Source organism: Schistocerca americana, chromosome 9 (genome assembly GCF_021461395.2).
Source record: "Schistocerca americana isolate TAMUIC-IGC-003095 chromosome 9, iqSchAmer2.1, whole genome shotgun sequence".
Lineage (NCBI taxonomy): Eukaryota > Metazoa > Arthropoda > Insecta > Orthoptera > Acrididae > Schistocerca > Schistocerca americana.
In genome coordinates, this window is record NC_060127.1 from 179851933 (window position 1) to 179924021 (window position 72089).

Sequence of the window (72089 nt, forward strand, 5' to 3'; positions counted from 1 at the left end):
TTTCCATTCGTCTGTAAAGAATTCGTGTTGGTATTTTGCAGCTGTGACTTATTAAACTGATTGCTCAGTAATTTTGACATCTGTCAACACCTGCTTTCTTTGCGATTGGAATTATTAAATTCTTCTTGAAGTCTGAGGGTATTTCACCTGTCTCATACATCTTGCTCACCAGATGGTAGAGTTTTGTCAGGACTGGCTCTCCCAAGGACGTCAGTAGTTCTAATGGAATGTTGTCTACTCCCGGGGCCTTGTTTCGACTCAGGTCTTTCAGCGCTCTTTAAAACTCTTCACGCAGTATCGTATCTCCCAATTCATCTTCATCTACATCCTCTTCCATTTCCATAATATTTTCCTCGAGTACATCACCCTCGTATAGACCCTCTGTATACTCCTTCCACCTTTCTCCTTTCCCTTCTTTGCTAAGAACTGGGTTTCCATCTGAGCTCTTGATATTCATACAAGTGGCTCTCTCTTCTCCAAAGGTCTCTCTAATTTTCCTGTAGGCAGTATCTATCTTGCCCCTAGTGAGATAAGCCTCTACATCCTTACCTTTCTCCTCTAGCCATCCCTGCTTAGCCATTTTGCACTTCCTGTCAATCTCATTTTTGAGACGTTTGTATTCATTTTTGCCTGCCTCATTTACTGCATTTTTATATTTTCTCCTTTCATCAATTAAATTCAATATTTCTTCTGTAACCCAAGGATTTGTACTAGCCCTCGTCTTTTTACCTATTCGATCCTCTGCTGCCTTCCCTACTTCATCCCTCAGAGCTACCCATTCTTCTTTTACTGTATTTCTTTCCCCCATTCCTGTCAATTGTTCCCTTATACTCTCCCTGAAACTCTGTAGAACCTCTGGTTTAGTCAGTTTATCCAGGCCCCATCTCCTTAAATTCCCAACTTTTTGCAGTTTCTTCAGTTTTAATCTACAGTTCTTAACCAACAGATTGTGGTCAGAGTCCACATCTGCCCCTGGAAATGTCTTACAATTTAAAACCTGGTTCCTAAATCTCTGTTTTAGCATTACATAATCTATCTGATACCTTCTAGTATCTCCAGGATTCTTCCATGTCTACAACCTTCTTTCATGATTCTCGAACCAAGTGTTAGCTATGATTAAGTTACGCTCTGTGCAAAACCCTACCAGGCGGCTTCCGCTTTCATTTCCTAGCCCCAATCCATATTCACCTACTATGTTTCCTTCTCTCCATTTTCCTACTCTCGAATTCCAGTCATCCATGAGAACATGATGTCTATGAATGGCTGAAAATGGTCTCCAAGCAGTCGAAAGTAACTATAGGGTGTATCAAAAAGAATTACCCGAGTTAAAAAAATCATAAACATTATGTTATTTGAGATATGTGTGTGTGAACAATGTACTGTTGGGAAGATCAAACTCTCAAGTTTTACATGGTTCCCGCTAGGTAGCAGCAATATGCGCCCACTTCAGGTCTAGTAAAAATGGTGTCAGGACAACAGAAAGCATTTTGTGTTCCACATTTTGAGCAGTGCGGGTCAGTAATAACTGTTCAGCTTGACTTTCATACTAGATGTGGTGGTGATCCTTGTACAGCAAAGAGCATTAGACGATGCCATGAACAATTTCGAGAAACAGGTTGTTTGTGCAAATCGCCGGGTCGTCCCAAAGTGTCTGACGCAGGTGTCGAATGCATCCACCATAGTCACACAAGCAGTCTGCAGAAATCCATTCGCTGTGCAGATCGACAGTCCAACATGCCCCCGATGTCAGTCTGGCCTGTGTTGCATCGACGTTTACATATGAAACCATACAAAATTCAGCTACTGCTAACTCTTCGTGAAGGCAACAAACAACAATGTGTGAAGTTCTGCAGTTCCCTTCTGGGCTAGGTGGAGGATGACTGTTTTCTTCCATGCTTACCATCATAATGTGAGAATATGAGGTACGGAACAACTATATGAAGCTTCCTGGCAGATTCTGGAACCACATGAAGTTAACAAAACGAGAGGAACTCTCCAAAACTTAATGAGTTCTTTGAAGTTTCACAGGGAAAGGCATATGGTCCTTTGTTCTTTGCTGGAAATACTGTCTTTCGCACAGTTGGAGACCGAATCAAATGACTTCATTTACCAACAGGATGGAGGACTGCCACACTGGCATCTGGAAGTGGGGTCATTTTTAAATCAAAGGCTTACTGAACAATGGATCGGTCACACTGGGTCAGATGATTCGGCCTTAGATTACTGGCCTCCAAGGTCGCCAGACCAGACTTTATGTGATTATTTCTTGTGGTCGTTTATAGAAGACTCTGTTTATGTGCCTCCATTACCAACAACAATGAATGAACTGAGACATCGAATAACAGCAGCTGTGGAAGATGTGACTAAAGACATGCTCTCTGCAGTGTGGGAATAATCTGAATACCCCATTGACATATGCTGTACATCTGAAGGGGGGTATATCGAGCATGTATGGAAAGGTATGGGAAAACGGTTTTAATTTCCTGTTTGTTAAAAAACAAAATTCATTGTATATGTTTATTAGTTTCAGAAATATAGATGTGCCAAATCAGATGATTCTTTTTGATACACCCTATGTATCTGGAATCCATATTGCTCAATATGGAAAAATCATGATAGCAAAAAATTTGTTTTGTGTCAGCTTTTGGAAGACTGTGCAGGTTCATCGCTGTTTTCATTATTGAATATCCTTTTCTATTTGGCTAACCTGTCAATTTTAATATATTTTAGAACATAACTTCTTTTCTTAACAAAATGACACGATCAGACAACAATTGCTCAAACTCAGTTTGTCAATATTCTTTGATGAAATGATAATTAAATGGACACCCTAGCTGCAAACAGGCGTTGATATACTTCATTTGGGAGATGTAGAAAATGTGTGCCCCGACCAGGACTCGATCCCAGGATCTCCTGCTTACATGGCAGACGCTCTATCCATCTGAGCCACCGAGGGCACAGAGAATAGTTTGCCTGCAGAAACTTGTCCCTTGCACGCTCCCTATGAGACCCACATTCCCAACATGTCCACACCACTACATTCGTAGTACAGCTAATAGATGTTTGCCCGTCACACTCATTACTCGTGGCAGATTAATCTACCTCATCCCGTATGAGTTCGGGCATAGCGTGTGCATTCGCACAAGAAGGTCAATGGCCGGGAAACCATATTTTAACTATATTTGACGGTAGTATCTGTTCCCAAAAGAACAGTTACCATTGATGACCATGCAGCTTTGCTAGAATGAAATGGTAATTAAATGAACACCCTAGCTGCAAACAAGAGTTGATATACTTCATTGGGGACATGTTGAAAATGTGTGCCCCGACCTTCTTGTATGAACGCACACGCTATGCCCAAACTCGTACGGGACTTGATAGATTAATCTGCCACAAGTAATGAGTATGATGGGCAAACATCTATTTGGCACACTATGAATGTAGTGGTGTGGACATGTCAGGAATGTAGGTCGCACGGGGAGCATGCAAGGGATAAGTCCCTGCAGGTGCACTATTCTCTGTGCTCTCGGTGGCTAAGATGGATAGAGCATCTGCCATGTAAGCAGGAAATCCCGGGTTCGAGTCCCAGTCGGTCCTCACATTTTCAACATGTCCCCAGTGAAGTACAACAATGCCTGTTTGCAGCTATGGGTCCATTTAATTATCATTTCATTCTAGCAAAGCTGCATGGTCATCAACGGTAACTGTTCCTTTGGGAACAGATACTACCATCATATATAGATATTCTTTGATCCAATGACAAAATGAACGCAAATGTTCAAGAGCAGTACTCAAATGGACTTGTGTAGACAGCTACAATTTGCTTACAACACTAACACATGATATCTCATATCATAAATGCAGTACTGTGATAAACTCTGAGCTGAGCATTTCATTCAATCAGATGTATAAAGCCCACAAGATTAAAAATTCCCATTACTTTTTGATCACATCTCATACAATAACTGAGTCAAATCAGTCAAGACAGAGATGAGAGCTAAAAACCAGTAAGAAATATTTTTAAAGTTGTTGTGCCCAGCAACTGTACTTGTTTCAAGTAGTTAAAGGGTACAGCAGTCAGCCATAAATAATGTTCATCATATCTAGATTTCAGTTACTGTATGGCCATCTTCAGTGCACTAAATCTAAAATGAACTATTCACATCAAAGGTTGAGCTAACAATCTGTCAAAGTTATCCATCTCTCAAAATATGAACGTATTGTAAATATAATATGCTTTGGACGTCTGTACATCCCATGGGCAGGCTGACAACCCATGTACTACTCTTTTCCACATTCAAGCAAGTATTTCCTCTCACAAAGGAGCTGCAATCATCCTCCCACACTGAAGACATTTGACATCCTTTGCTGCAACTAACCATATGCAAAATAACAAAGCCACAAAAGTGAATGAGTAAAAGTTCAGAAAAATAAGATGATTTTCAAAGAGAAAGAGCTTCGTAAATTGAGAAAGTGAGTAATTCATTTGTCCATCTCTGACATTCATGCTAGCAGTTATTCAGTTTGGCATTGATTGCTAGAGCTATTGGAATCCTCCTGAGAGATATTGTGCCAAATTCTGTCAAATTGGCATGTTAGATCATCAAAATCCCAAGATGGTGGGAGAGCCCTGCCCATAATTCTCCAAACATCCACAGTAGAGGAGGAATACAGTGACCTTTCTGATCAGGTATGGTTTGGCAGTCATAAAGACAAGCAGTAGGAACTCTTGCCATGTGCAGATAGGCATTATCTTGCTGAAATGTAATCTCAGGATTGCTTGTCATGAAGGGCAACAAAACAGGGCACAGAATATTTTCAAAGTACCACTGTGCAGCAGATGACAATCAAAGGCATAGTCCTATGGTTGTCAGGCCATACAGCAGGCGAAATTGAGGTTGATATCCCACCATCATCTTGGGGATCTTCAGACATGTCTTCTGCCTGGAATCTCACTGACTGGATTAGAATTGGATGAGTCCTGCTCGAGACTGAGCCCCGATTACCAGTGAAGACGTGACTGAAGACAATCCAGACAGTGATGGGATGTCAGCCTCCCACCCACCATAAAGTTTGAAAACCAAGAGCAATGATATGGGATGCCATTTATTCTCACAGCAGGATCTTTTGGCTGTCATCTGTGGTACCCTTAGATTACAGCAGTATTCTATGCCCGATTTCGTTGTCTTTCATGGCAGTCCACCCTAGACTTAAATTTCAGCAACATAATGCCTTCTGACATATGCAAGTGCTCTTATTGCTTGTCTTCATGCTTGCCAAACCCTATCCTGCTCAGCGAGGTTGCCAGATCTCTCTCAGATTGAGAATGTTTAGCTCATTATGGGCAGAGCTCTCTGGTCTTGTAAGGATTTCAATCACCTGACATGGCAGTTGTATAGAATCTGGCATTACATCAGTCAGGAGGATGTCCAGCAACTTCTTCAATCAGAGCTGAGCTGAAAAACTGCTCAAATAAGGGCCAGAAGAGAACCAACACATGATTGATTCACTCGATTTATCAAACTCCCTTTGTTGAATAAATCACCCAGCTTTTCTGAAATTGTAATCATTTAATTGTCTCTACCCATAAATCTCAAGTACTCATTTCTGTCCCATGCAGATAATTCCTTCATGGTGGCAATTTTTTTTCTTAGAGTAGATGATGGTGTATTTTTGCCATACACTTCCATGAACTTGCTATGGACTGTCACAGCTGCTGTTCCTCTTCAAATGCAGAAAACTAATTACTGCAGCATACTCCACTTTATCAACATGCTGTGCCATTTTGTTTTGCTTCATCTAGCTGTGTACTACAGCACTGTGTGTGTATTAGGTGGCAGACATGTATCTGCAGACAAAGAAACATATTAATTTATATTATTGTGTTGTTTAAGGTGATCATTATAACTTTGTAAGTAACCATAGTGTATCTATATCAAGGTCAGTGATACTCACCAAACAGAAGAGGCTTTGAACAAGGACAGATTTAGTTGCTGCAGTGAGAGGTGAAATGTAAGCATTGGGAACAGGGTTGCGAGAGGAAATTTATCCAGTGAGCTAATATACTAAAATTCATGCATGATTCAACCACATTGCTGCCACTGGCATTTTTATAGTTGTTTCTGTTCCCTCCTACATTCAGCACCCATGAGGCTGTTCACCTCATCAAAACCACTTGGACTGCTTCAATTCCTGCCCTTTCAGATTCCTCGTGATTTGAGAGAACAAGTGTTCGGAGGGGAGAAAATCTTCATTCTAGAGTTGCTGGCTTGCTATTTAGCACACGCCTGCCTCCACATTTACCACCAAGGCTTATTGCATACACCATGCATTTATTTTCACACTTTTGGGATTCCCTTATTAAACATAAAAGTTCCCCATGTTTTCATTTGTATTTCTTATTTAGTTAGTTCCCTCCTCCAACTCTGATGTGTCTTGTGATGAACAGAGAACTCATGAGGATGACAGGCTGTGTCCGTCTGGCAGAGGAAAGAGAAAGGTAATGACCAGCAATGGTAATAGCAACCCTCCACCGTGCACTGTGCGGTGGCTACTGAAATATGTGTGTTGATGTAGATCAAATTATGCAGTGCTGTTGTTGAAATATTGCTTTAAATTCCAAAATTACTTTTTGTGCAGCTACTTGGTATCTATTAGCCCTTGCCTTCTCTTTAACTTTCCAACAGCTGATTTATGATGATGGAGAGTGTGATTCATAAAAGTTCGTCATGTTTTTGTTTGTATTGCTTCATCAGGTTCTTTCCCACTGTGACTTTAATGACACTCACCAACAGTTTCCAGTGCCATGAAGGCAACGAGCTGGCTGCAGTGCAGGAACCCAATTTGTCACCTTCTACACATGTCCCTCTGTCTACTGACCAGGAGATGGACATCATGCAAGGTTAGTTTACTGTTCTTTCAGTGTGCCACAAGGAAGTGGGAGTGAGACCTATGTCCAGCATTGCCACATTTGCTAGTAATCAAATATCCTGTGTATTGTGTCTGCCTAATAGTTTAATATAGGGTCCCTAGATAGCTGTTTTCTTGGATCGCTAGACAACAATTCAAGCAAATCATATTAATGGAGTTTATTACAGTAAGTTAAATTGACAATACTTAACTTTGTGTATTCATAAAGGCATGTTGCAAGCAAATGGTGACATGCAAATTATCAGTGTCCTTCAGTATACACCATTTCAGTGCAAGCAAAACAAAACAGTTCATAAGTCTCAACTGTAGTGTTTGTATGACAGCTTGTCTTCCGCTCCAGCCGTGACTGGGCAGCGAGGTACTTGTATTTTGTTCATGTAGAGGCCGCTCGTATCTTGGTGTTGCACTAGAGAGGAGTTCATCAGCATACTACTGGCTGATGTCAACTCGCAGCACTTTCTGCTCTTCTGTTCTTGATTGTCGTACTGACGCTTGTCATTACACCAGAAAATTATGCTGCCAATACAGCAGTACTCATTGATCACGAAAAGTTATGTGGGATACAGAATGCTGAATGGCGTGATTTTGCAGAAACAAACACACTTAATTATGACTTCCACATTAAGATAAACTGTTGTTGCAACATTATATTTTCTTTTCTTCCGCTACACCCTGTCCCTCCTGACCACCTAGAAGACAATGTCATGTTTTTGTTGTTTCTGAAGTGATGAACAATAATATTTTAATTTGTATTTACAAACAAATTCTTTAGGAACAGAATTTCTTTTCTCCCTAATTCTGTTCAGTACCTCCTCAGTAGTTACATGATATACCCATCTAATTTTCAGCATTCCTCTGCAACAGCACATTTCAAAAGTCTCATTCTCTTCTTGTCTAAACTGTTTATCATCTATGTGTCACTTCCATACATAGCTACACTCCAGAAAAATACCTTCAGCAAAGACTTCATAACTCTTAAATCTACACTCCTGGAAATGGAAAAAAGAACACATTGACACCAGTGTGTCAGACCCACCATACTTGCTCTGGACACTGCGAGAGGGCTGTACAAGCAATGATCACACGCACAGCACAGCGGACACACCAGGAACCGCGGTGTTGGCCGTCGAATGGCGCTAGCTGCGCAGCATTTGTGCACCGCCGCCGTCAGTGTCAGCCAGTTTGCCGTGGCATACGGAGCTCCATCGCAGTCTTTAACACAGGTAGCATGCCGCGACAGCGTGGACGTGAACCGTATGTGCAGTTGACGGACTTTGAGCGAGGGCGTATAGTGGGCATGCGGGAGGCCGGGTGGACGTACAGCCGAATTGCTCAACACGTGGGGCGTGAGGTCTCCACAGTACATCGATGTTGTCGCCAGTGGTCGGCGGAAGGTGCACGTGCCCGACGACCTGGGACCGGACCGCAGCGACGCACGGATGCACGCCAAGACCGTAGGATCCTACGCAGTGCCGTAGGGGACCGCACCGCCACTTCCCAGCAAATTAGGGACACTGTTGCTCCTGGGGTATCGGCGAGGACCATTCGCAACCGTCTCCATGAAGCTGGGCTACGGTCCCGCATACCGTTAGGCCGTCTTCCGCTCACGCCCCAACATCGTGCAGCCCGCCTCCAGTGGTGTCGCGACAGGCGTGAATGGAGGGACGAATGGAGATGTGTCGTCTTCAGCGATGAGAGTCGCTTCTGCCTTGGTGCCAATGATGGTCGTATGCGTGTTTGGCGCCGTGGAGGTGAGCGCCACAATCAGGACTGCATACGACCGAGGCACACAGGGCCAACACCTGGCATCATGGTGTGGGGAGCGATCTCCTACACTGGCCGTACACCGCTGGTGATCGTCGAGGGGACACTGAATAGTGCACGGTACATCCAAACCGTCATCGAACCCATCGTTCTACCATTCCTAGACCGGCAAGGAAACTTGCTGTTCCAACAGGACAATGCACTTCCGCATGTATCCCGTGCCATCCAACGTGCTCTAGAAGGTGTAAGTCAACTACCCTGGCCAGCAAGATCTCCGGATCTGTCCCCCATTGAGCATGTTTGGAACTGGATGAAGCATCGTCTCACGCGGTCTGCACGTCCAGCACGAACGCTGGTCCAACTGAGGCGCCAGGTGGAAATGGCATGGCAAGCCGTTCCACAGGACTACATCCAGCATCTCTAAGATCGTCTCCATGGGAGAATAGCAGCCTGCATTGCTGCGAAAAGTGGATATACACTTTACTAGTGCCGACATTGTGCATGCTCTGTTGCCTGTGTCTATGTGCCTGTGGTTCTGTCAGTGTGATCATGTGATGTATCTGACCCCAGGAATGTGTCAATAAAGTTTCCCCTTCCTGGGACAATGAATTCACGGTGTTCTTATTTCAATTTCCAGGAGTGTATATTCACTGTTAAATAAGTTTCTCTTCTTTAGGAACATTCTTGTTGTCATCAGTAGTCTATATTTTTTATCCTCTACTGTGGCCACAATCAGTTGTCTTGCTGCTGAAATAGCAAAATTTATCTACTATTTTTACTGTCTTATTTACTAAGCTAATTCCCCTAATGTGACATGATTTAATTTGGCTACATTCCATTATCCATGTTTTGGTTTTGTTGATGTTCATCTTATATCCTCCTTTCAAGACATGCTCATTTCATTCAATTGCTCTTCCAAGTCCTTTGCTGTCTTGACAGAATTACAATATCATTAGCACACATCAAAGTTTTTATGTTTCCTCTGTCAATTCCCACTCTGTCTGCGTGCTTAACTGGGGGGTAATCTGCTTGCCTCCTATGCACTGGGCCTGGGTTCGATTCCTGGCCAGATCGGAGATTTTCCCTGCTCATGGACTGGGTGTTACATTGTCCTCATGATCATTTCATCCTCATCATCAGCCACAAGTCACCCAATGTCACGCTGAACGAAATACGATTTGCACTTGTTGGCTGAACCCGAGTGGGGCATACTGCCCAACAGTGATCACTTCATTTCAATTCCCACCCCAAATTTTTCTTTGATCTCCTGTAGTGCTTCTTCATTGTACAACTTGAGTACCATTGGTGATAAGCTGCAACTATGTCTTACTTCCTTCTCAATCAGTGTTTCCTTTTAGTGTCCCTTGACTCTTGTAACTGACATCTGGTTTTTGTACAAGCTGTAAATAGCCTTTTGCTCCCTGTTTTTAGCTCTGCAATCTTCATATTTTCAAAGAGTGTATTCTAGTCAACATTGTCAAAAGCTTTCCCCAAGTCTACAAATGCCAAGCACATACAAGTGTCCTTCCTCTATCCTCTAAGAGAAGTCATATGGTAGTGTTGTCTCACATGTTCCTACATTGCACTGGAATCCAAAATGATCTCCCCTAAGGTTGGCTTATGCCATTTTTTCCATTCTTCTGTAAAAAAAATTATATCTGTATTTTGCAGCCATGACTTACTAATCTGGTAGTTCAGTAATATTCACAACTGTCAGCACATGCTTTCTTTGGGATTGTAATTATCACATTCTTCATTAAGTTTAGGGATATTTCACTAGTTTCATACATTTTAAGTATCACAGAAATAAATTGTGCAGTATCAAAGACATAGTATGGGTATTTAAAGTGTATATAACACAAGAAAACAACATAAAACACCTGTACTGATGATGACTCACAGAATATATACAGAATGAAATGATACAGAACAGTGTACACACAGAATGAAAAATGGTAAGTAATGCATCAATGAAGTGACAATGAGCTGTAGGGGTAAACAAGAATTGCAGGAAGAAGAATGGTTTGAGAATATGGAATGACGAAATAGATAATTCAGTCAAGGAAAAACGAAAGCTTACCTCATAAATCTATGTGATGATGTGGATGACACTTGAGCAATATGTACAAATGTACAATTTGTCCAATACAGAAGCAACAAAAGCTCATCAAGAATTGCAAGACTGACTTATATCATTTATAGAAAGTGATTAGATTAGATTAAGTTTACTTTCATTCCAATTGATCCATAGTGAGGAGGTCCTCCACGATGTGGAACCTGTCAGAAAATAGTAATACATGACAAATATTTACAACTGAAACAAATAAGCTAATGTACCTTCCACAGGTCCCAAGTGGAATGATCGTAATTTTTTTAAAAATTAACACTATATGCAATTTTTTGTCTAATGAATTAAGCACATTTTCACTGTAATTGTAGATAGCCTTCTCTACATCAGAACACTTTAGAAATCCTAACTGCAACTTTGACAGTATGTTATTTGAGATAAGGTGGTTATAAAGCTGATTGTACATTACTTATTCTAAATTTTTTGAGAATGCTGGCAAAAGTGAAATTGGACAGAAACTTGATGCTATATCTTTATCTCCCTTCTTAAATAGTGGCTTCACTTCAGCATATTTAATCCATTCAGGAAATATTCCACTGATAAACGACTGGTTACGCAGATAGCTAAATATGTTACTTAACTCAGAATCACATTCTTTAATTAACTTTGTAGATATTTGGCTGGTTCAAATGGCTCTGAGCACTATGGGACTTAACATCTATGGTCATCAGTCCCCTAGAACTTAGAACTACTTAAACCTAACTAACCTAAGGACATCACACAACACCCAGCCATCACGAGGCAGAGAAAATCCCTGACCCCGCCGGGAATCGAACCCGGGAACCCGGGCGTGGGAAGTGAGAACGCTACCGCATGACCACGAGATGCGGGCAGTAGATATTTCATCATATCCACTAGATGTTTTTGATTTTAAAGATTTTATGATGCACATTATTTCTGCTGGGGTAGTGAGGGTCAAATTCATATTAAGGAAGTTACTTGAAATGTCTGGTCTAAGGTATTCCATAGCAACATCTACAGAATCTGACAACCCCATCTTTTCAGTAACAGTTATAAAATGTTTGTTGAAAAGTTCTGCAACATTACACACATCTGTCACCAATGTATCATTTACTCTTAATGCTATATGTCCCTCTTCATGTCTGGTTCTACCGGTCTCCTCCTTCACTATGTCCCATATTGTCTTTATTTCGTTATCTGATATGACTATCTTTTCCTTGTAATATATTTGCTTTGATGTTCATATTACAGTCTTTAATATTTTGCAGTATTTCTTATAATGTGCTATAGCATCAACATCAGAACTGTTTTGGATTGACAGATACAGTTTTCTTTTTGTTTTACAATATAACGCTATTCCTTGAGTAATCCATGGCTTCTTTGTAGACTTTGGTCTAACATTGGTTAGTTCTGAGGGGAAACAGTGTTCAAATAAGGTAATCACTTTGTTAGCAAAAGTGTTATATTTTTCATTCATGCCACGAGCACTGTAAACATCACTCCAGTGAATGTCTCTGAGGAGTATCCTAAAATACTCAATTTTTGGCTTATTAATTACCCTCTTGAGCTCAGATTTAACAGATTTTATATCCTGTTCAGTATTAACATTTAACAGAAGGAACTGCATGTCATGGTCTGAGAGGCTGTTGACTATTGGTTTTGTAATATAATTTTGTTCATTGGACTTGTCTATAAAGATATTATCAATGGCTGTTTGTGAGCAATTGGTTACCCTAGTGGTGAACCTTAGACTGGGAATTAAGTTGACTGATAGTGTTACTAACTCAAATAAGTTCTTATTGGGAGAGTCTTTAAGGAAATCTACATTGAAATCACCAGCAACCACTATTCCTTTGTTTTTGGTTGTTAAATGGGACAGTTCAACTTCAAGGTGATTTTGAACAGATTAGAAATCCTACTTCTGTTGCACATGCTTCCATATGCTGTTCTAAGCAAAATTTATGAATTTCTATGCTCTTAAATCTATGACAGTTCCTCATGAATGAGGCAACTCCTCCTTTCTCCATTTCTGCTCTACAAAAGTGAGATGTTAACCTAAACCCTATAACACTTAAAAGTTCTATACCAGTGGCCACATGATGTTCAGAGAGGCAGGTTATGTCAGCTGGGTTTGAGGACTCTAATTCATCTATGCAGAGAATTAATTCATTAATTTTATTTCTCAGTCCTCGAATATTTTGATGCAATAAAGACAGCTGACATTTCACATTGACTGAGTTAAAATTGGGAAGAGTTGAAATATCTGGTGATCATTGAAAATTATGAACCAATAGCTCTTTCTGCTCATGTAATAAGCTAGAATTTTTTTTTTTTTCTTTCTCAAACTGAAGGTTTGTCTCAGTCCTAACCTCTCTTAAAATTTGGTTTCTTTCTGTCCTCCCTACGCTAAAAAAAGCCTATAACCTCTGGTATTTTATCACTCATGACAGTGCCTCCCCCTTTAACTTGCCTGCTATTTTCCCAGCCAGTTTACCCTTCCCTTTCCCGTTGAGGTGAAGGCCATGCCTAGTATAATCCCACCTATCGAGAGCATCAACAGGAAGCACACCAAGGTGTGACCCGGCACCCGACATAAGCAACCGTTCCAACTCCAAATTAACTCTCTTGACAGAAGATTTCAAATGAGGTCGGTCATGGCACCCAAGAACAGATACAAACTCAACACTAGTATGCTTTGATTCTGATGCAATCTTTGCCAGGTCACAGTCTATGCTGTACCCAGGATTTCTGTCAATACTATTACCTGGCTCACCCACTATAACCATGGTGTCTTCCTTAGTGAAATCTTTGCAAAGTGATCCTAAATCCTCTGCCACCTGCTCCAGACCAGCACTAGGTTTAAAAAAAATTGGTGACCTGGTATTCTGATCCTAGTTCATCCTGCAAAAGTTGACCAACACCTCTTCCATGGGAACTACCTAACAACAACACTTTCTTTCTCTTTAATGATTTCCCTACATTCTTACTTTTCAATTTGCTGCTGAAAGTTTGTTGTGCCCTGTCTACACCTGCAACTGCTTGAGGCTCCCCAGCTTCTAACTGAAGCAACAGGTCAAATCTATTTTCCACATTCACCACAAAGCTGTCAGACAAAGTTCTAGGCCTGTTCCTCCTGTTGCCTGTTGCCACTTCCCACTTCTCTTTACCCTTCTCCCTCCTTAACCTGTTGAGATCTCCCCTGGCCTTGTCTAACTCAGCCTGAAGGGTGGCAATTTTCCTCTCCTGTTCTAGTATCTTCCTATCTCTACTATATATCCTACAAAATCATTTACTTCCCCTATTCCCATGCTACTACAGTCATCTACATGGAAAAAACTACAGCATCTGTCACACCAAAGCCCCAGCATAACAATTCTATGGCAAGTCGAGCACTTTTCACTCATGACAAATGTAATAGTTTATTAAGAATAAGTCAGTTAAACTACAGATAAACACGAAAATATGATTCCAAAAATGTGGCCTGTACGCAACTATGTGTAAACAAAAACAACAGTTCAAAGTTTCTGAAACAACAACTTAAACTTTGCGCTGCTTTCTGGAAATGTTTTATGCAACAGGTAGTCCGTTAAACTTGTAAAACAACTGAACCAGCATGAAGAGATGCTACAAGAATAAATCTCATAGACAGATTTGGATAAAACACTACCAAGAACTATGCACTGAAGAAGATACCACAGGAAGAAATTATAACCTCAGAGATTGAAGGGGACTAACTTTTGAATCAAGAATATATCACACTAGATGAGACACAGGAGGCCCTGAAATAAATAAACCAGAGAGCTGCCCGGCATGGTATATGCCTATATATGGAAGATTAGTGCTACATCTGTGCCTCCTACACCTCACAAATGAATGCTGGAATCTGGGGTTGGTACCACAATCGTGCAAGGTAATGAGAGCGCTATTGCTCTATGGAAAAGTAGGGACAAATGTCTGTCAGAACTAGAAGGATACAGCTATTAAATGCTTCTTACAAGTTCCTCATAAAAATTATTTGCTATTGAATGGGAAAGGTAGCAGACACCCTCCTATCAGAGAAACAGAATTGCTTTAGAAAGTGACAGCCTTGTAGTAACAACATTACTATTGCACAACAATCATAAATGATGTTCCATATTGATTTACACTGTATTTTTTCACATCAGTCATGGTGCATCATTTGATTCATTACAGTTGCAAGTATGTAATACTTTGGTCCTGCCGTAAGTGTTAGGAAAATCACTGGAATGGTACTCCTTACATAGTACGGCTCATTTTCGCAACTGCTATCATTACATGAGTGGAAATGGAGAAGTTTGATTATTAAGGACAGAGCTTGGTGCTATGGGTTCTGTGGAAGGACAGAACTGTCAATAGAACAGATTTCACATTTTCAGCAGTTATCCTGCAGTATTAGCTAAGAATATGTGGAATGCTATGTGGGACTCTGGATGACAAGACAGGAAAGGTTACAAAATCAAAATCTTACAAAATAATGACTGCCCCTATTGTAATACATGGAAGTGAATCTTGGATATCAGCTGACAAAGAAAAAAGAATGCTCTACAATTGGATGAAACAAATTTTCTTAGGAAAGTTAAACCACGTACCTACAAAGGTCAACAATATTATGAGATAAAAAGTTAACATATACTGTATAACTGAAAAATAAGAGCAAGGGTGCCTAAGATGGAAACAGCATATGAAACAGTTAGTTCCAAAATCTGTATATCACTTGTTTCAGTATTTTTCTAGCATTCTTTCTCAGTTTTGTCTGTAATTTTTCATGTTCCACAGATATTATGCACTGAACTTTGCATTCTGTTCCAAAACTTTACAGGTCCACTGCATGTTGTGTTCTGAAATTTTGTATGTTCAGTGTGAATTTTAATTACAAAGGTTCTAGAAGAAACGTTTATCTGTTATGTTTGTCATAATGTACAAAAGCAAAATATGGAGCAATGTAATAGGAAAATAAGATCTTGGCAGCTGCATCATTAATGATCTACTGCTCCCTGGTTTATGTGCTGAACATGAACTCTTTATTACCAACACCCACTTCTGCATGCCTAAATACTAAAACACCACTTGGATGCATCCTTGCTCAAAGCAATGACACATCCTTGACTATATCACCACCAAGTAATGTGATAAAAAGGATGTTCTTGTCACCAGGACTGCAAGAAGTGTCAATGACTGCTGGACAGATTATAAACTCCTTTTCTGTCCATTGAGGATCTCAATCTGTAGCAAACCAAAAATATCTGTCCACAATTTGCTGAAACATAACAGCCCATTAAGACCTATTTAAAATGAACATTTCCCAGTCTAATTCACAACTGCACATGTAAACAAAATGTGTAAATTGCCTAGAAAAACTTATAATGGAAAAAATAACTGTTTAGTCTGTTAATTGGTAGGAATATTTTATATGATATGAATCTCTTGTAATTAGTAAATATAACAAGTGTATTGTCAACATTTAACACCTAAGCGTTTATACACTCTACAATTAATTGATAGACTAGAATTCACTCATGAGTTTAATATATAAGAATCTAGCTAATCATTAAAATACCTGGTATGTCATTTGTTCAGGATGAGGATTGTTCGGGATTGTTAAGAAAATATAAATAGTGCCTGCCATGTTGGCAGGGGGAGTCAGTCTGGTTTTAGTTTTTGAGCAGTGATCATGTAGGTGCTCCTTGTGTATTGTAAGTATTGTTTGCCTTTGTAATAAAACTTTAACATTGTTTTGAAAGTATAATAAATGTGTTTAAAATAACATAATGCAAGATGATTTTTAATTTTAACTTTTCCGAAGTTAAGATTCTTTACAGTTACTGAGACTTAGGACTTCAGCTACAACAGATCTTGAGAAAGGATGAGTACACAAAAACCCCAATTTATAAATGCTTAGCCCTAGAATAGTGACATTTTAATAGATGTGTTACATTGTCCAGACAGAAATTAAGCACTTCTAAACTTGACGTTAAATCCATTGCTATAGATTACAAAGACACAATCTCAGGCAAGCTGGCTAGTCATCCAGTCAGCACCAATAGTGATAATCAGGAGTTGGCCCCATTTCAGAACATAATTTCTGATTCAGCTAAAGAAACAATTGATTTTGTGAAGAAAAAAAGACAAGTCTGTTTTGATGAAAATAAAAACGAAATTATGCCCTTGATCCATGTCAAATGAGAAGTCCATCTATCCTTTCTTCAATATCCGTCTTCCCATGTGAAGAAATCACATTTCATGAAACTTAAGGGGAAATGTCATGCACATGTTAGGGAAACCAAGAGTAAATGGTGGCAACAGAAACTGAACAACTGCAGAGAGTATCTGATTACTGTGACCTGCAAAACTTCTAGGCAGACAAAAAGGTGCTTTATGGCCAATTCAATCCTTATCAGGAACACTAAAGAAGGCTGACAATTCCATCACTTTAACTGAGAATGAAAAAAAAAAAAAAAAATTAGAGCATTGGAAGGAACATTTAGGTATGCTTCTAAATAGTGCCTTCATTTTTGCTGAGGTCCTTATACATAATGTATAATGCAATATATTTTATCTAGGTAGCTAAATTATTTTTTAATTCCATTAAGACACAAATGATTATAAAATATGTATATTGTACAGGATGTCCCACATAAGATTGGTTTGCCTTATGCCCGAGGTTCAAGTAACAATGAACTAACTAAAAAAAGAGTACATAATAGTAACGTTAAAAAATATGTTTTTACCTGTTTGCAATAGATGCTGGGAGTGATGGCCACAGGCATCCAGGCATTGCTAACTTCATGTGATGTTGTTCCCAGTGACACACTGTAATACTGCAGATGTGATATTGTTAATTTCTCCATGAAAATTTCACTTAAAATCGCCTGTTGTGCAAGGATTGACAGCATACACTTTGCTATTTAGTGTGCCCCATAAATAAAAATCACATGATGTTAAGTCCAGGGACCTTGGGGTCGGAGGCCTCTATTGACAAGTCTGTCTTCAGGAAATATGTTGATGTGGTCCATACGTCGGTTGGGTGTGTGAGTAGTTGCTCCATCATGGAATACCGCATGCAGCTTCTCTGCATTTATTGCACATAGAAAGAGTCAAAGATCTCTAGATACTTGACACTGTGTAAGGTATAACTGAAAAACCTGGAGTCAATAATGCACATGTCAGACAACACACATCAAACACCTATCTTCTCTGAGAGGAGAGATTCTTCTTGCAGAATATGTGGGTTGTCCTGTGACCCATATCTGCAATTCTGAGACAAATGAAGCCAGTCTTCTCTGACATGGTGAAATCAAGAGGTCCAAGTAATGATTATCAATTAATGTTAACAGCCAGTCACAATAATAAACTCTTTTTTCCTGGTCTTCAAATTTCAACTTTTGCACCACACTCATGCAATAGGCTTTTAAATCCATATCTTCTAGTATACAATGACAAGATGTACAAGATACACCAACCTGCTGTGATAACCTCCATACCAACTTTTGAGGCCTTCTTGCAATGCCCTTTTGAATTATGTCTATATTTTCAAGGTTCTCACTGTGGGTCACTCATTCCTCTGCACATTCTGAATGGATCCTACAGCCCTCCATGTATAGTACAAATATTGAATAGTGCAGGTTGTGGGTAGTACCAGTATACTACCAGGATGCTTCACTTGAAACATTGCCTTATATTCCTTTATGCGACCTGTAACACTCCACATTATCGATTCACTGTGCTAACGGAAACTGATCCTTTTCTGTAACACATCAACAACACAGGCTTCTTGCAACAACTGATCCACAAACAAAGAGCTGCACTCAACTTTCCAGTAAAATTCAGTGTAGCCAATTTTTGAGCCAGTGTTGCCACTCCACAAGCAATTCGGCTAAAGATGATTAACCAGTACCTGAAGCATACTAGTTTTATGTTAGACACTCCAATATGGTAATTATGTTCTTCATTTAAATGTTTTATAATTATATTAAAAATGAGAATGTATGTTACAGTTCTTGCGAACATTTCATAATTTCCAGACACCTTCGTATTTTATCCTTCCAAAAATTATTATGTCAGTGTTTGTCGATTCCAAAATTAAACATGTCCTCTTGTAGTTTACAAAAGACAACATGTCCATTAAACATATGTTATTGTTTATGAAAACTAGCAATGTATTTTATGGCAACTACCACATATCCTTTGAAACTATTTTCTGCATTTAATTTATTTTTCGTACATTTTTAATTCCAATATAAAATACCCTAATAGTTATTCCTGTTTTTCCCCATTTTCCTTGACACTGATCTGTTCATTTTTGGAACTAATTGTTGTATATAAACAGAAAAACTGGAGACAGGTTAATTAAACAAGTAATCAGTTACAAACACCTACACCTACACATTCACACGAACACAACTCACACATGCACGAGTGCTGTCTCTGGCTGCTGTGGCTAAGCTGAGTCACCATGAGTGATCCTGATGGAAGCTGCAATCCGGTGGTGGGATGAGGGTGTGGAGGGGAAGGAATAGTGAGTTTGGGTGGGGGAAGGCCTAGTGCTGCTTGTGGGAGCAAGGAGTATGCAGGGATGTGGTGGGGACAGGGTAAGGCTCTAGGTACAGTTGGAAGGTTTGATGGGAATTTGGGGTGGAGAAGAAGGGGAATAGCGATGAGGGTGCATTAGTGGAATAGAAGGCAATGTTATGCTGGAGTGGGTGCAAGAAAGGGATAGGTAAGTGGACAGGGACTAGTGGAGGTTGCAGCCAGGAGTTTTATGGGAACATAGGATATATTGCAGGGAGGGCTCCTATGTGTGCAGTTCAGAAAAACTGGCATTGATATGAAGGATCTAAATGGCACAGGCTTTAGAGCAGTCATTGATGTGAAGCATATTGTGTTGGGTAGCATGTTCGGCAGCTGGCTGGTCCAGTTGTCTCTTGGCCACAGTTTGTCAGTGGCCATTAAAGTAGACAGACAGCTTCTTAGTTGTCATGGCTACATAGAAAACAACAGTGTGTTGGTAGCTTGGTTTGTAGATCACATGACTGCTTTCACAGATAGCTGTGCCTTTTATGGTATATTAGGTACCTATGAACTGACTGGAGCATAAGGTGGTTGTGGTTGTGGTTGTGGTGGGAGAATTATGGAACAGGTTTTGCATCTAGGTCTATTACAGGGATATTACATTAGGTAAGGATTTGGAGGCAGTGATGAAGTATGGATGGACAAGGTTATTATGTAGGTGTGGTGGGTGGCAATGGAAAAGGTGGGAAGGATGAAAGGTAGGATATTCCTTATTTCATTGCATGACAAGAGGTAGCCAAAACCCTTGTGGATAATGTGGTTACTTTCTTAACTGCAAACATTTTTTTAAATGTTGGAACAAGTGGTTTGCATTCTGACTACAAAATGACTTGTGCGAGATGATAAAATTTGGCTTTCATTACATTCATTATATGAGAAAACGGTGAAGTCACCTTCACAAATACTGTGCTACCTGACACAGACAAAATAGCTTTCAACTCATAAAACTGCTCTGAACTGAACACTTGTGGTAACTGCTATGCCATTTTAAATATTTTGACAAAAATTCATGCGTTATTTTACATTACTGTGGATTGGACCTTAACTGAGCTACAATCAAAAGTGTTCATTCTATGAAGAGTTACATATATTACATGTTGTTACAAAAATAGAAAATCTTTTGTTATAAAAACAGTTCAGAACACATTACAACCTTTATATGAAAACGTATCTCAATTAATTTTTAACAATGTTGCCATCTAATATTGTAATTATGGAATAACTACATCAGATATTTTATTGCTAAAATAATTTGTCTCTCGCAGGAACGAATCCTGCCTCGGGCATGGATGTGTGTGATGTCCTTAGGTTAGTTTGGTTTAAGTAGTTCTACGTTCTAGAGGACTGATGACCTCAGAAGTTAAGTCCCATAGTGCTCAGAGCCATTCAAACCATTTTTAATTTGTCTCTGTGTATAAATTGTATTATATTCCTCATGAAACTTTTGGTGATTTATCTGGTATCAGTAATTTCAGTGTGTAGTTTTCCAATCTACCATGTTACAGAAGTATGATCTCTACTTTCAAGAGATATTTCTTGTGGCATATACGTAATCTGCACAAATGAATTTCTATCTTAATTAACTAGTGAATAGCCATTTAACTATGAGTAAATAACAAATTGTCCTTGTTGTCAAGTAAAACCATTTTTCACAACATTTTTAATGTAACCATTGCTGCAAAGCAAAGAAACAAATGCTTAATCATAATTGTATTTATCAATGAAATCTACTAACCAACTTTTTATGCATGTTTAAAGATGGTTACTGATAGCAAAATAAACTATAAACAGATTACACAGAATATTAAGCGGGTAGGATTATTACATGGACAATGAAAGGCAAAGAAGGACAAGAGGCATTCAAAACGTAATGCAACACATTTTTTTCTGAAAGCAGGTTTGTTTTATTCTGTATTCCAGTACACCATATCATTCACCACTCTTGCACCTACAGAAACCTCTGCATGTTCCGACATAGCAGTAGTCACTGCTGTTTGTGGCTGTCCAGCAAGCAGAAGACTGAACAGGTTTGCACTATGATAACAGATGCCTCACCATGCTTTTCTTCACTGCTAGGTGAATTAAATTAAATAAAGGCCCATTTATAATTGTAACTGTATATAGGTCCCCATCGGGAAATTTTCATCTATTTCTGAAAAATTTGGACTCCTTGTTGTGCTATGTCAGACAGGGGGAAGCAAATTATTATTTGTGGGGACTTCAATGTAGATTCTCTGAAAGAGGGTAATAGGAAAAATGACCTTGAAGTATTACTCAGTTCTTTCAATTTGACACCCGTTATTGATTTTCCTACTCGGGTGGTAAAGGATAGCAGCTCACTGATAGATAACTTCTTTATAGACCAAGATAAGTTCAACCAGATAAATGCTCAGCCTGTTGAGAATGGTCTTTCTGATCATGGTGCACAGCTAGTTACAATATATGACATTCAGCAGTATTAAACAGTCCTCCAAAGTAGTACGTTCAGTCAACGATTTAACAATTGCAAATTTCAGGGAAAGCCTACAGCGGTTAGACTGGGATGAGGTGTACCGTGAACCTGATGCCAATTTAAAATATAATTTATTTCATGACACTTTTGTAAATGCATTTTCAAAACTGCTTCCCCAAGAAAATAGTCAAATATACTCGTAAGAAACCATGTAACAAACCATGGCTTACTACGGGTATAAAAATATCTTGTAACCGGAAAAGTGAAATGTATCTGACAGCAAGAAAGTGTAGTGTCCCAGAAACTATCAAACATTATAAAAACTACTGTGCTATATTAAGAAAAGTTATTAAAAACTCCAGAAGTATGTGTATCATGTCTGAAATCAGCAACTCTGATCATAAAATGAAAACAATTTGGAATATTATTATAAGATAAACAGGTCGACCAAGAGCACAGGAAGACAGTATTACCATCGAATTGAATGAAAACTTTACAAACAAAAAGTCAGAAGTTGAAAATATTTTTAATAATCATTTTCTAAATGTTGTGGCTATAGTAGGATCCAGGTGATCATTAGAAGATGCTAGACTATTAATGGAAGAGGCCATACCTATGCAATTTGATACAATTGAAATCTCACCCACTTCTGCCTCTGAAATTAGGAAAATAATAAACTTGCTTAAAAGCAAAAACTCACATGGAATTGATGGCATTTCCAGCAAAATACTAAAATCTTGTTCTCAGCAGATAAGTAAGATTCTCAGCCACCTGTGTAATAGCTCCCTGGAACAGGGCATTTTCCTGGATAGACGGAAATATGCTATTGTTATACTTTTGCATAAAAAAGGGGATAGATTTGATGTCATCAATTACCGTCCAATCTCCCTTCTAACAGCTTTATCCAAAATTTTTGAGAAAGTAATGTATTCAAGAGTAGCTTCACATATCTGTAAAAATGAAGTACTAACAAAATGTCAGTTTGGTTTCCAGAAAGGTTTTTCAACAGATAATGCCATATATGCTTTCACCAATCAAATTTTGAATGATCTGAATAACCGAACACCATCCATTGGGATCTTTTGTGATCTCTCAAAGGCTTTTGATTGTGTAAATCATGAAATTCTGCTAGATAAGCTCAAGTATTGTGGCATGAGTGGGACAGTGCACAAATGGTTTAATTCGTATCTAACTGGAAGAGTGCAGAAAGTTGAAATAAGCAGTTCTCATAATATGCAAATATCTGCACATTCTTCAAACTGGGGAACTATCAAGAATGGGGTTCCACAAGGGTTGGTCTTGGGTCCTTTGTTGTTCTTAATATATATTAATGACTTGCCATTCTATATTCACGAAGAGGCAAAGTTAGTTCTCTTTGCTGATGATACAATTATAGTAATCACACCTGACAAACAAGAATTAACTGATGAAATTGTAAATAATGTCTTTCAGAAAATTACTAAGTGGTTCCTTGTAAACAGACTCTCACTGAATTTTGATAAGACACAGTACATACAGTTCCGTACAGTAAATTGTATGATGCCATTAATAAATATAGACCTTAATCAGAAGCATATAGCTAAGGTAGAATATTCAAAATTTTTAGGTGTGTTCATCAATGAGAGATTAAACTGAAAGAAACACATTGATGATCTGCTGAAACATTTGAGTTCAGCTACTTATGCAATAAGGGTCATTGCAAATTTTTGTGATAAACATCTTAGTAAATTAGCTTACTACACCTATTTTCACTCATTGATTGCATATGGCATCATATTTTGGGGTAATTCATCACTGAGGAATAAAGTATTTATTGCACAAAAGCGTGTAATCAGAATAATAGCTGGAGTCCACCCTAGATCATCCTGCAGACATTTATTTAAGGATCTAGGGATATTCACAGTAGCTTCTCAGTATATATACACTCTTATGAAATTTGTTATTAACAACCAAACCCAATTCAAAAGTAATAGCAGTGTGCATAACTACAATACCAGGAGAAAGGATGATCTTCACTATTCAAGATTAAATCTAACTTTGGCACAGAAAGGGGTGAATTACACTACCACTAAAGTCTTTGGTCACTTACCAAATAGTATCAAAAGTCTGACAGATAACCAACAAATATTTAAGAAGAAATTAAAAGAATTTCTGAATGACAACTCCTTCTACTCCATAGAGGAATTTTTAGATATAAATTAAGAAAAAAAAAAAAAAAAAAACGAACAAAAAAATTATTTAAAAAAAATATAAAAGTTGTTATATTAACTTAATTATGTTGTTAAATTAACTTAATTATGTCATGTATTGGAAAATTTGACTCGTTCCACATCATTACGAAATATCGTATTCATGAGCCATGGAACTAGTATTAATCTTATCTAATCCAATCTAGGTCTCTGTAGAAATTCTGAAAGTGCCTAAAAATATTTGCAATACTCTGGTTTTCTGCTGAGAGAAATTCAACAGCTCTCTGCTTGGAACACACCTCTGTTACAGATGTCATTTTAAAGGCTACATACGGTACCACCACCAGTCAGAACTTCATCACACTATAGAGTCTGAAGCAGGGTTATTCCATGATTTCCCAAAGCAAATTCTGCATTTCTATCTGAAACCAGCTAAGAAAAAAATGATTTCTGTTATTCATTGAACAACTCTCATATAAAGATTGACTTGAGACCTCCTAGGTGTTAGCTACAAATACACAAAGAATATGAACTACTTATGAGGACACATTAATCTGCCTGGAGTGTTTTTGCTTCTCTTAACTATTACATCCTATGGTACCATTTCCAATATCAATTCAATTCTAAACACAATTTTGCTTTACAACCACTCTCTCTCTTTGCATTCCACATTTAAATCAAAAGATTATAGTTTTCAATAAACACAAAGGTAATTGACTTTTCGCAAGTAACTCTTTTCCATAATGATTCTGTTAGGTAATGATTATATATTTTTCTACAAACATTTGAAAGAAATCAGCATGAATTACTAAATGACAACAAAAGTCATTTCAATTAATTTTAAACTGTTTATCAGAGTCATTTACATAGTTCTCCCACCAGTCTGCCTGTAGGTGGTTACAAAATTTAATCTCTTCCAAACAGCTTATTTACTTATGATAGATTTTGAATAACTTTCTGCTCTTATTGCTAAAAATTTTGCTTCTATTTTCTCAAGGTCATCTGACAAATGAAGTGTACCACAAATGACTCAGCCATTTTGTGAACTTGTTCAGTCATATCATTCATATATTTCTCTAATGGGAAAGTGAAACCCGAGACAGTTGCCGCACCTAAATCTGTACATTGTACTAAAACATTCATGTTTACATTGGTGTCTAAAATTTGTATCTGCACTTCTGTAAATTCAATAGATTCCTTAATTTGGTTTAGTCCATATTCACCTCATTCCTAACTAATTCGTATTGGTTAATTATTCCAGAACGTAATACTTACTTGAAATCAGATACCGTTTTCTTTAAATTCAAATATTTTTTATTTATTTGAGATTGTCCTGCTATAATCCAGAAATACGTTCCTGGAGCTTTTTATCTTGTCTACCTATTTTGGAATGTCTTGTATATAACTTAATGTTTTATTATCTTGAGTGTTCTGCAAGTTCATCAAGTTACATTGCATCTAAATCGATGGTTAGTATAGTAGTGAACTGTCATACTTCAGTGTCTGTCAGAAATAGCTATTAAAATTTTCTCTGTCTTTTGTTTTGATAACAGCATACAATTTATATATAAGTTTATCCATGTAACACCACTCTAGTGCTTAGATTAACAATCACAATTTCACTTTTTGATCTGTAGTTGCTTTGGGCATTTATGACAATTTTGTGACAATTCCCTGTAAAAACAAGAGGTTATTTTTTTTCTTCGTAGATTATATATTGATCAGCCAGAACATTATAACCATCTACTTTATAGCCAGTATGTCCACCTTTAGCATGGATAACAGTAGTGACATGTCATGACTGGAAACAGTGATGCCTTGGTAGGTCACTGGAGGCAGTTGTCATCACGTCTGCACACACAAGTCTACTAATCCCCATAAATTCTCAGGAGGGGATCAATGATCACTGATGCCATGTTCCATCACATCCTAGATGTTCAATCGGGTTGGGATCTGGCAAGTGGTGGGGTGGGAATGGGGGGCAGGGGGGGGGGGGGGTGGAGGGGGGGGGGCAGCACATAATTGGAATTTGCCACTGTCTTCTTTGAACCATTAGATCAAACTCCTGTCCTTGTGACATGGCGCATTATCTTGTTGGAAAATTGGAAAATGCCACTTCCATTGGGAAACATTGTCATGAAGGGGTTTAAGTGGTCTGCAACCAGTCTACAATATTCCTTGGCCTTCATGGTATCTTGCACAAACTCCACTGGACCCACAGGTGCCCAGACAAACTTTCCCTGGAGCATAATGAAGCTGTCATCAGCTTGTCACCATCCTGCAGTACAGGTGTCAAGGAACTGTTTCCCTGGAAGATGACATTTGCACCCTTCCATCAGCAAGAATAAGAAGTATCAAGATTCATTAGAACATGCAATGCTCTGCCACTGTTCCAGTATCCAGTGCCAATGGCCACATGCTCAATTCAGTCATAATTGCAGATGTTGCTATGTTAACATTGGATTATACATCAGCTGCAGTGGCCTATTGTTAGGAGTGTTTCATGCACTGTGTGTTCACGCACACTTGTACTCTGTCCAGCGTTAAAGTCTGATGTTAGTTCCATCACAGTTTGCCACCTGTCCTATTTTACCAGCCTGCCCAGCTTATGACATCAGACATCTGTAATGAGGGGTGACCGCCCGATCCCATGATGTGTGGATATGTTTTCACCCCATGTCGAAGACGCTCACCACAGCACTCAAACACATGACAAGTTGTACAGTTTCAGAAATGCTCTTGCCAAGCCTCCAGGCCACCACAATCCGCCTTCTGTCTAACTCAGATGGATCGTGCACCTTACCCATTCTATACATGGACAGCACACTCACTAATACTGCATGCACTGTGCATGTGTCTGAGAACCAGTTATTCCATGCCATGTGATGCTGCTATTGCCTGGATGGGTTTATATTGATAGTAAGTTTGTGGTCGCATTGTACTGGCTGATCAGTGTATGTTTGCTTCCAATACTCTTCCTTGTCCATTTTCTTTAGTATACTTCAGTTTCATTGCTGTTTGTGGTCTATATAGAAATTTCTTACAAATTCTAAATGTTTGACTCACTACAAGAAGTAACCAGTTATCACCTGTCACATCCTGCACACACACACACACACACACACACACACACACACACACACACACTCTCTCTCTCTCTCTCTCTCTCTCTCTCTCTCTCTCTCTCTCTGTAGACACTAGCCCCATCACACAACCAAATATGACCAACATTGAAAGTTATTGATAGCAAAAATTACTAAATGATGGATGAGGTGGCAAGAACTCTGTCCCTCCATTTATTGACAAGTGAGAGAGCAGGATTCCATGCAGACTTTAAGCAAAAACCTCCATCATGATTTACAGCATTACTTACTAATTGAGTCTCAGCTGTTTCCTTAATAATGCTGTTCCAATAGCTGGAAGTGCATGTCACAATCTCCAGGTTGTTATATTCTGTAGGCTGATTGGCGCTGATATAGAACTGTGCTGCTGTAAGTGTGTGTGAAGTTTATGCTTAATACACTAGTCCTCCACAGTCCTGATAATCAGACCAATGTGACGTGCCGCCCCACAGTTGCAGGGAATGCAATAGATACCTGTCTTACACGTACTAATCTCATCCTTAATGGTACCTAAAAGGACCCTAATCTTAGATGGTCTCATTGAAAGTACTCCCTGCACAAGGCAGAAAGTCTGTAGACCTCAGTGTCATATCAATATTATCATCACTTACCCAGTGCATGGTTGGTCATTAGTGTACTGCACCCTGATCTGACATTTCACTATACCTTTTCTGATGAAAGATGACCTCAAGATAGGTTAACTCAGCTGCCAAATTCTCGGGTTCTGAAATGACATGTGTCCTATGAACCAAGGTACAAAGCATCTCTTTGCATTAAGCTGGATGGTATCAACTGTCAACCTATAGATTTAAGTTGATGTAAATAGGCATCCTATAAACAGCATGTCCCAATGTAGCATCAGCCTTCTTCATCACCCATACATCAAGGAAGGAAGGCAACCATCCTTTCCCACCACTATCATGAAATGAATGTTTGGGTGGACTGAATTCAACATAATTCAAATTCTCACTACCATTCGTCCAAACAACAATGTCTCATCTACACACTGGAAAAAAAAAACATGCAGGTTTCAATGCCACTGACTTGAAGGCACATATCTCAGTCTCCCCAAACAAATTTGCAACAATAGATGACAGTGGGCTTCCCATCCCAGTTCCATCCATCTGGTCATAGTACTGGTCATTGAAGAGTGGGAGCTAATACATGCTGAAATGGGTTTGTTAATTCAGACCTAATCTAAGTTGAACATAATTAATCAGGCAGAGGAACATGAGTGAAGAGAAAGACCACATCAAAACATGTTATAATGTCAGAATCATTCACATGCATTTCATCTAATGAACATATGAAACCCATCAAAATCTTAAGCCGATGCTCACACCGACCAACTTGTAGGCTCAACAGAGCAGCAAGGTGCTTTTTTGCTACACAGTGTGTCAGAGCACCAATGTCACTGACAATCAGAAGAAGAGGAAATGCTTCTTTATGGATCATCAGAGGCCATATAACCTAGGAGGAACGACATAATAAGTAGTAAGATTCTTGATAGTCTCCTGTGAAGAAGAACTGTTCTTTAGGAGGCTGTTAGTCTTTCTCTCAACACGTTTTGTTGAGGCAGCACCATTCTAGCAATATGCTGACTCAGATATTCTATTAAGTAGTGATGTGATCTCTCTCTTCACTTGTATTCCTCTGTCTTGAATTTGAATCATTACAGTTAACTGAGGTTATGTTTGTTGTTGAATTAACAAACCTATTTCAAAATGCACTGAGTTCCACTTTTTTTTCAATGACCAGCAATATGTACTCAGATGGAGTTGGGCTGGGAGGCCTTTTTTTTTTTTAGGGAATATGCATTTTTTTCCAGATATATAGATGATACTTTAATTGTTTGGCATCATGGCAGTAAGAATTTAAATGACTTTTTCAGACATCTGAATTCAATCCACTCAAATATTCGGTTAACAATGGAAGTGGAAAAGGAAGGCTGCCTTCCCTTCATTGAGGGGTTGGTGAGGAGGATGGTTGATGGTAACTTTGGGCATCAGTCATCTTTGCTTATGTGGTGGTGCTAGTGTTTACAGTATGTATGTGTTAACTTTGTGGAATTGCTCTGCAAACCGAGGTTTTAAATTAATTTACATGGTGCTTACTTGAGGCAGTTGGCCTTGAAAATGATAGGGTGGTCACCTGATAAAATAAAGTTCGTTGTCAATGATGTCACCTGGCTAAATTCCCATAAGTTATTAGAACATTGTATGCACTGGGAGAAACATATGCCTCACAAGCAAGTGATAATTGTTTCCAAATCTTCCAATATGTGTGTTATAATAGCCCTTTGGAAGTCTGTACACTTCCAGGGCATGATGGTGCTCAATGGAATAATCTCTGCAGCATCTGAGCAGGTATTTATTCTTGCTAAGTCACTGTGACTGCCATCCTTCTATGACATAGCTAACCATATGCTAAAATTAATTACATCCAATGCACAATACCCACATTTACGCTGAAAAAGTTATTTCATGTTTCTAATTTCTTATTACCTAAATAACTTTTCGTTGCATGTATAGTTTGTTGATAAGGAGATTTAAGGATACACAGCACTCCTCTGGAGTGGTATGTATCGCCACAATGTTGTTGCAGAGCCCCTATTCTTAGTACTTGACTTTGCTGCCCCATAATCTGTCTGCTAAAGGCATGCTACATGCTAAAGCTTGATGCTTTCTGATTCCTTGCACTTTGGGTGTCAATTGCACTACTCACCATGTAATGATGTCTCAGTTACTAAAAATGTGATAGTGATGTGTGTAAAATTTGTCTAAAAGATGTTAAGTGAGATATCCTGTGCATCAAGTGCAAGTTGTGGTACCACGATAAATGCGTAAAAATGAATCTGAAGTATATAAAAGTCGATCATGACTGGACATGCTGTCAGTGCTTTATGGTTGCTGTGAAAAATGAAATACTGAACACACTAAAATAAAAAGAAACAATAATAAGAATTCTTTCAGATGATTTAGTGACTATAACCCTGAAATACCAAGAACTCCAGAAGAAATATCAAAAACTCCAGAAGAAATATCAAGAACTCCAGAAGAAATATCAAGAACTCCAGAAGAAATATCAAGAACTACATATAAAATACCGAGGATTGCAGCAAAATCATCACCTAGCACAAGAAGTTGCTGTAAATGGTCTTTCTACGCAGAAAATATGGTGTGTGCCCACTAATGCATGTAAACAGACAGTAAGTACAGGTCCAGTGATACCACCATCAAACAAATACTTGGTTCTAGATGAAGACTGTAATAAAACAGCAAACACAGACAAACCAAACTCAGTGACAAAATGTCTAATAAAGTGCACAGTCAAGAAAATTTGTACAACCAATAAAACGGGTAACTACAAAAAATGAGACTTTTTACTTGGTGAATCACACCAAGAGAACTGCTGAGAAAATGAATGAATACTGTTTGTCATTTATGGCCATGGGAATAACTAAGCCAAGCACGCCTTTTACCAAGATAATGAAAAACAGTAATTCACTAAATGAGTTATCTAAGAATGACACGGACATAATTATGGGTGGAAGCAACGATGTATACTAAAACAAGGGTAAATTTGCTACATAGCATGTACAAACAACACTACTGAACCTCCAAGTGGCGAATATTGTAGTGACAAGGATGCCTCACACATACGATCTGGAAGACAACTCAATCGTAAATTTGGAGTTTACAAAAATAAACAGACAATTTCACAAAATATTCGAGTTTTATCAAAACATGACATTCCTTGAACTTCCCAACTCAAGAAATCTGTTCACAAAACATGGTCAATACTGTAACAGTACTGGGAAGTTGCGCATTGGCAAAATGCTGACAAAACTAATACAGAAAGATGACCACGCTGCAAGAAATAAAATTGCTATACAGCCAGCTTCGATCAAGGAAATACAAAAACACATATAACAGCTCCATAACAAGAAAGTCAGTCGCAGCCACAGCATCATTGCAGCCAGGATCGTCACTTGAACAAGAAGAGGTGGTCCCAGAATAATTTTCAGCAAAAACAGTAAGAAAATGTCAAGATCCAATGGAAGAAACAGTGACTAGTGCATCAATTGGTAGGATAACTGTAACACCTCATCACCAAAAGAATTTTTTAGAATAAGGTAAGAGAAACATAAAGACTACAAGATAAGCAGTGCTCAGTGCTTATCAGTCTTCCACCAAAATATGCAATGCATAAGAAACAAAATGCAACAATTAGAAGTGGAACTGCAGTCTATTGACAGCTCACTTGTTTGCATAACAGAACATTGGTGTAATGGTTCAGAATTAACAAATGTAGCACTAAATTCATACAGTCTAGCCTGACACTACAGTAGTAACACTATGAAACGTGGTGGATCATGCATATATGTGAAGGAGGGGATTATGTATAAAATTAGAAATGACATTATGGCATTAAGTGAGGATAAACACACAGAAATATCAGCTTTAGATATAAAAAAACCCAGATGTATTCCAAAGACTAACTGTACTATGTATTTATCGTGCTCCCAGTGGTGACATGGACACATTCACTAAAAAGTAAACCCAAGCATTAGATATAGCCTCCAGCCCCAATGGCAAAATAATTATTTGTGGAGGTCTAAACATCAACATGATGCACCCAGATATGCCATACAATAGTTTTCTGAACATTACGCACACCTATGATATATCATCATTAATTAACACTGTCACTAGGATAACCAGATATTCAGGATCAAGTATTGACCATATGCTAACGGACATATGGAAAGATAGGTGTGATATTGTTATAGATAACCATTACAGTCACTTATTACCTCACAAATTAAGAGTGAAACATGGGAGGAAGTGTACAGAGAAACTATTGTAAATGGAAAGTTTTCAAAGTTTCTGTCAATATTTAAATTTGGATTTGAAAAAGTGTTTCCTAAAGTTTTAAGAATCACTAAATCATGCAACAATAGCAGCTGGGTAACCAATGGGATAAGAAAATCCTCTGAAGCCCTCAAGCACCTTACCTCAATGAAAAACTACCATAACGATTCAACATTTCATAACTATTATCATACGTACAGAAAGATCTATAGAAAGTATTGTTAATAGCTAAAAGGTACCAAAACTACAAATTTAAAGAAAAAAACTGATAATAAAATCACCAAACAGGAAACTAATAGGAAAAAACTAAAGCCAGTAAACATACAGTTTCAGCGTAGTGATACCAAAATAAATGAGCACAAAAAACTAGAAAACTTTGCCAATCAGTATTTTAGCAACATAGCAACCAAACTACAACAGAATTTCAACAAAACAAAACATTTACAAATGCTGGACAAAATATCACACACAATGATGCTACGACCAACCACAGCAGACATAGTATGCAATATTGTGAGTAACCTAAAATGTAAAAATTCAGCTGCCATAGATGAAGTACCTGTGTGCTTACTGAAGGACTGCATGGACAACATCAAAGACCCTTTGGTGCACATCATCAATGAATCGTTCTCCAAAGGTTGCTTCCCAGACATACTAAAGCATGCAAAAATCATACCTATATGTAAAAAGGTGACCCAGAAATCATAGAAAATTACAGACCACACTCGTTACTGTCATCTTTTTCAAAAGTCATAGAGACTAATGAAGTTCAATCTTCTGAGTAAAGAGCAGTTTTGGTTTCCGGACTGGCAAAAGCACAAATTCAGCTGTAGCTCATTTCTTGAATGTTATCTTCGAAGCACTAGACAAAGGAGACCACATAACAGGGATCTTCCTTGATTTGACCAAAGTGTTTGACCCAGTAGACCACATAATTTTGCTAAACAAACTAAATGCACTAGGAGTAAGAGGAGTAACAAACATGTGGTTTCATTCATACCTGCAAAATAGGGTCCAACAGGAAGAGATCACTCAAACTATCTCGAATCATACCCTTTCATACCCAGAATACATCAATATGGAAGTCCCCCAAGGAAGTGTGCTGGGCCCAGTCCTCTTTGATATACATCAACAATTTTCCAAAAAGTGTCAAACATGGTAAATCATTACTGTTTGCTGATGACAATAACATCTTAATCAAAGCTGAGTCTCCAAGTGTACTCAATGAAAAAGCTGAGGGAACTCTTAAGCATATATGCCAGTGGATAGACTCTAATAAATTAACCCTAAATGTAAGTAAAAGTTTACAGAAAACAGAAAACTTAACAGTACCAAGCTAAAAGTTAATGATGAGCACATAGAATGTGTACCATCAACAAAATTTTTAGACATGCTTGTCTACTCTCAACTAAATTGGACTGAGTACACTGTGGTATTTGGAAAGCAAATAGCTTCAGCATGCTATGCACTTAGGATAATAAATGCAGTGTGTAGCTGCTCGTGTACTAGAACTGCATATTTTCATATGTCCACTCTATAATTAGTTACGGCATATCCTTCTGGGGATCAACAGAGCAGAATAGACAAACAATATTTAAGTTGAAAAAAATGGCTGTACGAATCGTAACAAAAAGTAGCAAAAGATCCCACTGCAAGGAGCTGTTCAAATCTTTGAGTATATTGACAGTTCTGTGTGAATACATTTTGCAGAGAGCAATATGCATAAAAAAACACATTGACCAGTTCCCGATAAACAGTTCCTTACATGCACATGAAACCGGACACAGACAATACTTACACCTCTATAGGAAAAACAAATCAAAAACTCAAAATAGCATGTTATATAATGGAATTAAATTGTACAACAATCTTCCACAAGGGATCAAAGACATAAGTGAAATAGATAACTTCAGGAAATTGCTAAAAAAATATCTCTTGTAAAAGTGTTTTTATACTGTCAAGGATTACTCGGAATGATGTAAATAATAGATATATGTAATAATTATCAACTGTGTTATTAAGTGGTTTAACACTGTATCTTTATGTTATAATATTCATTAATTCCGATTGTGATAATTATAAATTTGTGTACCTGTTGTATATACTTATGTTGACTACATCCCCACAATCCTGATTACCTACAGATGGATACGTAAATAAGTACTTTCCTCCACATTTACTGCGTCCTGGTCTCATCCTGATTTGACTACGGTTGACAGGTTTCCGGCTCAGAGGCACCTTCAGCTTTGAAATTTCTGGTTCGGCTGCTAGAATATTCCCAACTAGTCCCAGCAATAGTCTTGTTGCCAAAGTGAGGATCTTTCCTGTTCATTTCTAATGACACCAGTTCTCTCATCTATGCAACCACCATCTTGACAATTTCCTTATCATCCAACTCAGCAAATTTGTTTGGCATGCTGTGGGCATCAAACACCTGACAGTCAAGTGGGATTACCTGTTGGCTCCCCTTTCCTCCCCTCTCACCATTCCGTGGTTAGTACTGTGACCATGAATGGAGACTTGCACATTGCAATGACCTAAAGTTTGTCTCCACCAAGATCTTTTGGCATCTGTTCCTCTCAGTTTATCACGAGTATAAGGCCCTACTGTCATTTACACTACTGGCACTAAAACCATGGATAGGACAGAACATGCTTTTATGACTCCCACCAGTCAGGACCGACACTTATTGTTGGGAACACAGTGATTTTATAGTAGTGCTGACAGCCACCAACAGAGAGTTATGTTTTATTGAAGAGACCTCCTTCAGTTGCACTTTGAGGAGTGACCAGAAAGTAAGGTTATTAAGGTTCTATAGCTTAAAGTGAAATGTGTACATTTCATTTCATACAAGCAATACAGCCAACTTATACCACATACAGCAGGCTATTTTTTAGTTTAAGCACATGACACTGCTTGGTATACATTTGAATATACCCTCCTCCCCTTGTATGCTCACCCACATTGTCACAAATAGTTTCACCTCTTCATCTGCAGCAAATTGTTAGCTTTGTAGGTGCTCCTTCAAGTGAGGAAAAAGGAAAAAATCATCTGCAATGAAATCTGGGCTATAGAGAGGGATGTGAATGATGTGACAGCAAAACTGCTTCAACCGCACGGCAGTCTTCTTAGCTGTCTGAGGTTGAGTGTTGTCGTGAAGGTAGAGGATGTCCCCAGTGAGAAGTTCTGGCCATTTCCTCCTGACTGCTTCATGCGGTCATGTCAAGGTCTCACAGCATCAGTCAGCGGTCACTGTCTTCCCTCTTTCTAAAAACTCCATAGTGTGGCACCCACACTGTCCCAAAACATAGTGGCCATCATCTTCCTGCCAGATGACATCATATTAAACTTCTTTGCCTTTGTAAAGGAGAGGTGTTTCCACTCCACTGATGACTGCTTACTTTGGGGGTGGTTGTAGTGGCTAGATGTTTTTGTCACGAGTGACAATGTAGTGAAGAAAACTGGTCCCTTCCTTGGAGAACCATTGCAGAAGTTGCAGACAGCCCCCATGTGCTTCTCCTTTTGTTGGTTGGAACAAACTTTCCACTACTACAGAGTATCACGAACACTTCTGAATAACATTTCCAATTCTACCATTATGTATCATAACATGATACTCTTGTAGTCCTGAATCAGCTTCTCCATACATGCTGTGTTCAAATCTGTTGATGCCATCTGGGATTGGCCACTGCGATCCTCGTCAGTGATGCTTCATTACTGGTCATAAACTTCTGACACCAATTATGTGACATACTGACAAGACATTACAATCTATCCTTTCTTTCAGGAGTGCTAGTTCTGCAAGGTTCGCAGGAGAGCTTCTCTAAAGTTTGGAAGGTAGGAGACGAGATACTGGCAGAAGTGAAGCTGTGAGACCGGGTGTGAGTCGTGCTTCGGTAGCTCAGATGGTAGAGCACTTGCCCGCGAAAGGCAAAGGTCCCGAGTTCGAGTCTCGGTCTGGCACACTGTTTTAATCTGCCAGGAAAACCTCTGTCCATAAACCTCTACCAACAGCCAGTGAATTTCAGCTGCAGTTACATGTTTCATCCATGGAAACTGAATAACTGAGAAGCATTTTTTGGTGAGACGAGTTTTCCAAAAGAGTCGCCATTTATGAACAGTGGCTAAAACTCTAACAGTTGCAAACTGCATATGTCAGAATTGCCACACACTACTAATTTCCCTATAACAGACAAAACTCCAGGAATACTGGTCTTGTAATCTTAGTTCCCGATCAAGTGTAATAACATGCAGTGACTCATGAACAATCTCCAGGCTACAGGCAGATGTTACTCTTGTCACCATGTAATATCTGCTAATGATGGCTTTCTCTCTGACCTCAATCATACTACCTGCTCAGTGGTCTTTCTCTGGGTTCCAAATCATGTGTGTATCCAGGGGAATGGGCTGGCTGACTGTTTGGGCAGAAAAGTGATTACTCGTCCAGCATGCACTTCGACGATCTCAGGCCCAGGCTTGCAGCTGCAAATAAGACCTCTCCTCACGTAGGGAAGGAACATTATCTGTTCCCATTAATAAGCTCTGCTCTCCAAAGAATGCTTCTGTCACATGGCATGGTCTATTCCTCCCAGAAGGAATACACTGTATTCGTCTCTGTCTCTCTCTCTCTCTCTCTCTCTCTCTCTCTCTCTCTCTCTCTCTCTCTCTCTCTCTCTGTGTCTCTCTGTGTCTCTCTCTCTCTGTGTCTCTCTCTCTCTCTCTCTCTCTGTCTCTCTCTCTCTCTCTCTCTCTCTCTCTCTCTCTCTCTCTCTGTGTGTGTGTGTGTGTGTGTGTGTGTGTGTGTGTGTGTGTGTGTGTGTGTGTGTGTGTTTGTTTTTCTCATCCCATGTATTTCCCTCGAATACTAAATTGGTGATCGCTTGATGTCTCACAGTGTGTCCCATTAACTGGTCTCTTCTTCTAGCCAGGTTGGACCACACATTTCTATTCTCCCCAGTTCTATTCAGTACCTCCTCAGTAGTTTTGTTCTCTTCAGCATTCTTCTGTAGTGCACATTTCAAAGCTTCTATTCTCTTCTCCTTCAAACTGTTTATTGTCCATCTTTAATTTCAATACACTGCTAAACTCCCTACAAATACTTTCAGAAAAGACTTCCACACACTTAAATCCTTATTTGATGTTAACAAATTTCTCTTCTTCTGAAACGCTTTCCTTGCCATCAACAGTCTGCATTTTGTATCCTCTCTACTTTGGCCCTCACAAATACCAAAACTTGTCTACTACTTTTAGAGTCTTGCTTCCTAATCTAATGCCCTCAGTATCACCTGATTTAATTAGACTACATTCCATTTTCCTTGTTTGGCTCTTGTTGATTTTTCAGTTTATATCCTCCTTTCAAGACAATGTCCATTTTGTTCAAATGCTCTTCAAAGCCTTTTGCTGTCTATGAAAGAATTACAATGTCATAGACAAACTTCAATGTTTTTATTTCTTCTCCCTGAACTTGAATTCCCAATCAAAATTTTTCTTTTGTTTCCTTCACTGCTTGCTTAATGTACAATTTGAGTAACACTGGCAATAAGCGACAACTCTGTCTCACTTCCATCTCAACCAGTGCTTCCCTTTCATGTCCCTTGACTCATAACTTTCATCTGGTTTCTGCACAAGCTGTAAATACCCTTTTCCTCCTTGTATTTTATCCCTGCAACCTTCAGAATTTCAAAGAGTGTCTTCCAGTCAACATTGTCAAAAGCTTTCTCCAAGTCTACAAATACCATACACATACGATTGCTTTTCCTTAACTCATCTCAAGATAAGCCGTAGGGTCAGCACTGCCTCCCATGTTCCTACATTTCTCTGGAATCAGACTGATCTTCCCGAAGATCAGCTGTCAGCATCTGCTTTCTCTGGAACTGGAATTATTATTTGTCTTGAAGTCTGAGGGAATTTTGCCTATCTCATAAATCTTTCTCGCCAGATACTAGAGTTTTGTTACGGATAGCTCTCCCAAGGCTATCAATAATTTTGACAGAATGCCATCTACTCTCAGGGCCTTGCTTCAACTTAAGTCTTTCACAGCTTTATCAGTTTCTTTTTGCAGTATCACATCTCTCATCTCATGTTCATCTATATCATTGTTTTATAATATTGCCTTCAAGGTCATCTCTCTTGTTAGACACTGTATATATTCTTGCCATCTTTCAGCTTTGCTTTCTTTACTTAGGACGGGTCTTCCATTCGAGCTCTTTATATTCATACAGCTCCTTCTCTTTCTCCAAAGGCCTCTTTAATTTTTGTGTAGTTGGTATCGGTCTTTCCTCTAGTGATATGTCTTTCTAAATCCTTACATACTCAAGTAATCCAAATGGCAGAAATCTTAGAATTAATAGTGAAGCTTTGGCTATCCATGTTCTGTGACAGCATGTACCTTGTTTGTGCTAGTGGGACTTTAAAATTTCAGTTGTGTAAGGTTATCACCTGCCCTATTAATTTTCCAAGACAGTCAAGATTTTACATTAAGCAAGTTTGTTTTTTGTTACATAGGTAGCTTTTTGAAATAGTATGTAATGTATGTTTCATGCTTTTTTAGTTCTGTTTCAGATAATGAAAAAATTATCAGCAACACAAACAGAGCAAATGAAGTAAAGAGTGTGGTGGCTAAACAAGAAAATAAGAGAAGAGTTTCAAGGGCTTCAGATTTGGTTGACCCATCACCAAACCAACAAAAGAGTAAGAACTAATAACAAATAAGTTATGTAAGAGCTATAAACAACATTTACAGATGTAGTAACTCTAATTATATTTTGCTGATAACATATTACTAAGCCTTCAATATTTTCCTTTATATATCAATGGGAAAAAAATCCCAACAACAAGAATGAGTTGTGTAAGATAAACCAAAGTTAATGGGCATGTTTGTAGTTCTCAAAGATCACATCTATTCAAATGTTACTCTAGCTGCATAAGAGTGGCACTAGCAGTGCCACTATGAGGGTGCCAATCAGGGTTGTTTTAAATACGCGCCGTAATGGCTGTGAGCTTTAACTTTAAAATGGGACACTGAACTGAAGTTAGTCAAGAATGCTTTTAAGGTGACAAAGACACCATTATAAACATCTCACTATATTTAAATGAGGCTGTGTAATAGGGCTACAAGAAGCTGGATGTTGCCTCTGCCACATTGCAGAAAGACTTGGCAGGAATGTAGTCACTGTACATGATTGCTGGCAGTGGTGGTCATGGGAAGATATGGTCACGAGAAGACCAGGTTCTGGATGGTCACATGGCACTGCTGAGGGGGAAAACTGTCATGTCAGTGGCACATTGTTCTGCATCTACTGCAGCAATTCGGGCAGCAGTTGGAACCACAGTGACAAAATGAACTGCTGCAAACTGATTACTTCAAGGGCAGCCAGACCGATGTAGCACTGACACCAAACCTCGGATATTTGTGGCTTCAGTGGTGTTAAGTGAGAATTCACTGGAGGATAGTGTGGAGCTCTGTCAGGTTTTTCAATGAAAGCCAATTCTGCCTTGGTGCCAGTGATGGCTGTGTGTTGGTTACATGGTGGTCTGATGAGTGCGTGCAGGCAGTAAGACTGCGGCCTAGACACACTGGACATACACCAGGAGTAATGGTCTGAACTGTTATTTTGTATGACAGCAGGGGCACTCTATTGGTTATTCCATGCACCCTGGCTGCAAATTTGAATGTCAGCCTGGTGATTCAACCTGTTGTGCTGCCATTGATGGACAACATTCCAGGCAGTGTTTTCCAACAGAATAATGCTCACCCACAAACCAATGTTGTAATCCAACATGCTCTACAGTGTGTCAACATGTTGCCTTGGACTGCCCAATTACCAGATATGTCCCCAATTGAGCATGTATGGACGTCACTGGGTGACAGCCCCAGTGTCATTCACAATCAGCATTAACTGTGCTCCTATTGAGCAACCAGCTGCAACAGGCATGGAACTACATCCCACAAACTGACATCCGGCACCTGTACAACAAAACACATGCATCTTTGCATGCTTGCATTCAACATTCTGGTGGTTACACTGGTTATCAATGTACAAGTATTTCACACTTGCAACGACTTTTCTCACATCACATAAACCAGTGAACTTGCAAAGTTAATCACTTAAATATGCTACCTAGTCAACTCTACATTATTCATTTCTTGGATTTTTTGGGCTTTTTTCCTGTCTGTACATGTTTTAACCATTAACTTATGCAGTGTCTTTTCTGTAAAGTATCCTACAAGGTGGGGTCTCTGGGACCCATATGATTAAACTGAGGTTTAAAGCACAAATCATCTGAAATTTTTTATTTGTTTCATAACATTTATTTCTACAAATATTTAATTGTTGTTTAAATGCTCCTTGTTTATTTTATTGCACTAAATGAAGCCACAGAATTTTACTACTTATTTAAATAGTACACATAAATGGACTGATAGAGAACCAAATTTTACATTATGATCAACTATACTATCACTGTTGTGAATAAATTTGCACATATAACTAAATACCCCCCCCATGAACCATGGACCTTGCCGTTGGTGGGGAGGCTTGCGTGCCTCAGCGATACAGATAGCCGTACCGTAGGTGCAACCACAACGGAGGGGTATCTGTTGAGAGGCCAGACAAACGTGTGGTTCCTGAAGAGGGGCAGCAGCCTTTTCAGTAGTTGCAAGGGCAACAGTCTGGATGATTGACTGATCTGGCCTTGTAACAATAACCAAAACGGCCTTGCTGTGCTGGTACTGCGAACGGCTGAAAGCAAGGGGAAACTACAGCCGTAATTTTTCCCGAGGGCATGCAGCTTTACTGTATGATTACATGATGATGGCGTCCTCTTGGGTAAAATATTCCGGAGGTAAAATAGTCCCCCATTCGGATCTCCGGGCGGGGACTACTCAAGAGGATGTCGTTATCAGGAGAAAGAAAACTGGCGTTCTACGGATCGGAGCGTGGAATGTCAGATCCCTTAATCGGGCAGGTAGGTTAGAAAATTTAAAAAGGGAAATGGATAGGTTGAAGTTAGATATAGTGGGAATTAGTGAAGTTCGGTGGCAGGAGGAACAAGACTTCTGGTCAGGTGACTACAGGGTTATAAACACAAAATCAAATAGGGGGAATGCAGGAGTAGGTTTAATAATGAATAGGAAAATAGGAATGCGGGTAAGCTACTACAAACAGCATAGTGAACGCATTATTGTGGCCAAGATAGATACGAAGCCCACACCTACTACAGTAGTACAAGTTTATATGCCAACTAGCTCTGCAGATGACGAAGAAATTGAAGAAATGTATGATGAAATAAAAGAAATTATTCAGATTGTGAAGGGAGACGAAAATTTAATAGTCATGGGTGACTGGAATTCGAGTGTAGGAAAAGGGAGAGAAGGAAACATAGTAGGTGAATATGGATTGGGGGACAGAAATGAAAGAGGAAGCCGCCTGGTAGAATTTTGCACAGAGCACAACATAATCATAACTAACACTTGGTTTAAGAATCATGAAAGAAGGTTGTATACATGGAAGAACCCTGGAGATACTAAAAGGTATCAGATAGATTATATAATGGTAAGACAGAGGTTTAGGAACCAGGTTTTAAATTGTAAGACATTTCCAGGGGCAGATGTGGACTCTGACCACAATCTATTGGTTATGACCTGTAGATTAAAACTGAAGAAACTGCAAAAAGGTGGGAATTTAAGGAGATGGGACCTGGATAAACTGAAAGAACCAGAGGTTGTACAGAGATTCAGGGAGAGCATAAGGGAGCAATTGACAGGAATGGGGGAAATAAATACAGTAGAAGAAGAATGGGTAGCTTTGAGGGATGAAGTAGTGAAGGCAGCAGAGGATCAAGTAGGTAAAAAGACGAGGGCTAGTAGAAATCCTTGGGTAACAGAAGAAATACTGAATTTAATTGATGAAAGGAGAAAATATAAAAATGCAGTAAGTGAAACAGGCAAAAAGGAATACAAACGTCTCAAAAATGAGATCGACAGGAAGTGCAAAATGGCTAAGCAGGGATGGCTAGAGGACAAATGTAAGGATGTAGAGGCCTATCTCACTAGGGGTAAGATAGATACCGCCTACAGGAAAATTAAAGAGACCTTTGGAGATAAGAGAACGACTGGTATGAATATCAAGAGCTCAGATGGAAACCCAGTTCTAAGCAAAGAAGGGAAAGCAGAAAGGTGGAAGGAGTATATAGAGGGTCTATACAAGGGCGATGTACTTGAGGACAATATTATGGAAATGGAAGAGGATGTAGATGAAGATGAAATGGGAGATAAGATACTGCGTGAAGAGTTTGACAGAGCACTGAAAGACCTGAGTCGAAACAAGGCCCCCGGAGTAGACAATATTCCATTGGAACTACTGACGGCCGTGGGAGAGCCAGTCCTGACAAAACTCTACCATCTGGTGAGCAAGATGTATGAAACAGGCGAAATACCCTCAGACTTCAAGAAGAATATAATAATTCCAATCCCAAAGAAAGCAGGTGTTGACAGATGTGAAAATTACCGAACTATCAGCTTAATAAGTCACAGCTGCAAAATACTAACACGAATTCTTTACAGACGAATGGAAAAACTAGTAGAAGCCAACCTCGGGGAAGATCAGTTTGGATTCCGTAGAAACACTGGAACACGTGAGGCAATACTGACCTTACGACTTATCTTAGAAGAAAGATTAAGGAAAGGCAAACCTACGTTTCTAGCATTTGTAGACTTAGAGAAAGCTTTTGACAATGTTGACTGGAATACTCTCTTTCAAATTCTGAAGGTGGCAGGGGTAAAATACAGGGAGCGAAAGGCTATTTACAATTTGTACAGAAACCAGATGGCAGTTATAAGAGTCGAGGGACATGAAAGGGAAGCAGTGGTTGGGAAGGGAGTAAGACAGGGTTGTAGCCTCTCCCCGATGTTGTTCAATCTGTATATTGAGCAAGCAGTAAAGGAAACAAAAGAAAAATTCGGGGTAGGTATTAAAATTCATGGAGAAGAAATAAAAACTTTGAGGTTCGCCGATGACATTGTAATTCTGTCAGAGACAGCAAAGGACTTGGAAGAGCAGTTGAATGGAATGGACAGTGTCTTGAAAGGAGGATATAAGATGAACATCAACAAAAGCAAAACAAGGATAATGGAATGTAGTCTAATTAAGTCGGGTGATGCTGAGGGAATTAGATTAGGAAATGAGGCACTTAAAGTAGTAAAGGAGTTTTGCTATTTGGGGAGCAAAATAACTGATGATGGTCGAAGTAGAGAGGATATAAAATGTAGGCTGGCAATGGCAAGGAAAGTGTTTCTGAAGAAGAGAAATTTGTTAACATCCAGTATTGATTTAAGTGTCAGGAAGTCATTTCTGAAAGTATTCGTATGGAGTGTAGCCATGTATGGAAGTGAAACATGGACGATAAATAGTTTGGACAAGAAGAGAATAGAAGCTTTCGAAATGTGGTGCTACAGAAGAATGCTGAAGATTAGATGGGTAGATCACATAACTAATGAGGAAGTATTGAATAGGATTGGGGAGAAGAGAAGTTTGTGGCACAACTTGACCAGAAGAAGGGATCGGTTGGTAGGACATGTTCTGAGGCATCAAGGGATCACCAATTTAGTATTGGAGGGCAGCATGGAGGGTAAAAATCGTAGAGGGAGACCAAGAGATGAATACACTAAGCAGATTCAGAAGGATGTAGGTTGCAGTAGGTACTGGGAGATGAAAAAGCTTGCACAGGATAGAGTGGCATGGAGAGCTGCATCAAACCAGTCTCAGGACTGAAGACCACAACAACAACAACAACTAAATACCAGCATTTAAATTTGCACAAAAAAATTCCGATGAGTAGATACAAAAATAAAGTACAAAACTGAGATTCAGTGCTGTGATCTACATTTTTCTTATCACCACTCCAGAACATCTTTGATTTTAACTAACACTTTAAGTATTTTATAGGTGAAACATACAGATCCCTATCAGTGTGTCTGGAAGTCCATCTTCTGCAAGGTGTTCTTGTTCAGTAGCAGAACTGCAATCACTGGCTATTGTAAAATCATCTTTTTCATCTAATACTTGATCTCTATCAGTGATGACACCTTCCTCCATCCATTGACTAACAGTTTCACCAATCTTGGGAAACCTGAAACTGAAATGTTCGTACAGACACATTTTATATCATACTGAAGGAAACTGGTACATTGTTCATGAGGTGCAATCTTGGAAACTATGCAAACATAAATGGCTCATGCCTCACCCAGACCACATCAAAAATGTTATTAATTTTCTTTCTAAATATTTGGCTAACTGGAGCTCCCATTTCAGTCACTTTCATTTTTGCCCACATCTTGAATATACCATGTGTTTGCACAAAATTAGTAATGACTGAGTAGGCATAGTTATGTTGTTAGTTCACACCGTGTGTTAACTCAACTATATTATTAACAGGCTGAGAGAGGTAACATAGTTTCTTAAAAATAAAATCTTAACTGGAAAAAGTGTAGAATTACCATATTTACATTTGCTGAATGTATAAGTAAGTCAGTCACAAGACACTGTAAAATAAACTGTTACTAATTTGCTTATGCAGTCTTGGAATTTTCTTCTCCTTATAATACAACTGAAAGAGAGTACTTCGTAACATTGCATTAATGCCCAGAGTTTGTACTGTCAGGCAATTTCAAGTAAAGCATTATAACTGCCAATGCCAATAAGGGCCATAATAGCCGAGAAACTCCTTTTGTGGGAAGTACTTTGAACATTTTCTCAAGATTTTAGGTAAACAGTTCCTGATATAGTGTATACCCTGTTGAGAAGCAGCTTGAATGAAATGGAACTGAACATTAGAGAGATTCAGTTTCGAAAGGGATCTGTGCTCAATGAAAAAGCTTCTCATTATTATAATTTAAATTATCTGCTATTAATTCAGGAACAAGCAAATTTCTGTTATGGCGAATTACTGCTGCAAAACTAAGGTAGAGCCTTACATAATAATGCATACACGCATGTATCATATCATACTGCACATCCACAAATGGATGCTTTGGCAGTCTGCATAATATTCTGAGCACATGCTTTTCATTTGACCCTGGAACATTGTTTTGTGGGTAAAAAATACATACTTGTATTTCTGCCCCTCCCTGCCCCCTTTTCCTTTATCTATGTTCATTAAAAATACAATATATGCAAAAAGTACAATAACACGGCTGAATAGAGTAGGATTTCAGCTATGTACTGTCATCTTTCCATGCAGTCAGCACTATTCAATTTGCTTTTTTGCCAACAATTAACAAGAGGCTGTGTGCTGCTCTCTTAAAAAACTCAATCAGCTCAGGTTAACCACTGTCTTATAGCTTTGATGATGCTGTCACATGGCTCATCTTTTGTAGGCCAAAAGAGGTGGAAGTCTAGAGTTGCTGAATCAGGACAGCATGTTGGATATGATAGGACAACCAGCCAAATCTGGCTGTAAGTTGCACAGTTGTGAAGCTGCTGAGGAGTCTCTTGCTATTGTGTTGCAAGTGGAAGTTTGCCTTTTCTCTGGTCTGCCTCGGCATTGTCATCTTAAAGCATTCTGAACTGACAATTGCTTTAGGCTACAAGACATAACTGTACTGTCTATCCGAGAAGAATGTGCACGTCACTTCTCGTGCATATGGCTGTGTCTTTTACTACTGCTTTGTAGGAGAATTCACATGTCCCCACTTTGTGGACTTTCTTTTGGATTCCAGGCCATAGTGGTGACACCACATCTCATCTGTGATGGTACTGTTTTTCAGAAAATTGTCCAATCTGGTATTGGTTGAGCAGGTCCCAGGAAATTTCAGATTGCAGATGGTTTTTTTTGTAGAGTTGTGTCAGCATCTGCAGGACCTATCTGGTACACTCTTCCCAATAACCAAGGTTGTTAAACATCTTCTCCAAGACATTACAGCCAAAATTTAGTGGTGCACATAGTTCCTTGGTCGTAATGTGCCAATCACGAGGGATGAACTTAGAGAGATGCTCTTCATTATGAGGGATGGCAACTGAGCAGGGTAGATCAGGCCATGGCTTGTTGTGCATATTCTTTTCACGAGTGCCAAAACACAGTGCCAACCGACTCACAACACTCACATCTATTGTATTGTTTCTATATGCCTTCAGCAAGTGTCAATGGACATCAGTTGATGTGATTTTCCATACTTTGTGCACTATAAGATGCTACAGACTGTAAGATGCACCTTAACTTTTTAGCAGTTTTTTTAAATAACATTTTTATTATTTTTATTATTAGAGTCCATTCTAAGATTAAAAAAGTTCTTAGTTTATAAAACCAAACTGACCTTCAAAATCCCTGAAAATTGTCATCTGAACCACCTCCTTCTTCTTCTTCTTCTTCTTCTTCTTCTTCCTCTTCCTCCTCCTCCCCTTCCTCCTCTTCATCTGTAAGATGGTCTTAACTACTCTAGACCACTGACACTCTTGTTTGATTGTAGGTCATTTTAAAGCTCCCTTCGGCCTGAATTTTATTTGATTTTATTTCACCAGCATACATAAATTACCCAAAGCTTACTTAATGATTATATACATAAACGGTCATTTTACACTTGTGGAGAATGATAATTGAAGAATATTTTTTTTTTCCCATACAGACGTAAGTGAATGTTACAGTTTACATAATACAATTTGATTTTACCTTTGCAAACCAGTTTCTTGCACCTGTCAAATGATTTTTTGTCACTGACCACTGGAAGATGCCCAACATTGTCCAAACAAACTTCACCTTCTGGCTGAACTTCCACATTGGCTCGTTTTGAAGTACTTGGACTCTCATTAGTGGAATGCCCTCTTTTCCTGGTAGCTGGCTTATCTATTTTTGTTAGTACTTTGACCACACTTGACCTAAAGTGAAGCAAATCAAGGGTCTTATTTTTAGAAGCACCTTATTCTGATGCATTTTTCTTGTACTCAATCTGTGCATTTACACATGAAATATCGATTGCATGAGCAAACATGTGTCCACTTCATGTTGCAAAACTGGCTATAAATAATTGAAAATGGCTGTAGAAAATCATGTTCAGTTTCAAAAGCAGCTAACTACATGTTGTCTTTGGGTGCAAAGCCTGTTAAATTCCCAATAGGTGTGGCTGTCACCCTGCCATGTCCGGATACAAAGCATGTGAATAGAGATCAGGCTTACCAATCTGGCCATTCAAAGCTACCTTTCAAACTGATATGATCGGAATGGATATTTTTCTTATTTGGCCTTAAGCTGGCTACACTGTAACAAATTCTTCTTCTTCTTCACAGATGGATAACTTAGGACCATGCGTAATCAACATTTGTTGGCCTTCCTTTTCACCCAGTATTCCTTCATAAACACTGAATGGGCTAGCTTTCATTGCGTAGACCACGTATGTCAGTTAGTTTTTCTCTCTTCTTCCTCAAACCCCCGTGTGTTTGTGATTTCATTTCTATCATGTAGATTTGGAGACCCTAATTCTCTCAGGTCTTTTTCCATCTGTTTGTAGCAGTTAGGTCTTGTAGTTTTGTTCTTTAAAAATGTATGGATTTTGTGTGTTAACCTGTTTGAGTCCATTCTTTCTAAATGCCCCATAAATTGGATTCTTCTCATGTGCATTGTGTCTGTTATTTTGGAGATATTTTTATATATTTCTGCATTGGGTTTTGGATAATGCACACCATCTTTAGTTCTTGGTCCTAGGATTTTCCTCATTATTTTACATTCTTTCACTTCTAATTCCTCTTTTAGTGTTGTGTGTTGAAGGTTTAGTGTCTCAGATGTGTAGAGAGCTTCGGGTTTAATTACTGTTGCATAGTGTCGTATTATGCAGTTCCATGAGAGACTCTTTTAGTTGTAAATGTATTTTGTTAACTGAAATGCCATCTCCATTTTCTGGACTCTGGAGCTGACAGATTTCTTTCCATTACAATTTTCTGCAATCCATTCACCTAAATATTGAAATTCTTTTACTCGAGAGATGTAGTTATTACCAACTTTGAGATCAGAAGGTGCATCTTTGATGTCAGTCATAAATTTTGTTTTTTCAAATGAAATTTGTAATCCTATTTTTGCTGCCTGTTCTTGTAATAATTGTAGCTGTTTCTGTGCATAGGTAATGTCTTGTGCAATCAGCGCCATGTCATCAGCAAATGCTAAACATCCTAATTCCATGCCCTTACATCTTGGTCCCAGTCTGTGTGCTGGTGCACCTGCTTTTCTCCATTCTCTAACAACTTTCTCAAGAGCACAATTGAAGAGCACTGGGAACAGTACATCCCCTTGTTGTACTCCTGTGTCTGTTTCAAATTCTGTGCTCAATTCTCCCATAAATTATACTTTGGATTTGGTCTCCGTGAGTGTTTCTTTTGTGATGTTTGTTATACAACAATAACATTCTTGCTGCCAATGCATTGTCGCTTGGACGGGATGAGTGTTTTGTGATAATCTCAGTCACTTATCTAGCAGTTAGCTGAGTTTGTGTCTAGGCTACTCTGCTTACAGTATACCGTATGACACAAAAAGGCTAATATTACCTTCATCTGTGTCCTCTTGTTCAAAAGTATCACCAGGATCATCAGAGAGAGCATCAATTTCAGATGAATTGAGGAGCTCTATAACTTCTTCTGTAAGTGGCCTTCATCTATCTTGGACACGAGGCATTGTAAAATCACTGTAAGATGACTAAAAAGACAGCAAAATAATGTCTTAAATTTCTATGCTGTTACAACCTTTCAGTCACAATGTCCTCATTTGGAGACATGTATAAAGTAATAAATATGACACTTACCTTTCGTTCTAAAAGACACCTTTAGTTTTCACCTTCAAGAATGGAAATAATTTTTTTTTTTTTTTTTTTTTACCTAGACTCGGAAGGTATTAACTGGTTGATGGGAGGTACAAAGATTACTTGCAAGCAACCATGTGACTGTACACATTCAGTTTTGTTTTGTGGTAACACAGATTGACAGGAGATGTCGAGACTGTTCTCAAATAAACTCCCCGACAACATGAAGACAACAAATATAAACGGTTTAATTCAATGAATTTTGATATACTAAGCATTTATTTAGTATGTCTTTATATGAGGACGCCATGACCGAAAGGGGTAAATGGTTTATTTATCAAGATATCAAGAGCTTCCAGTTGTGAAATACATCCTTCCAGAACAACAGCAAGCTCTTTATTTCTGTGCCTCAATTTCACTTGCACAGAATTTTTAAAGGACTACTAAACTGGTCTAGCACAAGAAAAGGACTTTTCTTCAATAAACAACCTTTCTTTCTGTCTCACACTTTGTTAATCCATAATTCCATACAAGCCTTATCCATCCAACCCTTTTCATGTACATGAACATCATAACATGATGGTATTTCAGGAGGTTTTGGCATTGTTTTGCACTTGAGAAAATGAACATTGGATTAAGTTTAGTACCATCAGCACACCTTGAAAGGACAACAGTGTAATGCTTATTGTCCTGTCCACTTGTTTTTATAGTTTTAGCACCTTTCATGGCAAGACTTCCATTGCTCTGCATACCAAATGTCGGAGGAGTTCTGTTCATATTTTCTGTTTGGCTTAGTTCCACTCTGGTTTTCTTTTGATGCTGAATAATACAGCAATGGAAAGATAATAGTTTTCCTTCATAGTCTTGCGATATTTTCTGATATATTTTGGTTTTGGTTTGCATGCAAAATCCATGCCACTTCATAAACCTGTAGCACCAACCTACTCCACTCTTAAAGCCTTTTAAGTTCTATGGTAGCACTAACTTACAAGTGTTTATTTGAATCTTTTTTGCATTAATTGCAGGGCCATTTTGAAGGTGTCCTTGAATCCAATTTGGTAAGTCATGTTCTACTTTTGGAAATTTTTCATTCAGTCCTCTATTTGCACATTTGGTCTTCCTAATTTTTTTCAGTTCTTATATACTAGCCCACAAGCCACGAATGATTTTTTTTTCTTTTGGTGGAGGGCCAAAATGCCACTCAGCTGCTCTGCTTCCATGTTCTACTGCATATACTGGTACTTTCAGTTTATAGCCTGCATCATATGGAGATCATTGATGCAGTGCATGGTCTACAGGGCCTGTGATTGCTGAGAAGAGAGAGAGAGAGAGAGATCATATAAACACCTTTTATTTTTTTCTATTATGAAACAAGCTACTAAAAAAATATTTTACTGTTAACAATAACACAAATCACTTTCAGTTCAAGTTCACTGGCACCATATTCTGCAATGACACATCATAGGTTAGACAATGTTCTCAGTATGTGGTGGCATGGTGGGAGAGAGAGAGTGTTAGCAAGCTTGTGAATCCCCACAACTCAAGTTTGTTGCATTGGTGCACTGCTACTCCCAGTTGAAACCAACGTTTCCAGGTATAGGTTTTCTGCAGCATCAAGTATGTGGACATTTTTAAAACTGGTGGGAATTTTAAATCAAACCCTGAACATTCTTATATTAATTTCAAGTATAAGGCATGCCTGAATTTTGAAGACAATTTTTTTGAAGAAAAAAGTGCAACTTCTAGTCCATAAAATACAGTATTCAGCAGCAATTTAGTGATACATTTATGTTTTACACAGAGCATAATGTCAGATGCCAGTTTGGAATGCTTCCTGCTATTTTGTCACAAGTCAGTGACACCTTTCTCTCTCTCGAAAAGCTGGTGCTAGTGGGAAGGATCAATATGGTACAGGCTGTGAAGCACCCACTGAAATGAAGAATATTGTGTCAGGTGGCATACTCAGCAAAAGGGTGGCCCAGTTGTTTCATGACCAGTTTGTCAGTGGCCATTAATGCAGACAGACAGCTTGCTGGTTGTCATGCCCGCACAGGATGCGACACAGTGGTTGCAGATTAGCTTGCAGATCACATGACTGATATCACAGGTAGCCCTGCCTTTGATGTGACTGGACTGGAGTAGGTCGTGGTTAGAAAATGTTTGGGGCAGGTCTTGCATCTAGGTCTATTGCAGATATATGAGCATGAGGTACAGGTTTGGGAGCAGGGGTTGTGTAGAGATGGGCCAGTATATTGTGTAGGCTACGTGTAAGGTGGAATACCACTGTGTGAGAGGTGGGAAGGAAGTGGGCAGGACATAACTCATTTCAGTGCATGGTGAGAGATAGTTGACAACCTTCCAGAGAATGTAATTCATTTGCTCCAGTCTTGGTTGGTACTGAGTTATGAGGGGAATGCTCCTCTGTGGTTGGACAATGAAACTTTTTGAGATGGCGGGTGACTGGAAAGATAAGGCAAGGGAGATTAGTATCTATACAAGATTGGGAGAATAATTACAGTCTGTGAAGGCCACAGTGAGACCCTCGGTATATTTTGAGAGGAACTGCTTTTCACTGTAGATGTGGTGACCATGGGTGGCTAGCCTATATGCTAGGGACTTCTTGGTATGGAATGAGTGGCAGCTGTCAAAGTGGAGGTATTGCTGGTGGTTAGTAGGTTTGATATAAACAGAGGTACTGATGGAGCCATCTGTGAAGTGGTCAACATCTAGAAAGGTGGGTTGTTGAGTAGGATGAGGTGAAATACTGGGGGAGAAGTTGTTAAGCTTCTGGAGGAATGTGGATAGGTTGTCCTCACCCTCGATCCAAATAGCAAAGATATGAGTCTAAATCAGGTGAGGGGTTTCAGGATTCTGGGTGTTCAGGAAGGATTCCTCTAGCTGGCCCATGTGGGTGCCCATAGCTGTACCCTGGATTTGCTTGTTGGTAATGCGTCCAAAGGAGAACTAATTGTGGGTCAGGATATAGTTGGTCAAGGTATCTAGTTAGGAGGTTGTAGGTTCAGAATCCGTCATGTGTTGGGAAAGGTAGTGTTCGATAGTGGTAAGGCCATGGACATTGGGGATGTTATCATAAAGGGAGGTGGCATCAATAGTGATGAGCAGGGCACCATGTGTAAAGGGATACAAACTCTGAAGAGTTGGTAGAGGAAATGGTTGGTATCTTTTATATAGGAAGGTAGAGTCCAATGTTGGTCTAAGAGAGCAGAGATTGTCTCAGTGGGACACAGTAACCAGTTACAATGGGTTGGCTTGGGTGCTTCGGTCTGTGGGCTTTAGGAAGCATGTAGAAGGTAGGAATGCAGGGAGTGGTAGCGGTGAGCAGAGAGATGGACCCTGGGGAGAGGTTCTGGGATGGGCCTAAGGATTTGAGGAGAGACTGGAGATCCTGCTGGATTTCTGTAATGTGGTCACTGTGGCAAGGTTTGTAGGTGGATGTATCTGACAGCTGGTGGAGTACTTCTGCCAGGTAATCTCTGTGGTTCAAAACAACAGTGGTGAAGCCCTTGTCCGCAGCTAGGATTATAGGGTCAGAGTCAGTTCTTAGATGGTGGACTGCACTTCTTTCTGCTGATGTAAGGTCAGTTGGCATGTTGCGACCAATTGCTCCAGTCCAGCCACAAACATCACCTATCCCATTAAAGGCAGGGTTACATGTGAAACCAGTGATGTGATCTACAAACTAAGCTGCAACTACTGTGCTGCATTCTATGTAGACATGACAACCAACAAGCTGCCTGTCCACATGAATGGCCACAACAAACTGTGGCCAAGAAACAACTGGACCACCCTGTTGCTGAGTACGCCACAAGACACGACATTCTTCATTTCGATGACTGCTTCACAGTCTGTGCCATACAAATCCTTCCCACAAACCCAGTGTCTCTGAACTGTGCAGGTACCTGAAAGCTTATTTAGGGACTGTGTTTTTGTTGTGTCTATCTGCATTTCAACATCTCTGCTATATGGTGAGTATCAACTATCCTTTTCATAATAATGTTCTATGTCATGTTGTGTGATCCCTATCACTGTTTACATCCTTCTTCTGTTCACTTACTCGTCATTGGATCATTGTCATAACATTTAGTGTAACTCTCAATGTGGTAAAGATCTTTACACCTCTACATGACTGTTGTTCTCTCATGGATAGTCTCTCTGGACTTGTTCTAATTTCTTTAAAGTGCAAAATTGCTACATCACATCACTAAGACTAACACATCATACTACTATTGAGTTAGAAATTAATATATTCTTTTCATTTTCACATATATGAAGTGTATCGCATGGCCCTCTGCACATTCCATATGTTGAGTAAAAGTTATCTGACAAAAGTTAATTTTTCATATCTGACAGCATATCTATTATTAACACACCAGTTCTTTGTAAGTCTGCACATCTCCAAATAAGATGTCAATGCACAAAATACTCTCTGCCATGTCCAAGCTGGTATTCTATCTTGTGAACTTGCTGTGATCATTGTTCCATTGTGAATATGTGCATCGTCTTGATATGTAAAAATAAATTAAAATCAATGCACAATATCTGTACATTTATACTTAACAGATTATTTTTGTACCTGTTTTTTATTACATAAACAAATTAGGGTTGTGAGTATCATTCATTGGTAAGATGATGTAGGGATATGGATCATGCTTTTTGGAGTAGAATGTATCCATCACTTCAGTGAATGAACTCGGTGCAAATATGTCCACATGATATGTGTAATATGGAAGGTTCATGCCATTGAGGTTCCTTCAACTTTATCTCCATGTATTTTACACATAACAGAAACACTATGCTAATGATACTTTTGGTAATAATCTTACATATTTTTACTGATGGTTCTTCTGGCTGAGAATTTAACTCTCCATTCATCAGGAAGAAGTCCTGGGAATACACATCACTGCTCGGGAGTGGTATGTATCACCACAACAGTCCCAATTTTTCAAACACATCTTTATTAAGAAGCTGATGTGACTCCCTCATATTTGTCAACTAAAGAATAGCTGCAGATGAAAACTTAACTCTCCCTGATTCCTTGCCCATAACTCTTGGGAAGTGGATCATGTTGTTCTGTTCCTTACTTTCTAGGACCTGGCCTCATCCAGATTGGACTACAGTTACCAGGTTTATGGCTCACTTGGACCCTCACTAAGTCCATAATTGTGGAGAAAAATTGGCCGCTGCCATGTTCTAAACTTGCCCTGTAGGCAGTCTGCTTGCCAAAGGGGGTAGGAGAGAGGGATTGTCTCTTTTCAACCTTATAGTATCATCTTCTGCTCATTTAAGCAATGACCGTGTGACAGTTTCCTAATCTTCCACCTTATTAGATTATTTGCATAAATTGGGCATCGGTGCCCTGATACTGACCCAGAGGTGGGATTATTTGATCCATCATTTGCTATGCCCCATTTACTGACCTGACCAATATACTTTTATTCCTCTTTCAATTATTTTTCAGTTGTGGCAAAAATGTTGCTTTCAAGGCTATTATTTTACCACTCCTATGTTGTTGTTGTTGTTGTTGTTGTTGTGGTCTTCAGTCCTGAGACTGGTTTGATGCAGCTCTCCATGCTAATCTATCCTGTGCAAGCTCCTTCATCTCCCAATACCTACTGCAACCTACATCCTTCTGAATCTGCTTAGTGTATTCATCTCTTGGTCTCCCTCTACGATTTTTACCCTCCACACTGCCCTCCAATGCTAAATTTGTGATCCCTTGATGCCTCAAAACATGTCCTACCAACCGATCCCTTCTTCTAATCAAGTTGTGCCACAAACTCCTCTTCTCCCCAATCCTATTCAACACCTCCTCATTAGTTACATGATCTACCCACCTAATCTTCTACATTCTTCTGTAGCACCACATTTCAAAAGCTTCTATTCTTTTCTTTTCCAAACTATTTATTGTCCATGTTTCACTCCATACAGATACTTTCAGAAACGACTTCCTGACACTTAAATCTATACTCGATGTTAACAAATTTCTCTTCTTCAGAAACGCTTTACTTGCCATTGCCAGTCTACATTTTATATCCTCTCTACTTCGACCATCATCAGTTATTTTGCTCCCCAAATAGCAAAACTCCTTTACTACTTTAAGCGTCTCATTTCCTAATCTAATTCCCGCAGCATCACCTGACTTAATTCGACTACATTCCATTATCCTCGTTTTGCTTTTGTTGATGTTCATCTTATATCCTCCTTTCAAGACACTGTCCATTCCATTCAACTGCTCTTCCAAGTCCTTTGCTGTCTCTGACAGAATTACGAAGTCATCGGCAAACCTCTTAGTTTTTATTTCTTCTCCCTGGATTTTATTCCTACTCGAAATTTTTCTTTTGTTTCCTTTACTGCTTGCTCAATATACAGATTGAATAACATCGGAGAGAGGCTACAACCCTGTCTCACTCCCTTCCAAACTACTGCTTCCCTTTCATGCCCCTCGACTCTTATAACTGCCATCTGGTTTCTGTACAAATTGTAAATAGCCTTTCGCTCCCTGTATTTTACCCCTGCCACCTTCAGAATTTGAAAGAGAGTATTCCAGTTAACATTGTCAAAAGCTTTCTCTAAGTCTACAAATGCTAGAAACGTAGGTTTGCCTTTTCTTAATCTTTCTTCTAAGATAAGTCGTAAGGTCAGTATTGCCTCACGTGTTCCAACATTTCTACAGAATCCAAACTGATCCTCCCCGAGGTCGGCTTCTACCAGTTTTTCCATTCGTCTATAAAGAATTCGCGTTAGTATTTTGCAGCTGTGACTTATTAAACTGATAGTCCGGTAATTTTCACATCTGTCAACACCTACTTTCTTTGGGATTGGAATTATTATATTCTTCTTGAAGTCTGAGGGTATTTCGCCTGTCTCATGCATCGTGCTCACCAGATGGTAGAGTTTTGTCATGACTGGCTCTCCCGAGGCCATCAGTAGTTCCATCGGAATGTTGTCTACTCCCGGGTCTTTCAGTGCTCTGTCAAACTCTTCACACAGTATCTTATCTCCCATTTCGTCTTCATCTACATCCCCTTCAATTTCCATAATATTGTCCTCAAGTACATTGCCCTTGTATAGACCCTCTATATACTCCTTCCACCTTTCCGCTTTCCCCTCTTTGCTTAGAACTGGGTTTCCATCTGAGCTCTTGATATTCATACAAGTGGTTCTCTTTTCTGCAAAGGTCTCTTTAATTTTCCTATAGGCTGTATCTATCTTACCCCTAGTGAGATAAGCCTCTACATCCTTACATTTGTCCTCTAGCCATCCCTGCTAAGCCATTTTGCACTTCCTGTCAATCTCATTTTTGAGATGTTTATATTCCTTTTTGCCTGCTTCATTTACTGCAGTTTTATATTTTCTCCTTTCATCAATTAAATTCAATATTTCTTCTGTTACCCAAGGATTTGTACTAGCCCTCGTCTTTTTACCTACTTGATCCTCTGCTGCCTTCACTACTTCATCCCTCAGAGCTACCCATTCTTCTTCTACTGTATTTCTTTCCCCCATTCCTGTCAATTGTTCCCTTATGCTGTCCCTGAAACTCTGTACAACCTCTGGTTTAGTCAGTTTATCCAGGTCCCATCTCCTTAAATTCCCACGTTTTTGCAATTTCTTCAGTTTTAATCTACAGTTCATAACCAATAGATTGTGGTCAGAGTCCACATCCGCCCCTGGAAATGTCCTACAATTTAAAACCTGGTTCCTAAATCTCTGTCTTACCATTATATAATCTGTCTGATACCTTTTAGTGTCTCCAGGATTCTTCCATGTATACAAACTTTCTTTTATGATTCTTGAACCAAGTGTTAGCTATGATTAAGTTATGCTCTGTGCAAAATTCAACCAGACGGCTTCCTCTTTCATTTCTTAGCCCCAAGCCATATTCATATTCACCTACAATGTTTCCTTCTCTCCCTTTTCCTACTGTCGAATTCCAGTCACCCATGACTATTAAATTTTCGTCTCCACTCCTATATACTTCCATAATTCCATGAAATTTCTGTCTGAGGTCACTAATTCCAAGTGAACTATCTCTTGAGCAAGGCACTGATGACCTGTCTGTTTACTCACTTAACCTTCATCCAGTAAACACAGGCACACTGGAACAAAAGTGCATGGACAAATACCAGTGGAAATAATGTATATATATTTACTCTCTTGTCAACAAGAAGCCTCATTGTTCAACCAGTCTTCTATGAATCAAAATTGTACTTGGGAGATAGTGCCACATTTATTGTGATGAAATGCAGTAGGTAAAGAAAACTTAGACAACTATGGGTAAATCGGCGTCAAAATGACAGAGCTATTACACTGCAAGAAATGTATGCTATTGGCAATGTGTTGTTAGCAAATTCAGGAGAATGTCTTGCCAAGACTTTGATTTTCTGCTTTGTAAACTTAGAACTTGTGTATCTATACAAGATACAATTACATGTAAAGCAATTATTGCAGCAATAAAACTGGCAATAACGCTTTGTTATCTGGAAACTGACATCTTTTAGAGCAGTTTCAGTTGTTTATTTCACATCTGGAACCAAAGCACTGTAGTCATTACTCCAGAAACTGTGAAATACTTGACATGTTCTTATCGACTGTGTGAAAGATACTTGGCTTTTGTTACATAATTCTTTTTTATTTTTATTTTTTTATAGGCTTTTACACAAATTCATTCAAAAAAAGATTGTGGATTAACATCTTTGTATTCAATAAATTCAGGAGTGCCCTGCATACTACAGGGTGATTCAAAAATAATACCACAACTTTAAAAATGTGTATTTAATGAAAGAAACATAATATAACCTTCTGTTATACATCATTACAAAGAGTATTTAAAGAGGTTTTTTTCACTCAAAAACAAGTTCAGAGATGTTCAATATGGCCCCTCCAGACACACGAGCAATATCAACCCTATACTCCAACTCGTTCCACACTCTCTGTAGCATATCAGGCGTAACAGTTTGGATAGCTGCTGTTATTTCTCGTTTAAAATCATCAATGGTGGCTGGGAGAGGTGCCCAAAACACCATATCCTTAACATACCCCCATAAGAAAAAATCGCAGGGGGTAAGATCAGGGCTTCTTGGAGGCCAGTGATGAAGTGCTCTGTCACGGGCTGCCTGGCGGCCGATCCATCACCTCGGGTAGTTGACATTCAGGTAGTTACGAACAGATAAGTGCCAATGTGGTGGCGCTCCATCCTGCTGAAATATGAATTGTTGTGCTTCTTGTTCGAGCTGAGGGAACAGCCAATTCTCTAACATCTCCAGATACTGTAGTCCAGTTACAGTAGCACCTTCGAAGAAAAAGGGACCAAAAACCTTAGTCAACAGCGCCTCAAGCGAACAAATGTACAACTAAATGAAACTTTATAGCTCCCTTAATTCGCCGACAGATAGTGCTTAGCTCTGCCTTTTGTCGTTGCAGAGTTTTAAATTCCTAAAGTTGTGGTATTCTTTTTGAATCACCCTGTATTATGCAGGTCATGTTTTTCCATGTTTATATTTGCATTCTCAATGTCCTTAATGCCAGTTCCTACTAGTTTCTTGAGATTTCAGTTTCTAGCCATTCAGGGGAAGCTACACTTGTGTAATCCTTCTTAACTGTGCAGATGTCAAACTGTTCAATTTTTGTGCTATTAAGTAACTAAAGCATGAATGATCATCCACATTCTTCTTTTTGGCACATGTACTTCTCTTAATTTGCTGACTACTAGTTCCTGTTATCTTTTAAACACTGCAAGATACTCTTATGAAGTTTGAGAAGCAATGCACTTATAATGCATGCTCTCCATTTTAAACAAATTGTGAATGGGTGCTTGTGCTATTGGAAATAAGGAATTCAATCATCTGATTGAAAGAAAAAATATATTGTATGAGGGAGAAAGGGGGAGGGCACGAGCTCATTATTAGCCCTCACAAAATTGGGGTTTTCCTTGAGTCCCAAATTTACTTAAGATGTGATAACTTTTTAAAAACAGCACTCCTAGCACTGTTTTTAAATAGTCTTTTGCAATTTTTATACAGGTAGCACACTCATCAACCTTAACAGGGCAGGAACTGTGGTGGCTGCTCAGTAGTTTTCTGTGACCAATTTGAAAACTATGTAGCCAGTAAATGACAGCATCCTCATGTTTTTGCAGTGTGGTGATTGCTCATTAAATTTTGGTGTGGTGGTGGTGGTGATGAAGTAGTCCCATACTCCTTGACAGAGGATAGTGGATGATGCAGGAGACCCGCACCGCCGTACTAGGCAAGGTCCTAGTGGAGTAGGTTTGGCGTTGCCTTCCTCCAGCCATAATGGGGATGAATTATGATGATGAAGATGACACAACAACACCCAGTCAGCTCGAGGCAGGTGAAAATCCCTGACCCCGTTGGGAATCGAACCCGGGACCTTGTGCTAAGGAAGCGAGAATGTTACCACGAGACCATGAGCTACAGACAAATTTTGGTGTACAGTTCCATAAATTCAGCTTCTTCTACTAATATTTCGGTTGTATATTGTTCAGACATTTTCCAAGTGAGCTGAAAGACTGGTATCTACTACACTCACTCAGTCCTTATAAACTCAGAGACGGTGCCACTGCACATGGAGCCACAGATACAGAGATGCCAGAGACAATGATCAGCAGCAAAGAAGCACAGTGTGCACAGATTATATCTGTGGTTGTACAGTCAATTTATCACTGTAAGCTGCACCATCATGTCTTTGCAAGTTTATCCTAGAAAGTGCCAGATTCCATGACTTATCCAAGTTGAAACCGCTATTTCTGTTGATTAAATTCATCACCAAGTTGTTCTCAATTGCCTTCTTCACTATATAGTCCTAGAAAGATGATGTGGACACTAAAATTTTGACATTCTTGTACAACATAGAATGACCAGTACCAATACAGTGTTCTGCTATGCACAATTTGTTTGGCTGTGAGAGGCTGGTGTACCTGCAGTGTTCTGTATGTCTTTGATGGGCTGCATGAATAATTAGTCCAATGTATGAGAGGGCACAATCGCAGAGAATCTTGTGAACCTGAGCTGAACCCAGTAGTGCTGCTGTCTTTGTTGCAGGCAAGATATCACTTTTATTTTGGGCATATTGTACTTCTTTGCTGTTGATCAATATCTCTGGCACCAGTGTATCATTGGCCACATGTGCAGTGGTCTGTGAGTTTAAAGAGATGGCACGAGTGTTAAAGCATCAGTCACTCAGATCACTCTGAAAATGGTTGAACAATATTCAGATGAAATATTAGAAGAAGAAGCTGAATTTATATGGATGCACATCCAAAATGCTGGTTTTAAAAACATATTTAAGCTCTGTGCAATTATCATGTCAATAGGATTGTCATTGCCTTTATGGGATAATTTTGGAGCCATAGGAGCAGATAGCCAATGGCCTTCCTGCAGTGGTACCATTGGTTCCTGTCAGATCACCAAAGTTGAACTCTGTCGAACTTGGGTGACACAGGGATGGGTGCCTATCCAATCTGCCGAGTGCTGTTGGCAAGCATGGTGCACTCAGCCCTTGTGAGGCAAACTGAGGAGCTAATTGACTGAGAAGTAGCGGCTCCAGTCACGAAAACTGACTACGGCTGAGAGAGCGGTGTGCTGACCACATGCCCCTCCATACCCACATCCAGTGATGCCTATAGCCTGAGGGTGACATGGCGGTTTGTCACTGACATTGGGCCTTCCAAGGCCTATTTGGATGGAGTTACTGGAGCATATGACCCATGACAAAGGTAAGAATTGTGTCTTCTCCTCAAATTTCATCAGTGCCCAGCAAGTGTTTTTGTAGATACCCCAATAACGAGAGTGATTCTTCATAGTCAGCCTCATTACCAGGAAAAGAAAATAGTTTTCTGTCACTGAGTCACACTAAAATACAGTGAAATAAAGAAACTGACATAACAGATGAAGGTTTTCAACACACAATGGAGAAAAGTGGATCAATTCCTTGTGCCAGATAGTTATAAGAATGAATTGATTGTATGGCATTTTTGGCCAGAAGATCTCCATCTGTGGATGATTGGCCACCTAGTGTATCTTTTTATTTGGTGCCACTTTGGCAACTTGTACACTGATGATGATGATGATTATGATTATGATGATGATGGTGGTAACTCAGCACCAAGTCCCCAAGTGGATAAAAGTAGGACTCTTGCATGGAAGCCATGCTGATAACTCATATATGGAGACAGACACCAGAGTAAGTTCATGCATCTAACGATAAGATCCTTACGTCATGACGGGAGTAGGTTAGTACCAGGTCCCCAGAGGAACAGACAAAAGGTCAACATCTTCCTCTGAGAGTATTCCTGATATAAATGACACCGACCGATCCAGTCATCAATATTGCACCTTTCCTGAGCAATGACCTGTGGAAATTGTATTCACTTATTTATCAAAATGTTTTGATAAATTTGAGAAAGCCATTGGGGATCTGCACACTAGCAGACCAAGTGACATTTCACTTGGAACAGATTCCAGTACTTACAGAGATGTAGACTGGCTTCTATCCTGAATTCTCAAGAGACCCAGTATGTGTCTCAATTCACAGCCATATAAAAGTATGATCATAAAAATTTTGTTTTTTAGTTAAATTTTTAAACAATCCTATGTGTTGATCACAACTGCATCCTAATTTATACTGATCAGTGTTGTAATGAAGGTGGTATGACTATATTATGTTCTATGTACCAACTGTAATTTCCAGTGCAAATGGTTTTATCATCCATTTTGCAATATCCTTTTTTAATTGTCATAAATTTTGTACACGTTTCTTATACAAAAATTGTCTTGATTATTTTGATGAATGTACATGTCAGAGAGGTATGTAAGCACAGAGGAATTTAATAATATTTGATCAGTGTATTGTTATCTTGGTATTTAACAATCTGTGGGCTACCAGGGGGTAAAGTCAGTTAATTGCTGTGGAGTAGTTGGTTAAAAGAAGTTGTGTATGGACACATGTTGTCAAAATTGCCCATTATGTCTTAATAAGAATGCTAAAATGTCCCTTTTTATAATTATGAACCACAGAAAAAAAGTGTTGTTTAAAATTTGTGAAATAATTTCAAGAGTATATCAACAAACAGAAAACCTAAAGGTGTTCATTGTTCATTGTTTCAATTAGAATTGATACAAGACGATCAAACCCATTAACTCCTGCAAATCCAAATATTGTTACAATATTCTATGGGAAAGTAAGAAAGAAGAACCCTAGATGTGAACCACGAGAAACTATGAAGAGTTTTACCAGCTACATACCAATTATTTTGATCTGTCAACATTTTTGAACTTTCCAACATGTTAGTTCAGTGTGCTGCTATGAATGATAAAGCACATGTCCTGAAAATCAGCAGACCCAGAGTTTAAATAATTAATTCTAATCAGTAATTACAGGGTATGAGGTCAGAGTGTGAACTGGGAGACACTGTTAGCTTATCTGTTGTTTATTAATTTAGTAAGCAGGTTCAGTTTCCCAGGAACATAAATTAAATGACCAATTTTCGATATCTGGCATCTATTTTAAACTTTCCTACACGGCAAAATCTAAGGTTGCTGACGTACAAGAAGACTACTTATATAATCCAACTGACTGAAATCTTACAATTAACAGTGAAAGCATCACTTCATTAAAGCTTTAGCTATCTATGTTCTGTGATGGTATGTACCTTGTTTGCACTAGTAGGGCTTTAAAATTACACATTACTAAGGTGACCATCTGTCCCTTTTTTTCCTTTCTACCTGGACAGTAACAATTTTTGCTTTTTTTCTGGTGCTCTCACATTGGAGTCTCTTATCAGTTTGATGCTATGAATGACTAGCACTCCACCTTCCATTTCTCCATTGTTCCCATATTTTTTGGGCACCAGAGGAAGACAGCAAGTATTGAAAAAGCATCATATGATAGCTGCTTACTTTAGCCACTACATGGTGGCCCCATTTTAGGTGAAGCATTGTTTGTTTAGTTGTTTGCCTCTTTGTTATATAGCTAACTGTTCTGAATGGTGTGTAATGTATGTTTTATGCTTTGTACTATGATTCAGAGAGTGAAAAATTACCAGCAAAGCAAACAGAGTAAATGAAGTAAAGAAGGTGACAGCCAAACAAGAAAAGAATAGAAGTATTTCAAGGACTCCAGATGCAGCTGAGGCATCAACAAGCCAACAATAGAGTAAGAATTAATATCAAATAAGTTACATCAGAGCAATAAACAACATTCACAGATATAGTAGCTGTACTTATATTTTTCTGACAGTATTATTAAGCTTTGTATATTTTCCTTTAAACTCCAAAGAAAAAAAAACTCCCAGCACCAAGAAGAAGTTGTTAACAATAAATGGAAGTTGGTACTCATGTTTCTACACCTGAAAGATGACGTCTGTTCAAATTTTGTGCCAGTCACATAAGAGTGGCAGGTTTACTTTAAATATGCACTCTAACGGATTTGAGCATTATTTACCTATAAGACTTGACACAATGAGTTGATGTTAGTAAAGAATACCTTCAAGATAATATGCCACTATCAACACTTCCCCGACTTTGAATGAGGTTTTGTAGTAGAGATACACTGGATGTTCCTTCCACAATATTGCAGAAATACTAGGCAGCAATGTAGCCACTAGACATGATCGCTAGCGGCAGTGGTCACAGGAAGGTACAGTCACAAGGAGACTGGCCCCTGGATCACCTCATGGCTCTCCCAAGAGGGGAGACCATGGTGATCAGCATTTGGCTGATGCACATCATACTGCATCTGCAGCAGTTAGTGCCACAGTGACACAATGAAGTGTTACAAGCTAGTTATTTCAAGGACAGCTCTGAGGCAGATGCCCTGTAGCATGCATTCCACTGGTCCCCGAACCACCACCGTTTGTGACTTCAGTGGTGTCAAGTGAGAACTCATTGGAGGGTGGAGTGGAGGTCTGTTGTGTTTTCTGAAGAAAGTTAGTTCTGCCTCAGTGCCAGCGATAGCTGCGTGTTAGTTAGACAGAGACAAAGTGAATGTCCGCAAGCAACCAGTCTGCGATGTAGAAACCCTGGACCTACACCTGGAGTTGTGGTCTGAGGTGCAATTTCATCTGACAGCAGGAGCAATCTATTGTTTATTCCATGTACCCTGATGGCAAATTTGTGCATCACTGGTGATTTGACCTGCTGGGCTGCTATTTTTGGAAAGCATTCCAGGGGTTGTCTTCTAACAGGGTAATGCTCATCCACATATTGCTGTTATAGCCCAACATGCTATGCAGTGTGTCAACATGTTGTCCTGTCCTTCTCAATCACAACATCTGTCTCCAGTCCAGGCCATATTGGACATAAACAGACTATAACTTCAGTGTCATCCACAACCAGCATTAACTGTCCCTGACTAACCAAGTGCAACTCCATCCCACAAACTGACATCTGGAACCTGTACAACACAACACAAGCACATTTGCATGCTTCCAATCAACACTCTGGTGGTTACACAGTTATTAGTGTACTAGCATTTCATATTTGCAGTGGCTTATCTCACACTTACCTGTGATTTTGCAATTATAATCAGTTAAATGTATTACCTAGAAAAATAAACTCCCAAAATTTCATTAGTGTACATTAATTAATTTTTTCTCTCTGTATGTAATGTAAACTGGCAGAAAATAACAATGAAACCACTACCACAGCTCCCCCATCGGAGGTTAAAGTCCTCTGTCGGCCATGGGTGTGTTTGTTGTCTTTAGCATAAGTTAGCTCAAGTTATATTAAGTAGTGTGTAAGCTTATGGACTGATCACTTTGGCAGTTTGGTCCCATAAGACCTTACCACAAATGTCCAATTTTCTAAACTACTACTTTGCTTAAATCTTTGGCTATCTATTTCCTGTGAGAGTGTGTACCATTTTCCTACTAGTAGGGCTTTAAAATTATACATTACTGAGGTGAGAATCTGCCCCATTCTTTTCTGAGACAGTTTTTCTGGTGCTCTCACATCATGGGGGCCTCCTCAGTTTGCTGCTGTAAATGACCAGCACTGTCTCTCTCGTTTCTCCATTGTTCTCATAGTTTTTCTGCCATCAGAGAAAGATGGCAAGTATTGCAAAGGCAGATAATTGTTTACTTTAACTGCTACATGGTGCCCCATTTTACATGAAGCATACTGTTATATAAGTAGCTTCTTGGACAGTGTGTAATGCTTATCTTACACTTCGTTCTGTCCGATTCAGATAATGAAAGAGTTATCAGCAATGCAAACAGAGAAAATGAAGCACAGAAAGTGGTGGCCACACAAGAAAAGAAGAGAATATTTTCAGGGGCATCACCCATTGACCCATCAACAAGTCAACAAAAGAGTAAGAATTAACATTAAATAAATTACATAAGAGCTATAAACAACATTTACAGATACAGTCACTGTAATTATGTTTTGCTTCACACGTGCTAAGGAGCTACTGCCAATTGCTATGGAGTAACTGACAATTATAATGGAACACTTAACCAGTGACAGTAAAAGGAAATGTTATCTGTGGGGTATGGTAACTGTGATGACCTGTGTATGAATGCTCTCTATGCATTTGATAATTCATGTAGTACAGTGTTTGACAAAAGTTGCTGTGGGACCAATTAGAGCAACATTCTGTATGGTATGGCAACACATCTGCAAGACACTTGAGTGCTAACAATTGTGGACAAGCACTTGGGTGGCTTAGAGCCAGTCAGAGCATCACTATTGTGGCCACAGTAATGGGTACACCCAACAGTCATCTCATGATGATTAGAAAAGGCTGCTGAAGGTAGAAATGCTGTGTAAAGGCATACAGGTGATCATAGTTCGGCCACCACACCACAAGCATATTGATATGTAGTCCTAAGTGGTGAGAAGGAACATATCTCCTTCCTACACAAATAATGCAGACCTTGCAGTCACTACTGGTATGTGTTTCTCTGCCAGAACTATTTCATGACCATGAAACCAGGCTGCTTTGCATGCTAGGAAGCCTGTTAAATGCATCTCAGTTTGGCTATCCAATTATCAATAAAGAGTTTGTTGGTGTAGGGAGCATGTTGGTTGAGGTCAGCAACAGTAGTCCAGAATGATGTTCTACAATGATTCCACTTCACAGCAGCAAGTGATTCTGGCCACTACTTAGTGTGGAGAGAGGGGAACATGTTACACACCACAGAATGTCCATGAACATCGTTGGTGTGGTCTAGGTATTATGGTATGCACAATGGCCAAGTATCACTGCTTATTTATTTACTTATTTATTTATTTATATGTTAAGCTCCATAGGACCAAACAGAGGAGCAAAGCTCCAAGGTCACGGAACGTGTCATTACATGAAATTACAATGTAAAAGTAATAACAGATAAAAATAAGATGTTGATGATCCCAAAAAAGTCAAGCCATATGTTTAACTAAATGCAATCAATAACGCAAGATAAGAATCACATTAATTTTTCCAGGAAGTCCATGACAGAAAAGAAGGAGTGACCCATGAGGAAACTCTTCAGTTTCGATTTGAAAGCATGTTGATTACTGCTAAGACTTTTAAATTCTTATGGTAGCTTATTGGAAATGGATGCAGCAGTATATTGCACACCTTTCTGCACAAGAATTAAGGAAGTCAGATCCAAATGCAGGCTGGATTTCTGCTAAGTATTAACTGATTGAAAGCTGCCTATCCTTGGGAATAAGCTGGTATTGTTAACAAGAAACATCAGTTAAGAATATATATGTATTGAGAGGCCAATGACAACATATGCAGACTAGTGAACAGGGGTCAATAAGTGGTTCATGAACTTACACCACTTATTGCCCGAACTGCCAATTTCTGAGCTGAAAATATCCTTTTAGAATGAGAAGAGTTGCCCCAAAATAAAATTCCATGTGACATAAGCTTATAAAAATAAGCAAAGTAGACTAATTTTCATGTTTAATGATCACTTACTTCAGATACCATTTGAATAGTAAAAATGACAGCATTAAGTCTTTGAATAAGATCCTGAACGTGGGTTTCCTCGCAGTTTACTCTCTGAACACCTAGAAATAAGAACGTTCAGTTTCACTAATCATATGCCGATTCTGCGAAATTAAAATGTCATGGTTTGTTGAAATGTGTGTTAGAAACTGTAAAAACTGAGTCTTACTGTGATTTAGTGTTAGTTTATTTTCTACAAGCCATGAACTTATGTCATCAACTGCACTATTTGGGACCGAGCCAATGTTGCGCACAACATCCTTTACTACCAAGCTAGTGTCATCAGCAAGCAGAAATATTTAGAGTCACCCATAATACTAGAGGGCATATCATTTATATAAATAAAGAACAGGAGTGGCCCCAACACTGATACCTGGGGCAACCCCCACTCGACCATACCCCACTCAGACCCCACATCATAGCCATTCTCAACACTGAATAATGACTTTTTGCTGTCTGTTGCCAAAGTAAGAGGTGAACAGTCGTGAGCTACTCCCCATATTCCATAATGGTCCAAATTCTGGAGCAATATTTTGTGATCAACACAATCAAATGCCTTAGTTAAAAAAAAAGAATATGCCTAGTGTTGTGTACATAGTTCCGCGTAGTCAGCGCATACACAACTTTCCCACTAGAGCACATCCCGCTAAGCACAACAGCGCAGGCGCAGTGCTCATCCGTCTCCACACTACGAGATGGCGCTGTCTTAGAGACAGACCAAATTCTGCTTCCGCTGATCCACGTATTAATATGTAATGCAGCCAATGAGATTGCTGCTAATGTAGAACCTTTTCTCCTCGCGGATCACACTTGTGCAGCGATACATGAACACGCGAGGTATTATAACAAGTGTAAAGACCTCCAATCAGTCATTCTGCACTTGTCTGCACCAGTCTGTACCAGTCTGCATTATAAGATTACCATATTTCTGTACATAGCCATGAAGATAAAGGTATAGACACTTTTGTCAAGTATCAGAGGTATGTGAGAATAAGATTAACATATCAATACCAAAGGAACTTCAGATTGTCAATTGTAAATAGCATCCAGAATGAAGTTAAGTAATTTTTATGCTTGTTATTATTTTAATAAAAGTGTGTGAAAATTAATCAAGTTCTGTTTAAAGTTGGTCACCGTCAATCTGCTACTCTAAGCGTGCAAGTGGCATTTCTATAGTCTGACCTAATGGCAGAAGATAAACACGCCACGATAAGACCACGAGACATATTGCTGACACTCGCCTACTTCGTTAGAGTGACAAGTCAAGTAATCTGATGGTGTGTGTACTGAAGGTCTTACAGTACACTCACCACACCTAGCATTCAAAACCTTTTGTTTTACCCCTCCAATACCTCACAGAGAAAAGAGAATATAGGATTTTCAGTTGTTAAAATGACTTCTAAAGCCAAACTGTACATTTGATAGCAAATAGTGGTATAAAATGATCAATTATCCTTACATACTCAACCTTTTCAATAACTTTAGCAGACACTGATGTCATAGCAATAGGTCTAAAATTGTCTACAGTACCCCTTTCTCCCATTCTATAAAGTGACTTTACTTCAGAGTGCTTTAATTATTCAGAAAACTGACCACTCCTAAAGGAAAAATTACAAATATGGATAAATGCAGGGCTAACATGCGTAGCACAGTACTTTAATATTCTTCTAGGTGCTCCATCATATCCATGAGAGTCCTTAGTCTTCAGTGATTTAATTATTGACTCAATCTCCCCCTTGTCAGTATCACAGAGGAGTATTTCAGACATCAATCTCAGAAAGGCATTCACCAAGAGAGTTATATGATTCCCTGTAGAAACTAAATTTTTATTTTATTTCATTATTTTCATCATAGCAGTGACAACAGCAACCATTATGAAATTGTCTCGAATGGAAAACAGCCCACAGTAGCACTAAATTATGTTTATTTTAAACCTTGACCATGGTTTCTGCTATAATAATATAGCCGTCTTCAGAAGCCACACACACTAATAAATGAAAATACATATGGCACCATATGTCCTTTGCCACTACCTCTGTTATACTGGGTGGTGGAGGACATATGGTGCCCACATTCACCAGAATATAAAAAGACAGAAACAGGAGTTTTGGCAGAAGTACATGTCGACTATTGGGTGCCATACGTCACCTTCCCATGTCTGTTTTTGGGTACGAGACCCCAACAGGTGTCCCTGGCATTAACATCAGTGGTGTGTTACCTACCAACGCAAACACAATTGCTGAACATTTCACTGAGCACTATGCTCGAGCCAAGCCTTTTGCACTCTCAAATGGCAGATGGACGGAAAACTCCTCGTGTTCAGTGAACATCACATTGAACCCTATAATGCTCCATTTACTGAGTGGGAGGTCCTCAGTGCCCTTGCACGTTGCCCTGACACAGCTCTTGGATCAGATTGGATCTGCAGTCAGTGATTAAACATCTCTTGTTGGACTACAAGCAGCATCTCCTCATCATCTTCAACCGGATCCGGTGCGATAGTGTCCTTCCATCACAATGGTGGGAGAACACTATCATTCAAGTGCTCAAACCCGGTAACAAACCACATGATTGGACAGCTATCAGCCCATCAGCCTCACCGACATTCTTTGCAAGCTGTTAGAACATATGGTAAGTCACTCCCGATTTTTATCCAAAACTTCGTGTTGCTCCGTACTTTCCATGTCCAAGTCAGTACGTCCGATAGTTCCCCTCGAATTCAGGAGAATGGCATCTGCAGGGTTCCATATTGAGTGTACCTCTATTTTTAGTGGCCATCAACGGCCTAGCAGCAGCTGTAGAGCCATTGGTCTCCCCTTCTCTGTATGTGCAGGACTTCTGCATTTCGTATTGCTCTTCCAGTACTGGTGTTGCTGTGCGGCACCTACAGGGAGTCATCCACAAGGCGCAGTCATGGGATCTAGCCCACGGCTTCCAGTTTTCAGCTAAAAAGTCATGTGTCATGCACTACTATCTCCATCATGCCATTCATCCAGAACCAGAACTTTACCTTAATGATGATCCACTCATGGTAGTGGAGACATACCGATTCTTGGGACTGGTTTTTGACATTCAATTGACTTGGGTTACTCATTTTTGTCAGCTTAAGAGGAATTGCTGGCAGCACCTCAATGTCCTCCACTGCCTGAGCAGCAACATCTGGGGTGCAGATAGCTCTACGCTGCTGCAGCTCTACAGAGCCCTTGTACAATCCAGCACTGATGATGGGAGTCTGGTATATGGTTTGGCAGCACCCTCAGTGTTGTGGTTACTAGATCCAGTGCACCACTGCAGAGTTCACCTAGCTTTTAGGATGAGTCCGGTGACAAGTGAACTGCTAGAGGCCAGAGTCCCTCTGTTACAGAACAGCTCGCCAGTTACATCGCCCACATTCGTAGCTCTCCTGAACATCCAAATTACTGTTCCTTTTTCCCAACCACGGTGGTTTATCTCCTGCATCGGTGGCTCCGGTCTTGGTTTATGATTGCAGTTCGCATCCGATCCTAGGCCGAAGCCTCATCTGGATCTTTCACATGGCCCTAAGGACTCAGTAACTCTTGGCTGTCACTTCCTGTCAATTCTTGATGTCCCAGGTCTCTGAAGTGGCTTACACTGACGGCTCTATGGCTGATGGTCATGTTGGCTTTGCCTATGTTTACAGGTGACATGTTGCACAGCACTCCTTACCAGATGGCTGCAGTGTTTTCACTGCAGAGCTGACGGCCATATCTCGTGCTCTTCATAACATCCGTTCATGTTCTGGTGTCTCATTCCATCTATGTACTGACCCCTTCAGTAGCCTAGAAGCTATCAACCACTTATCCTTTTTATTCTCATGATCACCCTTTTCTAGCAATGATCCAGGCATCCATCTATGCCCTGTAATGGTGCAGCCAATCAATGTTTTTTTTTTGGACCCCAGGACACATCGGCATCCCAGGCAATGAACTTGCTGACAGGCTGGCCAGACAGGCTACACAAAAACTGCTTCTGGAGATCAGAATGCCTGTAAGTGACCTGTGAACCTTATTATGCTGCAAGGCTTTTCAGCTTTGGGAGACAGAATGGCATAACCTCAGCATGCACAACAAACTGTGTGCCATTAAGGAGACTATGAATGTGTGGAAGTGCTCCACGTGCACCTCTCACAGGGACTCTGTAGTTCTCTGCCGGCTCCACATTGGCCACACTTGGGTGACCATGGCTATCTACTCTGGCATGAAGAACCAACTCAGTGTTGGTGCAGCACATAGTTGACAGTGGTCCGTATTTTCTTGGGCTGTCCTTTGCCTGCCCTTCACCATAATCTTCAGTTATCGGCTGATTTAGTTCTACGTTTTATACATGAGGGTGGGCTTTATCATTGTATCTAAGTTTTAGTGCATGCCCTTTGCCCCTCTTGTCCTCCACTATAGTGCTTTTAGGCTGGAGGTATTAATGTGTTGCAGAGTGTCTGGCTTATTCTTTTTATTCTCATGATCAGCCAGCCATGTTCATCTATACTTTTGTTTTCCTCTCTTCTACATGTTTCTTGCGTCTTTCTGTGGTTTTCTTGTCCTATTTTGTTCACTGCAGTGTTTGCTGCCCTTCTGTTGTTCTTGTGGTTTTTCCTTTCTTGCAGTTTTATGTTGTCAGTCTCATTTGTTTTCTTCTCATGCTTGTGGAATTATTGTAATTGGAACAAGGGGCCGATGACCTAGCAGTTTGACGACACCGCCCCCCCCCCCTCCCCCTACGTTTAAACGAACCAACCAACAACCAACCAACCACCCAAAAATGTGGCTACCTGGAGCTCGCACTTTCATCACTTTCATTTCTGACCAAGCCTTGGCTGTACCATAAATTTGCAGAAAATTAGTGATGATGGGTTGGTGTGGTCCCCTTGTTAGTGCACACCACGTGCTGTTGTGGTTGTGGTCTTCAGTCCTGAGACTGGTTTGATGCAGCCCTCCATGCTACTCTATCCTGTGCAAGATTCTTCATCTCCCAGTACCTACTGCAACCTACATCCTTCTGAATCTGCTTAGTGTATTCATCTCTTGGTCTCCCTCTACGATTTTTACCCTCTACGCTGCCCTCCAATACTAAATTGGTGATCCCTTGATGCCTCAACACATGTCCTACCAACCGATCCCTTCTTCTAGTCAAGTTGTGCCACAAACTTCTCTTCTCCCCAATCCTATTCAATACTTCCTCATTAGTTATGTGATCTACCCATCTAATCTTCAGCGTTCTTCTGTAACACCACATTTCAAAAGCTTCTATTCTCTTCTTGTCTAAACTATTTATCGTCCATGTTTCACTTCCATACATGGCTACACTCC